At 49.0% G+C, this 71288-nt stretch overlaps 1 protein-coding gene across 1 annotated transcript; it reads right to left on the minus strand.

Moving 5' to 3' along the window:
* Nucleotides 1-8191: 8191 nt before the first annotated feature.
* TGM3 (transglutaminase 3) lies at nt 8192-43812 on the minus strand. The gene is made up of 13 exons (XM_077767052.1): nt 43763-43812; nt 32738-32911; nt 32141-32383; nt 31390-31508; nt 30032-30160; nt 27039-27216; nt 26814-26949; nt 20678-20781; nt 19325-19570; nt 15313-15621; nt 12023-12180; nt 8714-8847; nt 8192-8339 (listed from the first exon to the last, which is right to left on the minus strand). Exons 1-13 carry the CDS (start codon nt 43767-43769, stop codon nt 8192-8194), a joined length of 2085 nt encoding a protein of 694 aa, XP_077623178.1. The 5' UTR covers nt 43770-43812.
* Nucleotides 43813-71288: the final 27476 nt, after the last annotated feature.

The following is a 71288-nucleotide window of genomic DNA, read 5'->3' on the forward strand; positions in this document are numbered from 1 at the left end:
AGCTCAACATGATCAACTCAGCTCTGTGAGGCTGCACCAGTATTATGTGTGTCGTACAAATGAAGAAACTGAGGCACAGAGAATTTAAGTGATTTACCAAAGTCACACGGTCAGTTGAGAGGCAGAGCTGGGATTCCCCAGGCAGCCTGGTACAAGAAATAATATTAGTTATGAAATTAATTGACTTTAATAATTTAAATGACTTTAATTCATTTAATCATTATTCGCTTAATAATTTAAGTTAATAATTTAAATACTTGGTTTGATGATTAATTCATTATTAATTACTTCTTGATATCGTTTCTGTGCCCAGGCACTGTTAACCGCTTGATGTTCACGACCCCATGTAGATTTTGGCGGGTGAGAAGTCGGCATTTGGAGAGGAGGAGGCAGAAAATAGAGTGGACTTGGGTTTGCCCGTCCCGATGCTCCTCTGAGCTTGTGTTGGCAGAATTCATCATCGATGCTCAGTGAAGCGCCTACATCAGCTACATCTGGATGCCATTAAATGCATATGCCTCCCGATTCTGAGCCAGTGAGTTTGGATGACGGGCTGCGAGAATCTGCATTTAACAAGCGCTCCCTGTTGATCTCGATTTATATTAAAAAAAAAATGTGAGCGACCTTAGTGCCCTGCTTCCTCTACCCATCAGAGCACATCCTACCAGTCATCTTAGACGCGAGTGACTTGAGCATGTGTCGGTTTCCCTCCATCACAGTTAAGATGCTTGTGCTGTAAGGAAGAGAACCTCTGACCACGGTGGCTTAAGTTCTAAAGGCCTTTATTGTCCACTTAAAAGTGTCCAGAATTAGATAGTCTTGAGGCTGGGGTAGCACCTCTGGCAGTGCCACCAAAGACCTTCAGCTTTCCGTCACATTCTCCTTGGCTGATGGCTTTTCTTCTTCGCGTGTGGTTTCTTTTTTTAAAATGTTTATTTTTGAGAGAGACGGAGTGAGAGCATGGGAGGGGCAGAGAGAGAGGGAGACACAGAATCCAAAGCAGGCTCCAGGCCCTGGGCTGTCAGCACAGAGCCCGATGCAGGGCTCAAACCCACGAACTGTGAGATCATGACTTGTGCCAAAGTCAGATGCTTAAACAACTGAGCCACCCAGGCACCCCCACACTTATTTCCTGGGTGGCTGCTGCAGATCCTGATGTCCCTTTGAGACTTCCTCCTCTCCTGGGTCCCGCCAGATTCAGTTTCCATGGATTGCACACAGGGCTACCAAGTTTGGCTCCTTCAGGTCTGAGCTGAAAGACACTTCCTCAGAGAGTCGTTCCCTGGCCATGGAGGGAAGGTGACCTGTTCCCCAGGACGACACCCGCTGGCTTTCCTTCACCACACCGACCGCAAACGGTCCACATTTTATTTGTTCACTTGTTCTGTCTGGCTCTGCAGTAGGGTATAGACTCCATGAGGCCACAGACCATCGTGTTCTCGTGCGTGCGGTGCAGTGCCGGGCACACAGCAGGTGTTCGAGGTGGTCATGGTGGGCTGAGCAGAGGCAGACATGACTGGTGGATGGCGTGCTTGAGACGGGGCTGATGTAGGAGGCACCCGGTGGGCAAATAGGCCCTCTACCTCAGGTCTCATCTCCTCCCCCCTCCCCCGATCTCCGCCTTCAGAGGAGAAGACACGTTATGCTACAAGACAGCATCATGAAGCAAAAACCCTGCTATGCATTTTTTTAATTTTTTAAACATTTTTACTTATTATTGAGAGACAGAGAGAGACAGAGCATGAGCATGGGAAGGGCAGAGAGGTGGGGAGACAGAATCTGAAGCAGGCTCCAGGCTCTGAACTGTCAGCACAAAGCCCGACCTGGGGCTCGAACCCACAAATTGAGAGATCATGACCTGAGCCAAAGTCAGACGCTTAACCGACTGAGCCACGCAGGTGCCCCGAGAAAACACTGCTCTTAAACAGGGTTGTCCCTGCCCTGGGCGGGGAGGGTGGCTGCTTCCCCAACACACAGGAACTAGCCAAGCACGATGGGCAACAAAAGTAAAATAATATTTAGATAAAAGGCTATAATTAGCTTTAATGCCTGTGCATAACACCTGCTCAGACATTGATAACCCTGGAAATCATAGGTGACATAAGTGGCACAAGGAAATTATCCACCAGGCTGTCGTGTGTTAGAGATTATTCTAGTTACTATTGATGCATAACAAACTACTTCCAGACTTAGTGGCGTAAAACATCCATTAATAGTTCTTATGAGCATGAATTTGGTCAGGACAAGGTGGGGATGGCTTGCCTCTGCTCCATGGTCTCTGGGGCCTCAGCCTGAAGTCAAGAGTGAAGGGCTCTCTGCTGGGCTCTCGGTCGGCACCCTCCCTGAGGCCTCTGCACTCTGGGTTTCCTCGCAGCTTGGAGGCTAGGTTCCAAACGTGAGTGCCCTGAGACAGAGCCAGGCAAAAGCCATGCTGTCTTTTCTGATCTGTGGGAAGTCAAAAAGCATCTACTGCACTCTGTTTGCAAATGCACTCTTAAATGGTAGCTCTTGGAAAGGGAGGAGATTAGACTCCACCGTTTGATGGAGTCTGGAAGAGCATCTGGAATTCAAATGAGCAACTGTGGCCCTTTCGGAAAATGGAAAACGTAGTCCGCTGCAGGGCTCCCCCTCCCTGCTCTGCCCGGCCAAGTTGAAATGGCCTCTGGCCAGTGAGGGTCAGGCTTCTCCTGGTCCTCAGCCATCTGCCTCTCCAGCCTCACATTCTCACAGTAACGCGACTTCCTTCTCTTGTCTCCGCCTGCCAGGGTCCTGAGCCCCCTGTCTGAACATGAGGGAGTCCTGACATCCTTGCAGGCCGGCTCCTCTGAGAAGTCTTCCCTGACTGCCCCAGCCTCCCAGCCGGACCTCAAGCTTTCTTCCCCCCTGAACCCTGCCCCTCCTTCCAAGACTGACATTGCCTTCCCAGCACCTGGAAACTTGGCTGAAGGAGATGCTTCCTGAGCTTAGGCCAAGGTCCCGCCACATGGGCTGGGGGGCTGGACACAGAAAGGTGGCCAGTGGGGGTACAGGAGTGAGCCTGGAGGGGGGAGGTAAAGAGTCTCCCACTTCATAGTTTCCCAGGGCTCACATTGGTGGGGGAAGAGCAAAACAGCCATGCTCCTTGAGGTCTGGAATCATCGAATGGCTTGGGCTATCAGATGATGTCATTCAGGCCTCCTTTCTTCATGTCCCACATCCAATCCCTTGGGACATCTGTTGGGTCCTGCTTTCTCCACGCCTTCTCACCCCACATGGCTGCCACCCTGGTCTGAGCCACCAGCACCCATACCCTGGATGGTTATAATAGCCTCCTCACTGGATGCCCTGAAACAGCCAGAGAGTTTCTTCAAAAATGCAAGTCAGGGGGCACCTGGGTGGCTCAGTCGGTTAAGCGTCCGACTTCGACTCAGGTCATCATCTCGCGGCTCATGGGTTTGAGCCCCGAGTCAGGCTCTGGCTGACAGCTAGCTCGGGCCTAGAGCTTGTTTCAGATTCTGTATCTCTCTCTCTGCCCCTTCCCTACTCTGTTTCTCTCTGTCTCAATAATAAGTAAAAACATAAACACACACACCCCCCCTCCAAAAAAAAGCGCAAGTCAGATTCCCCGCTCCTCATCTCATTCGGAGTAGAAGCCAAAATCCTTACAGTGGCCTTACAATGGGGTCTCTACCCCTCCTGCATTGTCCTTCCCACCCTCCGCTGCCCACAGCAAGAATGGTGCTTCCTCTGTGTTCCAGGGTTACTTCCGCCTCAGGGCTTTGCCCCAATGTTCCTGGAACCCATTCCTTTAGATCTTCACACGGCTCTCCCTCATAGTCCACACTGGGTTTCTACCCAGATATCACCTGTCAGGGGGGCTCCCCAACACATACCCACAGCCCGGATTTCATTCATACATTATATTTCGTGTTCATTTGAGTACTCTTTTTATGACCTATCTCCCCACATCCACCCCTGTACCTCTGCCTCCTCACGATGACAAACTTCCAGAAAGCACAGATCATCTGCGCTGAATCCCTGGAACCCGCTCGCAGTAGGGGCTCGTGAATCATCTGTGATTCAGTGCGATGTTGGCCATGGAATTTTTAATGGCTTGGTGACCCTGGGAGGTCACAACTTCCAGGATCAGATGAGTCAGACTGCCAATGTCATACACAAAAATATCAAAATCTCTCTGTAGAGTTGGGCCCCCCGTCCCCAAGGGCATTTCAAGTTTAAATAGAAGGCTAGGTAGGCCTTCAGTCTCAAGCACTGGCCATCCGATGCTTTTATAAAAGCCTGCAATTCCCACAGGGGAACAGTAGGAGGCACCCCACTCTCATCCCTCAAAGACTCAGAAAGATCAGGAAGGACGCAAACTCCAATCTCAAAACTCTGGGTGTCCTCTGGGGAAAAAAAGTGGAAGAGAAGTGGGGAAAGGGAACCATCTACTTTTTCACTCTTGGATACTTTTGTATTTAAGCAATTTTTATATTGCGTATATATTTGCATAAAAATATTTTAATAAATGTGTCTCTGCATATTTAAAATTTTTTATTTACAAGAGAGAAAGCTAATTTACTGCACAGTAGCTATAAACTCAAAATACCTAAGTAATATTATTTTATTTTGTTCCAGCTCGAACCCCCTCAAATACACTTTCCAAGGCATGCTAAAAGCGTGGCTTTATTCGGTGGAAATCAGAGACATAGATCATCCAAGGCCGAGAGCAGGATTAATGGAATCGCTGTGTTAACACTCCAATTTTTCTCAGTTTTGCACAGCAAAACAAATTATGCTGCGCAATAATTCCAACACATTGAATTTATCATGTAATGTCACTGAAGATATCATATATTCTAATGTGATATCAATAAATCATGCTTATGCACATTGCCCATGTTTCCACTCTGTAGATCGGCAACCATCGGCAGATAAATGATCGCCATAAAATATTTGTAGGTGATCATAAAGGCATATGAAGGCTAGAATGAGAGCAAAGAATGGAGACCTTGGTTTAAGCCTCTGCTACCCCGTTGGTGCGAGGGTGGGTAAATAATGTCCGCTTTTTGAGCGTTGCCAGGGGAAACAATGTAATGAGGGAACCTCTCCTACTGGGCAGGATTCTAGGTTGAATCCAGTTGCTTGAGGCTGGCTTCTGAGGCACGTATAGATTGGGAAGAGGAGTGGCTGGCAGCTAGAAGCAGTGCAGATGAGGAGGTTGCTTCTGGGAAGAAGGACGCTAAGGTCCCCTGCAGATGGCACCCACTCCTTAGTATGGGAATGCGAGAGCCAGGAGCTAAGCAGTTGCAGGAAAGAAGGCTGGGAGGAGGCATCCACGAATGCCTCTCCGGGGCTGGGTGCCACGGCACAGACACGCTTCCTTAAGTTTCTGCATCACTTACCTCCCTGTCTCTTTGTAAACCTGTGATAACATTCACTGGATACTTTTTTAGAATTTGTGTAGATAGCAGGGCATGGCACCCAGGTTACGCACAGGAGCCAGCCTGCCTGGGTACAAGCGCTGCCTTTACTAACTCTCCCATGACCTGATTAACTGGCGAAGTCTCAGTTCTCAGATCTGTAAGATGCAGGCGATATTATTAGTCCTTTCCTCAAAGGACTATTGAAAGTAGATCAACAAATGCCTATGAAACGCTTAGAACAGGCTTCCAGCTTCCGATGTGGCACAAACGAAACTTGAAAGTCACCGACCCATAAATGAATGGGGAAAGATACACCATGCTAATGCTAGTCGAAAGAAAGTAGAAGTAGCTATATTTTCAGACAGCACAGATTTCAGAGCAAGGAGTGTTATCAGAGATAAAGAACATTCCATAATGACAAAGGGGCCAATTCTCCAAGAAGACACGACAATCCTCAATGTGTATGTGCCAAACAACAGAGCATCAGAATACACTACAATCTCCAAGTTTAGTTCTACCAGAAGTAAACACAGTGCTGTGGCCTCTGCCTGCTTTCGTTGGTTTTACTGTTAAAAAGTATGTTGGGGGGGGGGGGGGGGGGGAAGGGCTTCTATTAGATATAACTGTTCCAGTTGTGGGTTGGTTAGAAACTCCACATGGATTTTTATTAATTTGTATTAACTTTTTAAATGTTTACTTACTTTTGAGACAGAGACAGAGTGTGAGCTGGGGAGGGGCAGAGAGAGACGGAGAGAGAAAGGGAGACACAGAATCTGAAGCAGGCTCCAGGCTCTGAGCTGTCAGCACAGAGCCAGACATGGGGCTCGAACTCACGAACCGTGAGATCATGACCTGAGCCGAAGTTGGATGCTTGACTGACTGAGCCACCCTGGCGCCCCTCCGGATAGATTTTTAACGTCACGCCTTAGGAGTCTTGCTCCGGGAGAAACTTAAGGGTAGGAATCACGCTGTGGTTGAGTTTTAATCTCTCTGACCCCCTGCCCAGCAGAAAGCCTGGCACAAAGTAGGTCCTCAGGAAATACTTGCTGATAAGATGGATGTTTGAGGAAAATAAGGTCTGTGGCAGGCTCTGCAGAGATGGGGAGATGTGGATTTCCTTCTTTCTCTCAGAAACCGGAGTTGGTATCTGTTGATTTCACCCTATCCTATCTCACTGGGGACTGATGCAGGGTTTCTGAGGAGGGATGGAACACCCCATCTTCAGGCCTAGTGCAAGGGTAAGGCCCCCAGAACACTTGGAGAGAGGAGCAGAACTTGCAGGAAGAGAAACAAGCCCCTCGCCCGTGGCAGTGGGAGGCTGAGCCTGGAGCTGCTTGAGGGGCAGGATCCACCTCCCGACTGGTGGATCAAGGAGGTGTGAGCGTCCCATGGGCCAGTGGACCCCACGAAGCGGAAGCGCGCTCAAGCCCTCATGAAGGCACAGAAACTTCCAGCACAGTTAGAAGCAGTGGGGCGAATCTCTGGGGGCTGAACCCAAGGGGCATGTTGCCCCCCATCACGGAAAGCCTGCCTTTATACGCTGGCCACGCGGAGGACATCGGTGGCCATGCTGCGTCAGCACCAGTGAAACAGACCTCTGTTGTCTTTCTCCAACTCCAGTGGATCAAGTGATATGAGGGGAAGGGGGGAGGAAGACGAGGAGTAGGTTAGGCCTGAGCTGAGCCGAGGGCGGATGCTTGGAGCCAGCCGGGAGGTTGAAGTCTCTGTTTAGCCCGGACTGGTCGCCTAGATTCAGAGGGCAAGGGACGGTCGCCAAAATGGGATTCACCGGCACAAGGGACTAGAAAGCTATGGGCTCTGCTTGGGGTCATTTCAAGGGGCAGAGAGACTGAGGAACCAGCAGAGCGTGCATGAAGGCGGAGAAGGTTCTGGCTGAGTCAGCAGCGCGTGGCCTCCTGGTGAAAGGAGGAGCCGTGCGGCAGGAGGAGGGAAGAACCCAGTGTGGGCAGAGGCCGGGCCTCCCCGAGTCCTCCAGGGGAGACTCAGGAGTCCCTTCCCACTCTGTCCGGCAGCCGCACAGAGAGCACGCAAAGCCTGCCTGGGACAAGGGGCTCCCTCTCCAGGCAACCTGATCTATTTTTGAGCATCGTATTAGAAAGCGTATTCACTTGATCTGCTTTGCATCCCACGCAGCGGTGTTCCACACTACACGGAGCAAGCCCGCTCCTTTTGGACATTGGCACATGGAGAACAAGACCTCCATGGGTCACCCCTTCTCCAAAAAAACATGGCCCCGGCGCCCCCTTCTCCACCTCCTTAGGCAAAGCAGGTACAAACCCACACAGCCTGTGCTGATTGCATTTTTTTTTTGCTTTTATTTTGAGTGTGAAGATGTGAGTGCCATGACAGGTGGGGACCCTCCCTGTCCCTCCACTGTGGCCTGAGGGAGGAGTGGGAATCTCCCAACTGTATAGGCTTGGGATCAGCAAGCGGTCCAGACCGTCTCCTCCCCTACATCCATTCAGAGAGTCGCTGGGTCAGGTGCCTCTCTGTTCTGCAGCATTGATGGGCTTGAGGGCTGGAGCAGGGACACGGGGCTCATGGGAATGTGCAAAAGTGAGTAAGACTCAGGCCGGGATGGAGCCAGCCCAGCCTGGGAGTGATGGGGGGTGGAGGTGAGGGTGGGGAGGTGCATGTGCTGGAGGCCAGGGGTCCCATCCAGGCTGGCTTGGGGGACATCGTGGATTTCCCAGGCTGGACGGCATGGGCAGGGGGCTCACTCCACAGGCGAGCCCTGCCCGTGCCATGTTACCCCCTTGGGCCCTTTAATTGGCCACATCGATGGACAGCATGGCCTTGATTGCAGGGAATTTGTTGCAGGAGAAGTCGGCGAGCAGCTGCTTGGTGCCACTCCTGGTGGGCAGGATCTCAAAACGCACCCGGGACCGCTCCTTGGGGCGTAGGGTTGGCACGCTGGTGGGGAAGGGCACGGTCAGTGTCGGTGAGAAGGCTCATGGACCTCAGGCTAGATGGGCCCCCTGCAGCCTCAAGTCTTGTGCTGATGGGGCTCCCTCTGGCTCCCTCCCCGAGTCTCACCCCCCCCCCACTAGCTTGGGGCCCCTCAGCAGGGGAGGGAGGGAGTCCCATGATCTCCTACATACAGAGAGCCCTGAGGACGAGCTCCAAGCTCTGGTGATCTGGACTTCCCGGGAGTTCAAGTCTGGGAACCCCCCAAACCGGATGCAAATGTGCATTCCCACGTGCAGATTTTCCCTGGCGGCTGTGGGGAGGCCCCCCTCTGACTCCCTCCCACCACCCCACTCCAGCCCCTCAGGCCTGGGACTCACTCAATCCTGAGGCTGCCCAGCAGCAGGCCGCTGCCCTCCACCATCAGCACACAGTCTGTCACCGGCTCATCCAGCGGGTTGGAGAAGAGCATCCGCACATTCACGGGCTTCTGCACCCGGGCCTGGTCCAGCATCTGCGAGGAGAAGAGTTGACGGAGTCAGCGCATGGGCTGCTAGCCTCACCTGACACTTGGCGAGGGCCCACCAGCCTGGGTTGGCAACTCGGTGATGGGAAGACCAACATGCAGGGCCTTCCTAGGAAATCGCTGCTGTCTGCCATGTTTCTGATGGGACACCCAGGCTCAGAGGGAGAGGCGGCATGCCGTAGTAGTCGAGAGCACTGTACCTTCCCTGCCGCTCTTCCTGGTCACGCTGGGAAGGGCAGCCCCACTTCCAGGGACGGCCCCACTCCATGTGAGCTGCTCAGAGGGCTGGGGACTGTTTCATTCTGAACTTAGAAACTGTACTTTCCCGGGGCATCTAGGTGGGGCTTGAACTCATGAACCGTGAGATCATGACCTGAGCTGAACTCAAGATCAGGATGCTTAACTGACTGAGCCATCCAGACGCCCTTTGGAACAAAGTTCAGATTTCATGGTCTGATTCCACAGGATAACGTCCTCAAGGTTTGCTGCTAATGTGTGCTGGATTAGACAGTGGGATTCCACTCAAATCATTACCTTTGCATACAGATTACCCTCCTGAGTTTAAAAATCTGTGCCCTGCTCTGAGTGAGCTGTACACTGATTCCTTCAAATCAAGGTAAGAACGTGTGATGCTCTGAAAGTTGATGTCAAGGTGAGATTGTGTCTGGAGCAGATTCACACAAAGATGTCCGAAAGAAGAGAGATCAGATGCCTTCTTAAAAGACTAAGTAAGAAAGTTCTTGGTGGCACATTTCTAGCCTACTTGTATTCTGATCCTTTCTAAAGTTATTACAATCTCTTTAAAGACAAAGACCACTCGATATGGAAATCCAAAAGCAACAGTATTGCACAACAGTGTTGAATAAAAGATAAAAGATAAAGCTGGAGGGGCACCTGGGTGGCTCAGTCGGTTGAGTGTCCGACTTTGTCTCAGGTCATGACCTCATGGTTCATGAGTTCGAGCCCAGCGTCGGGATCTGTGCTGACAGCCCAGAGCCTGGAGCCTGCTTCAGATTCTGTGTGTGTGTGTCTCTCTCCCTCCCTCCCCTGCTCATACTCTGTCTCCCTCTGTCTCTCAAAAATAAATGAACATTAAAAAAAAAAACACACACACATTAAAAAATTTTTAAAAAGGTAAAGCTATAAGAATGCTTGAGGATACTGGATAAAGGAGTATAATGGGGGGTGGGGAACTACCTTCGCTTAAAAAATGATCATTTTAGCACAGAAGGTTTTCATAACTGAACCAGCTGCTCCCCAGTGGCCCCTCCCAGCCTCAGCTGTCCGTCATGTCTGCAGGGAGGACACACGGTCTTGGATATGCCTTGGGAAGCAGGAGAAGCTTTGGAACACGGGGGACAAGCACCCACTGACAATGAGGACTTGCGAGTGGGGAAAAATGCAAGCCGGGAGCCCAGTGCCCTGCTCCAGTCATGGTTATTTTACATATTCTGATTAGCTTCTAAGATCTGGTACCACGGGAGCCAGTGATGGGCCCAGAGCAGGGGCAGGGCCTCCCCAGGGGGAGTTTACAGACCGGTGGGAGAACGCAACCAACATCAAGTGCACGAATATGGGTATAACTTCAACTAGGACAGATGCCATCAAGTAGGAGCACAGAAGTCTGTCGGGTGTGTAACTGGAGACGGAGCCTAATTTGGCGGGGCGGGGAGGGGGCGCGGCAGGGAAGGCTTGTCTGGGGAAGTGACCCCTGCAATGGGAGGTATTTTATTATCACTATGACAAAGTTAGAGCAACGGAGACACAGAGATCAAGGGACTTGCTTGAGGTGGCTGCTGCTAAATGGGGGGGCCTGGATCCAAGTCAGGCCCAAGGGCCGAATGGCTGCCCCTCTCTGCTTTCCCCTAAACTGCCTGTCCAGTATGCACTGGCTGCCCTTCTGAGGTAGGGGACCACTCCCCACTCTGAAGCACAGTCTAGACCAATCAGCATAGCAAAAGAGCTCAGTCACAGCCTAGCTGCCTGGGAGCGGGTGTCCTGGGTCCCTGTCCTCTGAGGTCAGGAATCCCTGAAGCTAGGGAGCAGCTTAGGGAGGGGGTGGGACCAGGACAGCCACAATTATCTGACTCTTCTAGAAATCTGGGGCTCGGGATGCCGGTGGCATTGTTATTGGACAGAAAAGGCAAGCACTGTCTAGACGGCTGGGGCAGACAGTAGATACAGCAGATGTGGGAAGACCGGACCCAAGAGGTTCTCTGTGGGACCCCCCAGGAAGACGCTATCTCCTCTGTCCATCCACCTGTCTGTCGTTGTCTGCCAGCACCTCACCCCTCAGATCTGCGCTGTCTGGCTCTGGGGGTGGGGGCTGTACGTCCCCGGGGCTAGAGAGGAAGGGACAGGCTCCAGTGCTGAGGAAGGGACAGAGTGGCCCCAGGAGCCTCCCGTAGACCTGCAACACCCCCCACCCCCCACCACACACACACACCTGGGCTCCTGGGAAGGAGCCACAGCCAAAAGCAAGCCCTAAAACCAGAGACAGAGATATCTTCATCCTCAACCACCGTGAAGATGCTATTGCTGGCTGTGGCACTCGGATGCCTGGAAAGGGCTCTGAGCCCCGAGGTCCAGCCCAGGCTCTGGCAGTGACGGCTATTCCCTTCTCTTCTCTGGGCTTCAGTTTCCTCATGTGTGAAGTGGCAGGGAATGGGGGCATAAGAGGAGGCTTCTAGGAGCCCATGATTGCGTAACTCTGGAGTCTTGGAAGTGAAGAGACGCAAGTGAGTGGTGCCCATTTCTGGTAACGCTCTGCAAATGGGACCAGGGGCTAGGCTGTGGGCTTCCTGCAGGCAGGACCCACCCCCTGTGAGTCTCTGTGATTCTAGGGCCCAGCACAGCCCAGACCATGGCAGGTGCTCGGAGCTGAGTGGGCGATCGAGTTGAGGAACCCCTCCGGCTGTGTCTCAGAAGATGCCTGCAGCGTATCTGGAACCCGAAGCAAAGCCCACGGGCAAATGCGCTTATTTAATACCGGAAACAAGGATGCTGGTCTGAGCAGGAACTCTGGGCCATCTTCTTGGCGGAGGCTGGAGACAGGCTGGGTCTAGGTCCCTGACCCTCTCAGTGGGGGAAGAGCTGCCGTGTGGTCTGGGGGTGCTGATAGGGCTGGGCAGGCTGGGGGAGGCACCCGTTCACCCCCCTTTACCTCTAGGGTCAGGCTGGGGTTGTCCAGGATGATGTCCCTTTCGACCACCACCTCAGCCTCGTCCGTGACCTGGCACACGGCGGTGGTCCGGATCATGTTGTCTGCCTTCAGGTACTTCTCGTACTGAGCGTATGTAATCTTCATGGGATGCTGTACTTCTGGAAGGAGAAGCCAGGGAGGGCAGAGTGAGAGAGAGTGGGGCTGGACTTCTGGAACCTTCAGAGCTGATACCAAGCCAAGGCGGCGGAGCCGGCCAGGAACGTCTGCAGTCCAGGGCTTATCAGAGCCCTCCCTGCCAGGCCCTGTGGGAGACAGGCTCCTGTCCTGTGCAACCTCTAGAGCCGAGGCCGGGGAGGGACCAGGACTCCGGCTGGCTGGGCAGCCTCCCAGGAGGACGGGCTGGAGACACTTCCCATCCTGGAAAGTGTGCAAGGGCAGGGAAACATACAAATGTTAGCTGATTGCCTAACGATGACAATAGCGATGACAATACAGCATTAACTAGGAAGGGAAGCCAGGGATTGGCTGACTAAATCTAATGGCCTGGGATTATATTGTGACAGCTCCCCAAGGCACCGAGCCACTGCTGGTCTCTCCTGCCTCCGAGTCACCCCCACACACCAGGCAGACGCGGCTTCGGAAGCACTCCCCCCGCCCTCCAAAATCATGTTCCTTCTCGTCCAGGCCACTTCAAAACCTTTCCGTGGCTCCTTGCTGCCTCAGAGACGAGAGGAGGATCATAAGGGCAGGGGGGTGGGGGGAGAGAATAAGAAAAATAAGATAGAAACAAAGAGGGAGGCAAACCGTAAGGGACTCTCAAATACAGAGAACAAAGCGAGGGTTGATGGGGGTGGGGGAGATGGGGGATGGGCATTGAGGAGGGCACTTGTTGGGATGAGCCCTGGGTGTTGTGTGTAAGTGATGAATCACTGCATTCTGCTCCTGGAACCAAGATGACATTGTATGTTATAGCCAACTTGACAATAAATTGAAAAAAAAAGACGTCCTGACCCCTCATTCTGGCCCTGCATCACTGAGTCCAACTCACCTCCCCCTTGAAAGAGCCCTCAGCAGGGGCGCCTGGGTGGCTCAGTTGGTTAAGCACCCGACTTTGGCTCAGGTCATGATCTCGCGGTTCATGGGTTCGAGCCCCGCATCAGACTCTGTGCTAACAGCTCAGAGCCTGGAGCCTGCTTCAGATTCTGTGTCTCCCTCTCTCTCTGCCCCTCCCCTGCTCATGCTCTGTCTCTCTCTGTCTCTCAAAAATGAATAAGCATTAAAAAAAATTTTTTTAAGGGGCGTCTGGGTGGCTTAGTCGGTTAAGCATCCGACTTTCACTTAGGTCGCGATCTCGCGGTTCATGGGTTCAAGCCCTGCGTTGGCCTCTGTGCTGACAGCCAGCTCAGAGCCTGGAGCCTGTTTCAGTCTGTGACTCCCTCTCTCTCTGACCCTCCACTGCTCACGCTGTCTCTCTCTCTCTCCTAGAAATAAATTTAAAAAAAACACATTAAAAAAAATTATTTTTAAAGAAAAAGAAAGAAAGAGCCCTCAGTGATTCTGATTGTTCCTTTGACAACACAGACACACTGTGGTCAAGTACAAGGTTCCTTCGGGTGGAAATGCCTTCCCCAGTTTCTGTCCATTTACCTCTTCCCAAGCCTCAGGGCCCCTCTCCCTCCTCTGTGGTCCAGGCCACTCCCACCTCTCTCTCAGTAGTCGTGCTGGGTGGCCTGAGGTGCCCCGGCTCCCAGAGGGTCCTCTGTCCTTTGAGGAGGACACTTTGAGGTCCTATGCCTCTACTGTTCGCACTGGAAGAGAGAGCCCCACCTGCCTCAAATATGCAGATGAATGTGCGGAGTGGACTGTTGTTGGTTTAACCATTTCTCTCACGTGAATTATTATTATTATTTTTTAATGTTTTATTTATTTCTAGGAGAGAGAGACAGCGTGAGCAGGGGAGGGTCAGAGAGAGATGGAGTCACAGACTGAAACAGGCTCCAGGCTCCGAGCTGGCAGTCAGCACAGAGCCCAACGTGGGGCTCGAACCCACAAACCGCGAGATCATGACCTAAGCGAAAGTCGGAAAGTCGGACGCTTAACCGACTAAGCCACCCAGGCGCCCCTCACGTGAATTATTTTTGACCCACAAAAATAGCTCTTCCCTAGAGCTTTGAAGGGAGATAGCAGCCTGGCGATTGCTTCTGGAGTGGGGAAGTCCTCTACTAACGCTGGGATTCCACCTCGCCACCGCTGATCTAAAATTCTGCCGGCAGACAGGCTGCTAGGGATGCTGCCTTCTGGCAGGTGTAACACATCTCAGTTTCCCTACAGACAGTGCTCTTTCAAGATGGGCTGTGTAATTAATCCATTTTTATTATGTGAAGCAAATAGCCACCCCACCCTTGTTAATCTGCTTTGTAAGTCCCAACTTTTCATAACAGCTTGGAGGATTTTGCCAATGTGGGCACGCCTGCATTCTAATCCTCTCAGAGCGCTGGCCTTTCTCTGCTCCGCCTTGCTCCCTTCCCCTGTCTGCGCTACCCAGGGCCCAGGAGAGGAGTCTCTGTTCCTCCCCAGTTCTCTGGCCTCCAAGAACACCCATTGTGGCCGAGGGGAATCAGGAAGCTCCCCTCCTGGATGCGGTGTGGGAAGGAACGCTGGACAAGGTTTAAGACCCTGCCCTATATTGCAACCCTCCCAGGGGCAAATCTGAAAAGGGATTCATTGTGGGGTGGGAATAGGGAGCGATGGGGTGGAGGGTGCAGCGTGTGGGGGGGTGGCAGACACACAATCTAGAAAATGGGGGGTGGGCCTGGATTTAGCATCAGGACACCCAGGGCCAAGACCCCGGTACTGCCGCTTACTCATTACGAAGCTTAATCTCTTAAGCAAGGCCACAATCTCTCCAAGCCTCAGTTTCTGCCTCTGCAGAAGGGGATACTGAAATGTACCCATTTTAGAAGATCAGATGAGAGAGGATATAAGGAAGCTCTCTGCACACTGAGCAAAGTGGGGTGTACCTGTAAGGGACATTGCAGTGTGGCTCTTAACTGCCAAAGCCTCCCTCCATCCTCCCCCAAGGTGTAGACGGATTTGAGTTGGCACTGCCCTGACGTGCGCTGTTCACCGTGACAATTTTCAAAACTTCAAAACCCAAGGCTTAACCACACCGACCATGGGCTGCTCCTCTCTGAGTCAGCTGAATCCGTTCCAACAGGAACTCCCCAACTCGGAAAGAATATCAGGCACCTTGGACGCGTGGCGTCTCCGCCAACCCCAGGATGACTTACCTTCTTTGGGATCCAGGGATATGGTGACAGATTCTTTCCACACTTCGTGTACCAGCGTGCCATTGTAGACGATGGTCCAGGCTGTCATGTTCACGGTCACCGTCTTCATGTCGTTCGTCAGGTTGTTGAGTATCAGGGCCATGTTGACTTCTTTGCCCACCTCCAGGATGCCGGTGACCTTGAACTTTCCAGAGATGCTGGGCTCCCTTCCCTCTCCTTCCACGTGTCTCGCAGACGTTGCGCCAAAAGCTGCGTGAGGTTTAAGTTTCCCCAAAGCCTTTTCAAACACTTGTCTCTCCTGGCTGGAACCTGGGTGGTGGGAAAAGAGGGGCGTGTCTCAGAGAGGGGGAGGCAGCTTGGACAAAGGACGGTGCTCTACCTGGAGAGGCAGCGTGGGACTAACTGGTCTTGCTGCTGCAGCAATGACTCTGATCCAGGCAAGTGTCCACTCTCTCTGGGGCTCCATTTCATTCCCCTCAACGCGAGGCTCATGGCCCAGGCAGTCTGTGGTGCTTTCCCAGTCAGCCCCACATTTCCAAGGAGCTGAAGGGAAAAAGCGTCAGCAACACCTGCACTAAATTACCATATGGCTTGATATTTTGCTCAGGTTAATTAGGTTAGATTGCTTGCTCCTTTTCTTTGTCTTATTTATTTATGTTTGGATAAAAGGTTCCTTGTGAGAACAAACAGATACTTTCAAAATAAGTACCAGGGACGCCTGGGTGGCTCAGTTGGTCAAGCGTCAGACTCTTGATTTTGGCTCAGGTCACGATCTCATAGATCATGAATTCGAGCCCCACGTCAGGCTCTGCGCTGACAGCACGGAGCCTGCTTGGGATTCTCTCTCTCTCTCTGTCTCTTCCCCTCTCACACTTGCTCTCTTTCTCTCTCTCAAAATGAATAAATATACATTTAAAAAAGAAAAAGTAACAAAAATGGAGTTGAAAAAAGAGTGAGTTCATAAGCAAAAAGAGGGAAAAAAGTTATGATTTAGAATTGGCTTCATTAAAAAAATGTTTTTTTCCAAACCACTTCACCATGTTATTCTGCTTTGTTTCTAAAGGTATTTGGAGGTCAAAGAGTGGCACTTTTGCCCATGTCAAAAAGAATTCCCCTTGGTTGGTCTGATTCCACTCTATGACTAGTTTAAATTGTCGAGACTTCAGGCTTCAAAAACACAAAGGATGGATTTTCTGACTCTGACTCAAATTGTGAGCATTGCTAAATGTGATGGTACAAATGGCCCCCCGAGAATGGCCATGGTGACACTCAAGGTCATGGCTCTTGGGCATTAAGGTGAGTAGCCACCTCCAAGCCTCTGGGCCAGTGTTGACCACACAGTTCACATGAGACCCCCTGCCTTGACCTGAAGATAGACCCACGATCAAGGAGAAGGTGTATTGACCTTCCAGAAACCCGGGCAGACATACACAAAGAATTACCATGTTTATATCTGTAGACCATACTCATGGCCCCCATCTTCCCCGACCAGCTTGTGACATTTTTAAGACACCAGGTGACTTATTGTAAGCACTTTACAACTTAGCGAGGTTTTTCCCATAAGTTACATGTAACAACTGGCTGAGACCTCAGAGGCCAACTCATCCAAGCCCATTATACTAAAAGTAAGATCTTAAGAGAAGAAGCAACTGATCCAAGCAACTGGTCTAATTATGGGGTTAGAGGTGTGGAAGGGGGTTGTCCCCAGGTGTCTACACCTGTAGTCCAAGGTTACCCCCAAACATCCTACTGAAAAGGAGACAGGCAGCCAGATTACCCAAGCTGATAGCTCCTGGTGGGCTGGGTTCCTTCTGGTGCCTTCCCATCTTCCAGCAGGGTTGTAAGTCCACACCCAGGGCTGATGTCTGTGCCGGGAGCTGAGCCTTCTGTCCCCAAGACCTCAAAGCAGGCGTGTTTGCACAATGAGGCTCAGAGCCCAGATACCTATATAGGTCACCTGCTGAGCTTACTCAAGACAAAGCTTCCTGCTACCGTCTTCTCCCTTGCTGTTGCCATTGCACAAATGCTTAGCAACCCGTTTTATGAGCTTTTCCTCCCCGGGGCCCTCGGAGACAAGCTGGTATCATTAGGTAAGGAGAGCCGGGAACAGCAAGCAGGGTCATCGGCTCTGTTGTCACACAGAGGCTGGAGCACTGCCAAGAGTCCTGTGTGGAATCACCCCAACCGGGCCATGGCCCAGCCCTTCTCCATTGGTTCGGAGGTTTGGCTGGGACTGTCAGAGCTCCTCAGGAAGCAGAATCAAGGTGTGGCAGCAAGGTAAGGAGATCCACAGAACATATGTCCAAGTACACTTCAAAACGCACCTTGGGAGGTCACTTTTCCAGGGAAGCGACAGATCTCCAAGTTGGTAAAAATCACCACCATTTAATACATCTGCACTGTGCCAGGCACTGCACTTGGCCCTTGCTGGGCACGAGCTCATTCAAGTCCTACTGAAAACAGGCATTGCTGTGCTCATGCTACAGGTGAGGAAGCCAGGGACCAGAAGTCCTAACTCCTGCATGAGGTCTCCTGGTTATAAGCATACGGCTGGAATTGACCTGCGATCCCCTGGCCCCTACATGCGTTTCTACATCATGACAGTGTTAAAAATTCTTCTCCTACATCTCCCTTCCCCTTGGACTATGAGCTCAGGGGGGGCAGGGGCCCCACCCACTGCGTCGCTCATTGCCTCCCCAGAGCCGATCACAGAACGGGCACTTGCTGGGTCTCACTATGTGTTTATTGACTGACAGAAGGGCTGTCTGATCCCAGATGTGGGGATGACCTGCAGAGGCAGACTGGGGACCAAACTGAGGCCACCGATCTCATTACCCCAGGCCTATGCTTCCAAATATCCACAAATACTACTACCCAGAGGGGCTCCCAGACATGGGATTAGACCTCGTCTCCGGTACTCTCAGCTTTCCTCTTTCGTAAACTGCAGCCGACACCAACAGCCAGCAGTTGTCAGTTTTGGGGTTCACTTTAGGGCGTGCTCTGGGTCCCTTTAGGAGAGCACTTTTCTTGACCGTCAGCATCTGTGTTCTGTGGGGAGCAACCAAAGTGTCTATTTCCAAACACATTAGAGAGAGAGATGTGACCCCGTACGGAGTAACAGGCTTGCTAGAGCCTTTGTTCGTTCACTCTTGGCTGTTTCTACAAATGAACATCACCTTCACATGTGGAACTTTGTCGCTCTGGAGAAGCCCCAATGAGATCGGCTGCTGACTCCAAAGCAGCTTCCAAACTAGAGTAACTAATGTAATTTGCACAAGGCAGCTTTGTAGCAACGAGCCTTCCCAGTGAGTCATGGGGGATGCTTAAGGCTTCCCTGGGGGGCCTCTGATGCGTGTGGAGCATGGGGCCACATCTTTGGGGACTTTGTCCATTTCTTTCTTTTTTTTTTAATTTTTAAAAATCCTTTTTGAGATAGAGAGAGAGAGAGAGACAGTGCATGCAGCGGAGGGACAGAGAGAGAGGGAGATACAGAATCTGAAACAGGCTCCAGGCTCTGAGCTGTCAGCACAGAGGCCAACGCAGGGCTGGAACCCACAAACCTTGAGATCATGACCTGAGCTGAACTTGGACACTTAACTGACTGAACCACCCAGGCGCCCCACCATTTCTTAGTTCAGATAGTGTTTCCTGCCTGTGTTTCTTGGAGGCTAGAAATTTCTCCTCAAGCCCTGGACGGCCTCTCATGGGAGTTGCGTTTCTCCCTGCGATGTCCAATCACAGGGCTGTCATCCCAGGTGTGGGAAAGGGACTCGGCTGGAGAGGAGCCGCACTGTCAGCTGCCGTGCCCTGCGGCAAAATTCCACCCGCACCGTGTCTGCCTGTGATGGTTCCCTCCCCACTGGAAACAGTCAGAGGAGCTGGGCGTTAGGTGCCCGGGAGTCCTCCCATTCAGGCTCAGTGGGCTGAGAGCACAGGAGAAGGTGAGGAATTTTCCCCTTCTCCCCCCTCGAAGCCGTCTTCCCACTGCCAGTCCCGGCAGTGCCTTGCCTACCTTCTGGATACTTGTACTTCTCCGTGATGTCCATGCGAGAGCTGCTGCCCACCGCCTTGGTGCTGATGTACTTGCCGATGCTGTGAGTGTCCAAGGAATTCTGCTTCTGTCTGTTGCTGTGCACATCATAGATCCAGGTGATGCGGTCGGCATTCACCTCCGCGAAGACGAAGGGCATGTCGAAGTCCAGGTTCACGTCACCCTCCCGGATGGCGGAAACCGACGCGGGGCCACACTGGTACACCCCTGGTGGCCAGGTGCAGAGATCAGACGCGAGCCACAGCCAGCCCCGTGTGCCAGAGCCCGCTGCCGGGGAGGCCCCCCACGGCGACACAGCCTCACTGCCTCTACCCCCTAACGCTCCTTCAGCTCTGGCTGCCTCATTTGGCACTCGGCTCAGACCCTCCCTGGGGGTACTGTTATCTTCTGTGGTGACGCCCTGCTCAGACCACGCTTCTGCAGAAGACTGGCCTGGCCTGTATCCATGAGTGCGAGATGGCCGCTGACCCGCTCGCTGCCTCCTGAAGGAGAAAAACTCGCCATCTTGTGCTCAGGGCTGCTTCTTTTCTACCTTCCCAAGCCCTCACCCCCTATTCCTGGAAGAATGCCCTAAACTCAGCTCACAGGACACTTGCTCCTCTGACACTTGGGACAAGTAGATCAGATAGAGCAGGAGTAGATGTAGATCCATAAGATATAGTTTCACTTGATACTCAGAATGAAGATAGCAAACAAGACATGCCCCACAAGTCATAAGTGGGAAGAAGGAAGATTCCTGGAGCATCTGGAGCTCAAGGCTCAAAGGGCGAGCGAGGCCAGAAGTGGGAGCCAAAGCTCTGGGCACCAGGACAGGGACGGGGCCAGCCTGCGTGAGGAGAGCTTGGCTTGGCGGAGGGACATGCTGGAAGGGACAGAGGTGCTGGGAGCCCTGATCACCGAGGCCTCCAGCTGAGCAGGGGACTCTGGGCTAAATCCCAGGGCAACAGGGACCAGAAGGCTTCTGTGCTGAGAGGGATGGGCTCCTAGAGGCGGTGTGGGGAAATCACTGTTTGCAGAGCGTGGCGTCTTTCCCTGGCTGCCTGGCACGTGCCAGGGCCTCCACAGCAGTGACAACAGTCGCAGGGGCGCAGGGAAGCCACTCATCTAAGGAGCAGCCCGAGCCAAGTGAAATTGGGACAGGAAGCCTATTCTGAAAATATTTTTGTTTTAATTCCATCAAGCGAGCCTTCCTGAGATGGAGAGCACTCGAAGGGCTTTCCCGTGCTGCTGTCCACCAGTGCCCGGAATTGAGAGGCCAGGACATAGGCTGAAACCCAGAGAAGGGAGTGGTAAGCAAGGCCACTAGAGGGTTACCTTGGCTCTTCTCCTGGGGGGTGGCGTCCAGAACCTGCCATCCGTTGTACAAGGGGCCCAGGTCAGTCCGCACAAACCAGCCTTCATTCCAGACGTGGAAATTCCTGCAAACAGAAGCACAGATTGCAGAACCGGCCAAAGGCCACACAGCAGGAGGTGACAAATTACCGCCTGACAGTGGCAGTGCCCGTAGCTGTCGAGTGAGCTTACTCTGTGCCGGCTCCCATGCTAAACCTTGCCGAGCACTGTCTCACATAAGTCCTCGCAGCACGAGGAACCAGTGCTTTAATGCCAATCTCATAAAAGGAGAAACTGAGGCTCAGAGATGTTAAGCAGCTTCCAATGGTACGGTCAAAGTTTGGACCCAGGCATCTTGAACCCCCAAATCTGAGGCCTTGACCACGATGTTCTACTGCTTTCTGAGGAGCAGAGTGGTTGGCTCTGGGTTAGAGCAAGCACCCAAGCGAAGGAAACCCACACAGCTTCTTCTGTGGGTCCTTCTGGAATCTCACGTCGGCTGAAGATAAATGGGACTACAGCAAGAGTGACAGGTCCGGCTAAGAGCCACATGCTTCTGGACTGAGGTCTGGCTGCCAGTGCTCAGAGGTTCTCCATCAACGCCATCCCCTCGTCTCCCAATCTGTGTGTCTCAGTCGTGTGTCCAGGGGTCGCCAATTAGCCAATGGCTTAGTCACCCCTCCCCGCCCCCCCCAGTTCTGCCCTCTCCTGTCCTCTGTACGTCCACTGCAGCTATGTTAGCATTGGCTTTGGCAGCTTTGATCCGACTAGAAGAAGCTGTAAGTCTGACATGAATCCAACTTCTATTCAACTTGGAAGCATATTGTTTTATACTCGTGCAGTGGAGAGAGTCTGAGGCAGAGGGCCGACTCAGAAACCATAAAGGAAAAGATTGATAAATGTGTAGGCAAAGATGCAAGGCAAACTTGCATATACCAGCCAAACAAGCAAACTGTAGTTCTGTTTTCTGTATGGAGGAGTAACCTCCTTGTACACTGTCCCTTCTGCAGAGAACAATAAACTCTGAAAGGAAAAAACAAAAAACGAAAAAAAACAACAAAAAGAAGCAAAACAAAAATCAAAAAGACAGGACGACTACCTGGGAGTGAACAAAACCAGAGGATTTCGGGAAGAAGTTCGAACCTGGAGGAAGGAGCCAGTATGGGGCAAATTGTACTTTTGGTGACTTTGACCTAAGGTCAGACCACAGCTGGGGTGAGGTGCAGGGCAGTAAAAACTCCAACAGATAGCTCACATGTTTCTGACCCAAGGAGCCAAGAAACAGCCTGGGTCAACCAGGGCCACTAAAGAGTGGGAGAGAAGCCCTGGAAGAGAAGGAGTCAGAGAAAGAAAAGCCCAGTTTTGTATATAAATTCTGCCCAAGCCTCTGGGTGACTCTGACCCATGCATGTATATAGCAGACAGCAAGCAGTTGGCTAAAGATAAAAGAAGTGAGCTGAGATTCGAGCTATTTCCTGCCGTAGGGTGAGACGGGGCTTGCAGTTTGGACCCACCCCAGGCAGCCTGCTGAAATAAAATAACAGAATCCAGACATACCCAGTGCCCGGGATACAGTCCCAGATTACTCAACGTACGAAGAACCAGAAAAACATGACCTACTCTTCAACGGAAAAGGCAACAACAGAGAGTAACCTTAAAATAATATAGATGTTGGGATTATTAGACAAGGACTTCAAAGTAGCTATTGTAACGAGGTTCAGTGAAATATGGGGAAACAGGGCAATAGCAAGTGAAAAGAGAAGAACTTTCAGCAGAGCAAGAGAAACTATTAAAAAAAAGAAAGAAAGAAAGAACCAAATGGAAATACTCTACGGAAAAATGACAAATATCCTAAATTAAACACCTCAATGGATGGGCTTACTCGCAGAATTGAGAGGACAGAGGAAAAGCTCTGTAAACTTGAAGATAGACCAGCAGAAATTGTCCAGGCTTGGGGCGCCTGGGTGGCTCAGTCGGTTAAGTGTCCGACTTCGGCTCAGGTCATGATCTCACGGTCTGTGAGTTCGAGCCCCGTAAGTACTTATGGGGTGCCGCATGACCGTGCTAGTCCTTCAGGGAACAAAGGGTATAGTCAGCTCCAAACCAAGGCACGAGGGGAAAAGGCCATAAGAGATGAACAAACAGATAAGTAAGAATAATAATGAGCAAGAATATGAGTGGGGAAAAAGAACACTCTTTTTCCTACTGCAATGAACATAGGTCATCACAATCTTTCTGGAAGGCAACAACAATAGATGTCAGAAGCCTTTAAGATGTCCATCCCCTTTAACCCAGGGCATGCCATTTCCAGAAATCTCTCTTATGTGAACAGACGTGTTCACGATTTACATCCGAGAATGCCCATTACTGTGTTATTTATAACAGGGAAAAGAAGGGAAATCGATAGGTCACCTAGGGAATAAGGACTGGTAATAGTAACAGTAGGAAAAGAAATGATGGTCCCACCATAAGTGGAATCTGATACACTTGAAATCTTATTTTTGAAGATTATTTAAAGACGTAGGGAAAATGCCCATAATGTAATGTTTTGGCAAAAGCACAGGACTTTTACAAAATAAGAAAGAAACAGAACAGTGAGGTTGGTTTCCAGGCGTGGGGAAAAGGAGGAGGCACCTATGATATGCTTTGTCTTGTAGCTGCCTCGTAAAATGGATAATCCCAATCCCATAAACAAGAGCAACTGATGGAGGAAAGATTGGCTGGAAAACTATCAAATAGTAAAAGTGTGTGACCGATAGGATTTCAGATGACTTCAATTTCTTCGTCTATTCTGAAATTGCCTGTAACTGTGAGGAAGAAGAGTCATCGTAAAAATTATTGCTAGGAAGGTCCACAAAATGTGTTGTTGAAGGGGCCTCCGAGATCGAGGAGAGGTCACCGAGGAGAAAGCAGGGGGTGCAAGGTGATGAAGGGACAGGATGAGGATGGGAAGGTGGTCAGAACACCAAGTTTCACGTTCGTCTAGTTCCTGGCAGAGAAACTTAGGAGAAGGGTGGGACCATATGAAAAATTGGTAAGTTGCTGTATTTTAATATTTATTTGCAAGGCGGGAATTTCAGACAGAGCAGATAACAGATACATCCTGGTCCCTCCCTCATGTGGAAGCCAGAACTTTACTCACAATTACTTGGGATGCATGTGCCTTGCAAATGCCCCAGGGCACCACCATGGAGATTCTGGTTTGTTTCTGACTGTGTGCCTCGCCCTCTCCTACCTCCCAACCTTGGGCTCTGTTCCAGTCTCGAGGGGTTTCAGGAAGAGGAGGGGCTCAAGGAAAGGACACCCTGTACGTAACAGAACTACCTGAGACATTTACTAAAAGATGTGAATTCCCCTATCTCCCTCCACCTAAGTCAAGTCTAATGTAATCTTGGGAGTTTATAAACTATTGCCCTAGCGATAGCATCTGAGTTATGCTGAATTCATGGGGTCAGGAGACCCCGTCTAGAAAGGGACCCCAAAGCCCTGTCCCTTCCACTGGTAAACTCCCATTTGTCCTAAATGCAGTCCAGATATCACCTCCTCCAAAAAGTCTTTTCCTGAGACAGTGCTGGCCACACATCTGTGCTATCTCTGAATCGTGCGCATCATGTAGTTATTTGACTTTTTCTACTCTGTCATTGCCAGTCTTCTCATGCAGCTGTGAGCTCCTCCAGCACAGTTTCTGCATCTCACTCCTCTTGGTGCCTGGGGCCCTGGGCAGGGTCTGGCACAGGGTACACATTTAATCATGTTTCCTGGAGCCCAGGCCATCCTTGGAGCCTTGATCTCCCTGCTGCAGGTCTGAGCGAGGCACATTGGGGTGGCTAAGTGTTCACGGAGGCTGGTAGCCATGGGGAGATTGCATCAGGAGCTAGCAAGTCAGACTGAGGTGTGATCACCAACAGCTCTTCCCCAGAACTGGGCAGCTCCACCCCCACCCCTTGACAGGGCAGGGCACTCCCCACGTGCCTTCCATCTCAGAGCTATATGAAGTCTACAAGTAGAGTCAGGTCTGTGACTCTAGAAATTGGAGAGTCAAGTCAAGGGAATTAAGAAAACAAGCCAGAAATGTCAAGGTAAAGATAACCTTGGCCATACTCTTCCAAATCCTTTGCTTACTGCTCAGTGACAGAACAAGGTGGCCTCCTCTACAGTGGCTCAGAAAGGAACCGAATAAAAGAAGCATCCGAGACGAAGCTCCCTGCCCCCACCCCAAAGGAGCCTGATTCTCGAGAAGTGAATACTCCGGAACCTTGTCTCTCTTAAGCCAAAACACCAGCATCAGCAGAATGGCTTAGAAGAAAATGTTCCCCACTGGAGGCTGTTAATGTGATTCGAAGAAAGATCTGGAAGAAATTGCTGAGGTCTCCTGACCTAGCCCTTCGTTTTACAGATGGGAAACTGAGGCAGAAAAAAGTTAAGGAATTTTGTAAAGTCATACACTTCTGTAGAGAGCCTAAATGTCTCTCTTACTTCTCTCCGAACCTTTTTTCCCCTCATTTATGGAATCAGCAGGTCCCTCCCCAAGATCCTTCTAGTCTCCTAAGGTTCTCTGATTTGGGAGAGTCCCATTGACAGGGATTTGACACAAATTCACAGTTAGACTGTGGGCAAGTCATTTCTCCTCACTGAGCCCATGAGATAGCATTTAGTCTTTTTAAAAAAAATGTTTATTTATTTTGAGAGAGAAAGAGAGCACGCACATGTGCTAGCAGGGGAGGGACAGAGAGAGGGAGAGAGAGAATCTCAAGCCGGCCCCTGGTTATCAGTGCAGAGCCTGATCTCAAGATAGTCGATCTCACCAATCGAACCGTGAGATTGTGACCTGAACCGAAGTCAAGTCAGACACTTACCTGACTAAGCCACCCAGGTGCCCTGAGATAGCGTTCCATCTTACAGAGAAGGACCATCTGCTGCCACAGTGTGAATCAAAGAATCCAGCCCCTCTATCTGCACAGGCTGGATGGCATCCAATCTCACCACAGCCCTGCTTGGCGTCCAGCCAAACAGGAAAATCTTGAAGTCAGCAGTGTTCGATTACTCAAGGTAACCCCAGGATAATAGCAACGTTGTCTGGCATCTCTCTGGTGCCTTACAGTTTACCAAGCTGCCTGGGTTCGAAATCCCAGCTCTACCATTTGCTGGTTATGTGCCCGGGGTTTGAGTGGGGGCTGACTCTGTGTCTCAGTTTCCGTGACCATAGAATGGGGATAATGACAAAAGTGCCTACCTCATCGTTTCTGAAGAGTGAGTGTAGGCACCGAGAGAAGTGCCTGACACACAGCAATTGCTCAATAAACCATTTGTTGCTGCTGTTATCAGCAGGCACTACTGGGCAGGTCACTTCACCTGATCCCTACTTTCTGTTACTTTAGGCAAATCTGGGCAAGATTTAAAAGCTTTCAACATTTGCAACCCACAGAGATTCGAATCAAAGTTTTCCTGTCCAGGGGTGCCTGAGTGGCTCAGTTGGTCAAGCGTCCGACTTCGGCTCAGATCACGATCTCACGGTTGGTAGGTTCGAGCCCCGCGTCGGGCTCTGTGCTGCCAGCTAGCTCAGAGCCTGGAGCCTGCTTCAGATTCTGTGTCTCCCTCTCTCTCTGACCCTCCCCTATTAGCACACTCCCTCTCTCTCAAGAATAAATAAACATTAAAATATTTTTTAAAAAGTGAAAAAAAAAGTACATATGCCTAAGAGAAAATGTGTTGCTTTCCTTTCGGAAGGCCCATAAATCATACAAGTTGCCTGAAATAAGACAAATTTATATTTGTTACTGGAAAAGCAATACCTTCAACACCTATCGTTCTGAAGTACAGAGGGTCTAATGGACCCTATAAATCCAGGGCAATTGCTCAGAACCCGTGAACCATTGTCTTTCACTGGTATCAGACCCTTCATCTGAAGGCACGGGGCTGGACTGCCAGACTTTGCAGAACCCTGGGAACAGGTGTTTTGGATCTTACTAGATGTCTAATCAGCACTGCCCACATTTCCATTCTAAAGCTTGTGTTGCTGTGTTAACTTGCCTCCCAGCTCCTGTTTGGAGCTGGGTCCCAGAGGCTGTGCAGTCAGAAGCTGCCCAGGGCTGGTGCTCAGCAAGGGTCAACTACTCACCACACACTATCACTGCTCCTTTTCAAGGGTCTCCCATAGGCGTCATAGTACACGTCCACACTGAGGTTTCGGTCTGTGTCATGAGCTGAGTTGAAGTTGGTGACCACCCGGGAGGGAATCCCGAAAGACCGCAGCACTGCAAGTCAATGGGGAAGTATGAGGACCCAGGCTGTTGTGGAAATGATCCCTGGGGGCCCCCCACTGTTGCCCACTGATGCAAAGTACCTGTGTTGAGGGTCCCAGCAAAGACCCAGCACTGGCCATATCGGACTGGCTTGAAGCCAGACCTTTTCCACTCCTTGAGGATGTCCACACTGCCATTCCACTTCCGTGGGTCCTGGCCACCTGTGTAGTTTCCACTCCAATTTCCAGAAAGCACACCGTTGTCATCATTGCCATTGATCTGGGCAGGAAAAACCCCACATGAATCAGCGTAGAGTTCAGGTGACCAGGTGGGGAGATGAAGGAAACAGGGGATGTGTCAAGCGGATTCTCTGTGTCTTCCTGGCTGATTTGGGGATGATCATTGTAATAACGGTCCTCTAGGAGCATTGAGCAGTTTATCAGTTTAGAAGTGCTTTGCTTAGCGGGCCATGATCGATTGCCCATAACCTATCTATCATTCCTGTGAGCAGGCTCACGCGGCCAACGGAGGCTCCACGGCTTGTCAGTATCAAGGGAGGGTCAGGACACCAGCCTGCAGGTGATTTCCTGCCAGAACTCAGGGGCTGTCGTTGATGCCTGACTTGGGAGTCTATGTTTTGAAACTCAATGTTGGTGTGCTGGACTTCTGAAAAGGTCCCTTTAGAGCTTCAGCAGCTAACTTCTCGGAATGCATAAAGATGGAATATTGCCTTTCATTCATTCCCTCACTCACTTCATTCATTCCACTTAAGACGTGATTCTTGTAGAAGTAACAAGCAGGATGCAGTGTGAATAGGGCACCCTATTAGGAATCAAGAGACCTGAGTTCCACTGTCTTTTAGAGACACAACTGAAGTCTTTATGAATGAAATGATGTCACACCTGGGGTTTATCAAACGATCTGTAAAGGAGGGGGTCAGAGAGGAAACAAGACTGGCCTTGGGTAGTCCAGTCTTGGGATGGGTCCATGGGAGTTCATTTTACTTCTTCCTCTACTTTTTCCAAGGTCTGAGCTTTTCCGTGATAGAAAAGTTAGAAGAGAAAGAAAGGAGAAAGCAAGTTATAAGGCCAACTTTGCCCCTGTCGGCTCGGTGACTGTGCGTGGGTCAATTCAACCTCTCTGGGCCTTAGTTCTTCACCTTCCTTCCCATACAGGGAAATGGGAAATGACTTCTAGAGGCCAAGTGTTCAAAGTTTAGGAAACTTTGACAGGCGTTTATCGCAACCATCCAGTAAGAGGCTGCGAGCCCTGCTCCCTCTTTGTGGGGCTCCATGAGGGGCAAGGCCAGTGAGAACAGATAGTCTGGACACAGAAGGATCCTTACCTAGCCTCCCCCAGCCCCTCCGTATGTGGGGTGTGCTCCTCCGCCCACCTTCCAGGAAGGCTTGGGCTATCATCGCAGAACCAGGCAAGACGGGCCTCTTTCAAGATGGAAGATTGTGTAGCCCAGCCCATCTCCTGAGTCACAGGTACCCCAGCCACCGGAGTGGTAATCAGCAGGGTCATCTCCGGCTGAAAGCTGAGCATTTCAAAGCCCTGCACAGGCCATAATTAGCTCCAAGCCCAGCCCGACCAGGAGGTCTGGAGAGAGCGGCAGGGAGGTGCAGCTGAGGCACTTGGCACTGAGATACAGTGCTTTGTCCCCAGGGTCAGAGTGAGTCAGCAAGCTGCCAGAGCTGGCTGGCTTCACCCACCCTCTCCTGGGCCTGTGAGGCTCAGTCTCCCTTAACCTCGGCCTTGGCTCCATCCCATGCCTCTCACGCCACTAGAAGCCCAGGCCCTCCTTCCCTGGTCCTAGCCCATCACCTCTGTGGCTCCACACCCTCTGGGCCTCCCTCTCCTTTCCTGCAAGGCTCCGTTTTAGACTCCGTACTCTCGCAGGAAACCCTCTGGTTAGGAAGCAGTCAGAAGAGTGTTCCCATTTCTAACAATGTCACTAGCTTATTAACTCAGATATGCTCCAACTCAAAAGTAGAGACTCATCCATGAACAACAACCAAAACGTGAGACACTTCAGGGCAGCTCGTTTTAGAGGATTAAAGTTCAAGAATTCTTTAACTTTCAGATTAAAAAAAATTTTTTTTTAATATTCATTTATTTTTGAGAGAGAGAGAATGCAAGTGGGGAAAGGGCAGAGAGAGAGAGAGACACACAGAATCCAAAGCAGGCTCCACGCTCTGAGTGGTCAGCACAGAGCCTGACGTGGGGCTCAAACTCACAAACCGTGAGATCGTGACCTGAGCCGAAGTCAGATGCTTAACAGACTAAGCCACCCAGGCGTCCCGACAACTTTCAGCTTTTTAATTTGTAACTGTTGAGCAGGTTGATACTATGTTTGGAACACTTTCTAATGGAGGCCTTCTCTACATACTCAGTACCTGAGAGATTCTGTGTGTGTGTGTGTGTGTGTGTGTGTGTGTGTGTGTGTGTGTGTGTGTGGTTGTGTGTTTGGGGAGGTGGCACAGGTCTTTCATGTGGAAGAACTGAGTGCATGCAAGAGGCCCTGGCCAGGCAGCTCGCAGACTTGTTCTGGTTTGACTTGGGCTGTGCTATGAGCAAGCCACCTGGGTTCCTTGAGTTTCCCCATCTAGATAAAGAGTGGGTGGGCCCACTGCCTTTCCAGTCTGACATTTGAGCACTCCACTGTGCAGGGCTTGGATCAAAGCCAAGGCAGGCTGATCGCCCCGACTCACTTGGGAACCCACCTTTCTCCCTAGGAGGCCCAGCGATGGAGCAAACTTCCAGCTGTGCACCCTGCTAGCCTGGGGGACGTTGCAAGGGCAAGCGCCCTTACCATCTGAGAAAGGCCTCAGGATATATTGGAAAGGGCCTTGGGGCCAGGCAGACTCGGGTCCAGTTCCGCCTCTGCTCTTCACTCACCATGTGTCTCAGGCAAGTCCTTGAATTTAGAGGAGTCTCATACTCCATGGGAGCAAAATGGGATGGCAACAGCCACCAGCTCTGTTTTGTGAGTCTTCAATGAGACGACAGATGGAAAGGGCACAGATTCCTACCCCATAGTTGAGTTTGATCTACGGGAGCAACAAGTGACTATGATTTTCCTGCCACTCACCATTGCACTCAGCACTCGGCTAACATATTTGGGGTCGCTTCTGCGGGCCACATCGGTAGCAGGGTCACGACGGAAATTCAGGCTGTGATCCAGGATCGAGAGGCAAATGTCCAGGATGCCTTCTTCAAACTGTTCCAAATGGGACCATCCGTTATGATGAGAGAAATGACAAGGAGCGTTAGCTATTTAAGGGTACAGGATCTGCACACCGATGGGCATCACAGGAATGACTCAGGCCCTTTCACTCTGTGGCCTCCGGGACAGAGACTAGCCACCTCGCCCAGCCTCTAACCTGCGAACTCATCCGGACTCCTCGCCTTACATGAGGGCCCGTGCCAAGGTCCTGAAAGTGGCTAAGACTCCTGCACTGTCATGGCCTTGGGAGCAAATCACTTAGCCTGCCTGGGCCTCGATTTCCCCATCTGTATTACAGGGGATCAGGCCAAGCTCATCTCAAAGTTTCCATCTGGCTCTGACTATGATCTTGAACATAGTCTTCAGACTCCTGGGAGCTAGTTATAAAGATAAAATGTCTCACTAAAAGAAGATTTTGAAGCCATGCTCCCAAAATAAGACTCATTTTTTGCCACTGCGTCTCAGAGAAGGCTGCACTTTCTCCTGCCTTAGGGTCTTTGCATGTGCTGTTCCTTCCGTTTCCAATGCATTTCCCCAAAATATCTATCTGGCTCCCTTCCCTTTTTCAGGTTTCTGATTCAAGGTTACTTCCTCAGAGAGGCTTTTTCAGACCATTCCATCAAAATTAGCCTGCCTTCCATCCCTGGGTACACTATATGTCCTTATGTACTTTTTCCCCTTTTTTCTTCCTTCCAATAAAATTTGACCCAAACGCCAAAGTATAAAACATAGAGCTGACTTGCTCTGGCTGCTACAGATTGGGATCTGGAGGTACATGCTCTGCTCACTCCCTCCTGGAGAGCCAAGGCACCCCACCCATTCTGGTGTCTTCACCAGACACAGTGGAGGGAACCCTTGAATATTTTCTAGGCTGAGCAAACCTGAGAACTCTGTGGACTCAGCTGAGGGGATAATGAAGGACCAAGAGGCTCCGGCTTTGAGAGGCCAACCTCTCACCCAGGGGAAGTTTTGTCATATTCTTACACAGAATGATTAACAGAAAGTACATTATTATCCCAAGTGCCTCTACTAGGTCTTGTCCTCATTTGTCTATCTTGGCACCAGTAACACCTCAATGAAGAGATTTAGCTATATATTTGTTTGGCCCACTAGACTGTGTCCTGTCTTCTGAATGAGTAAATGAATGAACAGAAGGGCAGGCAAGTAGACAGATCTGGGAACTTCCACTGGGACTGCCACAGAGCTCCTTATGACCCCTTTACCTGTCCGAAGTTCCAGCCAACCATGCCAATTCGTTTGGTGTTCCCCACATAGATGATGCCAGCATCTTCCAGAACGTACTCCTCTCTCTCAGCTTGTTTACTCATAAAGACACCATCCTCTGTTTGATACAAAAATCAAATATCAGGAACTAGAATCTTACAGAGGACTATAGAGACCAGTTCTCCCATTCCTGAGTCCTGGCCTGGTGTCTGGAGCAAACCACACCTGTAGCCCTTCTACCAACCTCCACTAAGGAGCAAAGTCTGTGAGCTCTAATGCTTCCAACTCACATTGTGGGAACTATAAACTTGTAAGAGAAGCTGAGATGAACTGAAGGTCAGAAAATGAGACCCTAGGAGTGAGATACTTGCTCCTCTGGGCAAGAAGCTGTCTCCATGTTGTAGAATTATACTGCGGTCATTGTAATGTTCCTTATAATTACACCACATGATGCACTTTGTAGAAACTCATGAGATTCCCATGATAGCCCCAGAGGAAAGACAGGATTCCCATTTAATGGTAAGAAATTTGAAGCTCAGAAGGATAGAGCACCTGCCCAGACTTACAGAGCTGATTAGGTGGCAGAACTGGGATGTAAATCCATGACTTCTGACTTCTGATTTCTACGCTATTTCCATATCCCACAAACTCCCGCTACTCAAACTTGAGCCTATAAAAATCATTCCCCCATATCCTTTCCATCAGTATTGCTTGGCTGATGGCCAGGAGTATGGCTGGCTAGGTGCCTACCTTGCAACCAAGGGTTAAAGAGCAGGATGAACGTCCCAAGTTTCCGAATAAGTTCATTGCCCTGGGAGGAGATCTGGGCGCCCAGCGTGTACTGTCCGATGGGCGCGTTGGCAGGACTGGAGATGGAAATGGTCAGCACATTGTCCGTGTTGGACACGAGCTGTGCACTCCAGCCATTGCGACTCCTCCCATTGGAGTGTGAAAACACAGCCTTTGTCTTGGCTGACTCTGAGGGGTTAGGCCCTGTGGAAGAAGACAGAGGATGATAAAAACCAAGGCGTGCTGGCCAGACAGTGGGGAGCCATCAGATCCCACCATAACCACAGGGGCACTTTGGAGGGGGATGTCATCCCCTGAAGCACCATGTAAGGGGACTGGAAACAGCTAGAGAGAGCAGGCAGACCAAATCTCTCTTGATTTGAAGAGTAGGACTCTTGGGCTCAAAGACAGGCAGAAACTTGCCCAAGGTCACACCAAGTCAATGGCAGAGCTGGGTTAGGACCCAGAGCCTAGTGGCCCAGTGTCACACCACCACCCCTTGGAGGGACAGCCCCAGGGGCTGTTCAGGTGTGTTGGGGGGGAGTGGGGAGCAGGTACCTGTGGAAGCTATGAAAACCAGATTGTCTCCACTGCCAAGACTTCGGTTCAAGACCATTGAGAAACTGAAGGGTTGGCCTCTGCGCAAGGTGAGCTGCTGGCCCGAGAACCTGTCTGTGTGATGTGCCTGCTTATTGGAGGTCACCTGCCAGTTGATACTCTGGAGGTCTAAAGCTGTAAGACAGAAGAGGGGACCTCAGGTCCTGGAAGGCAAGGAAGGTGGCGTGGGGAAAGGCGGACGTTCCCCAAAGGACGGCTTTTGGGCGGGGCTGGTTGGGGAAGAGCCGAACTTCTAGGAGGAATCACATTAAAATTCAAAGACCCTGGCGGAATGTAGTGAGCACTTCACCACCTGTTCCCTGTTCCACCCCTCAGCAGCTGAGCCTCTCACGTGGCCGAGAATATCTTCTTTGCCACTAGACCGACTGTCACTTGAGCCTTAAGGAACAAGCCCTGCACTCAGCATGGCTTTACCCAACCAGCCAGGAGGACCAGGGAACCAGTCCTGGGTGATAATCACATTCTGTCGTTTTAACATCATTACTTTGGGGGGATGGGGCACACAGAGAACTGGGAGGAGGCGATGTCTCTCAAATCTGCCACCCTGGTTTAGCTCGCTTGCTTTTTCCCCTTCACACCTTCCCAGACACCAAGTGCCTTTTTGCACGCCAACATCCGGCCAACGCTGACCTGTGTATTTCTTGCTTGCCCCAGATGTGCAGCACCTGGGTGTCGGCCTGGGCCTCTGCTGCTGGTTGAGGAGGAGAGCAAGACTCCGTAGTGCTCTAAGGGGCACTCCTAGGCCTGGAGATGGAGTCATCACTGGCCTGGAGGGGACTTTCAAATGCTCACTGGCAAGAGTGGTATTTAGCAACAAGTCAAAGCCCCAGGAGATCTCTGGATAAGACCCTGAGGACAAACACCTCGAACCCCTTCTTCTATGATGGTGGAACTAAACTGAGAAGGGTTTATGACACATGCCATGATGTACAAGTAGTGTTGCCTGGATAAACCTTCTGACGTTTTATCATCCATTCCTCTGCAAACCAAACTGTCTTCTGGCTTTATGATGGGAATGTGCTGACGTATCCCCATAGTTGTGCCGGGCACAACTTTTATTTTATATGTCTGTCTCTCTCCACCAGAATGTGCCTTCTTTTATTTTTTAATGTTTATTTATTTTTGAGAGAGAGAGAGAGAGAGAGAGCATGTGAGCAGGGGAGGGGCAGAGAGAGAGAGCGCCACAGAATCTTAAACAGGCTCCAGGCTTTGAACTGTTGGCACAGAGCCTGATGCGGGTCTCGAACCCATGAACCATGATATCATGACCTGAGCTAAAGTCAGATGCTTAATCGACTGAGCCACCTCAGAATGTGCCTTCTTGATCTTCACATTCTGATGCCTAGCGCCTTGCTTGATGGTGTTAGGACAAGTAGATAAGCCAATGGATGGAGGAATAACTGAACAAATAAAAAAAACTAGTCATGCAATGGCCATCGTGACTACAGCTCAAAATTTAGTCCATAAGGAAAGGTGTGTAGGGTGTGTCCGTTCACTAAACACATATAGAGTACCTAGTATTTGTAGGACACTACATTAAGCGCAATGTCGGGGATGTAAACACATGTGAAAAGTGGTTTTAGTCCTCCAAGAGCTTCAGCCATGGGTAAGACAAGCCCATACGGGACTAAACGATAGAATGGGGTGAGTCCAGTCTCCCTCAATACAAGGGGTCTAGGAGATGCAGGCAGAAAGGAATCACTTTCAGGTGCAGAGATCAGGAAAAGCTTCATCGAAAATGCCAGGTCTTGGAGAGACTTGTGTTAAATGCAAAGGGAGCAGCCTGCATCCCAGAAAATGGGGAGAGAATCTGAAGGCGGGGCCAGCAGGTGTGTTGTTTGGCCCGCACAGAGGCTCTGCACACAAGAGAAAGGTGAGGCGGGAGAGAGCGGGGCTCCAAGGCAGGCCCGGGGCCAGGGGCTCCCGCCCAAGCAGCTGGGGAGATGGGCACATGCTCATCAAAGATACTCTAGTGAAATGCAGGCTGTTTGGGGTGGTGAGCCAAAGACGGCTACTGGAGAGCGGGTCCAGGAAGTGGTCTTGCCCCCAGCTCAAGGTACGAAAGATCCATTCGTTCACATCTGCCCATTCACTCATTGATTCATTCAACTGATAGGTATTGAAAGAATGGTGATAAGCTTTTGCAGAAACTCAGGGAAATAAAAAAAACCCACGTAGTCAACAAGGATCTGTTGAAGAAAGAGAAGAGCAAAGGGAGGTAAGGAGGGCCAGACGGAGAGCAGAAAGAAGATGAATGTTCCCTGTACAAAAGTACTGAACGGCGACAGCCCAGATCTTAGACACTCCGGCAAACACTGGGCTCTGTATGGCTTGTACAGAGCTCGCTTGGTAGTTGTGTGGTCTTTCTAGGGCAGAGGTCTCACCTTTTTAAGCCCCTGTCTTCTCCCAGTCCTGCCAGTTGAGATTTGGTAGACTTTTACTCTCTGTCTTATTTTAGAAAAAAGAAGAGCTCCAAGGAACATGTGGTCTCAGATCACAGAAGTCTCCGGAGATTCCTCATCCCCCACCCAAACCCAAAAGGACGCATGCCCTTCTCCCCCAGGTGAAGCTCGCTACTTTAGACCATGAACTTTTTGAGAGCGGAAGGTAATAGCGCTCCACCAAGCACGGGGTATGGAAAGCTATAGCTAGTTTCTGCCTCTCCTCCAAGGGGCCCACATCCTTCTTTGCTCCGCCAAGGGTTATGCACTGTTTGCCAGGTCCCTAGTGGGGGCTTCTCCCTTTCATCTCAGAGACCAATGGCTTGCTCTTAGGGAAAATGACAAAGAAAAGGCTGAGCTCCAGGGAGCCCTGGGTGCCCATAGACACTGGTAGGAGAGGAGGGGCACTGTGCATGCCCCAGGAGGTGAGGCCTTGGCGTGACTATGATGATCTCCTCTGCATTTCCCGAAACCAATCATCAGCCCTGGCATGAAGGAACCAAACTCCCCAGGAGGGTGTTTGTGGGATACACAGGGCTTCTCTGAGCTGGGAGGTAAGGAGATGTGAGGCTCGCATGTGGCATCGGTCTACTGCATACCAACTGCTGTTAACAATAGACAGAGCATGTGGTATACATCGTGGGTGGAATCCTTATTCAAATTGGAAACTGACGCTCAGGGGGATAAATGTCTGATTGGAGGTCATATGCCTGGTAACTGGCAGAACCAGGTCCCAAACTCAGGTCTTATTGGCACTGTCTTGTGGCTGTGGCCCCTGGTTTCCTTCCTAGAAGGGGGATCCACGCAAGACCTTCAGTCCAGAAGTTACCCAGGTGGTGGGTGGACCTCACCATGCATTTTCCTCCCCGTTGGCATTTTCATTCTGACAAAGAGGAGACAGTGAGCACCTGGAAGGGAAATGTATTCCAAAACAGCCTCCACTGTATGTGGGGGGTGTGTGTGTGAATAAAACGGGAGCAGCCTGCCCCTGCACCCCCGAGTGGACCGGGCAGCTTGAGTGCCAGCTCATAAAGCCTCTGGTATGGTTTATGGGACCTTTCTCCTTCCACTGGCTGCCACCGTCAGTCATTGTCCTGTCTCTGAACCCTAGGATTGGTTCTGCCGGCCCCCAAATTGAGGATCTGGTCATCTTCTCTGTGGATTTCCTAGTTTCCTTAGGATGTTCCCCCCCTCCACCCCTTGAGGTACCCGTAATCACAGCTGTCTCTGCCAGAGTAGAAGGGAAGGGCAGGGAAGGGCAGGGAGAGGGGGAGGGACACAACCACACAAGGTTCTTCTCAAGTTTACAACCGCACAGACATTTATGAGCCTCAGGGCAGTTTTCTGCACCAGTCTGGACCCGGAAGAAGGGAGGAAGGGAGAGTTGCATGACTCCTTCAATTGACTCATTAACATACACTCTTAAAAAACATCAGAGGCCAGATCATGTGCTCACATCCTTATTCTGGATGTGAGCGCGGGGAGGCCTGGAAGGTGGCTTGCCCACAGTGGGGCACCTCTGGATTGTCCTCCCAACCCCATGCCACCTCCTTGAGTTACTGCTTGACTCTTGTGTCACGCCCGGGGCAGTGCAGCTGCCTCACCCACCCAGAACTGCCTACATCTAGATCTATTGTTTAAGGAAGAAGCAAACTTCTGTCTTGTTTCTCGAAGCCATTGCTGCTTGGGAACTCACTGTCATTCACAACCAAACCTAATCACATATACCTGAAATGTAACTCCCACCCACTTGCTCTGTGGTCTACCTTTGGCAGGGATGACAGGAGAAGCACAGAACAGATTCCAGACTGTGCTACTCGTCACCTGTCTCCATCTTTATCAGCCTGGCTCTGTGATTGAATCACCCACCGCAGACAGGACAGCCACAGACGGAGGTTGCCAGGTGTGTGACTGGGGTTTTCACTTCCTTTTCCTGGAGGGACCCACACCATACAGTTGCTGGTAGGTAGTCCAACATGACATAACTGATACTCAGGTGGCTAGGTCTTCCCCACCTGCCCAGACCCTATTCTCCATGTCCCGTCTCTAGACACAGACAGATTTCTAGAGCTAATTAGGGTTGATAGATATACCAAAAATTGTCAAGCTGAGTGTCTTCAACCATTTTGTTAGAGACTACATTAAGAAATACATTTTACAGAGTATGGGGTGCCTGGGTGGCTCAATTAATTTAGTGTTTGACTCTTGACTTTGGCTCAGGTCATGATCTCACAGTTCATGAGTTTGAGCCCTGAGTTGGGCTCTGAGTTGAGTGAAGCCTGGTTGGGATTCTCTCTCTTTCTCTCTCTCTCTGTCCCTACCCCACTCACACTTGCTCGCTCTCTCTCAAAGGAAGGAAGAAAGGAAGGAAGGAAGGAAGAAAGGAAGGAAGGAAGGAAGGAAGGAAGGAGAAGAAAGAAAGAAAGAAAGAAAGAAAGAAAGAAAGAAAGAAAGAAAGAAAGAAAGAAAGAAAAAGAAAGGAAAGAAAGGAAGGAAGGAAGGAAGAAGGAAAAAGAAAGAAAGAAAGAAAGAAAGAAAGAAAGAAAAAGAAAGGAAAGAAAGGAAGGAAGGAAGGAAGAAGGAAGGAAGGAAGGAAAGAAAGAAAGAAAGAAAGAAAGAAAGAAAGAAAGAAAGAAAGAAAGAAAGAAAGAAAAGAAGAAAGGAAGGAAGGAAGATAGGAAGGAAGAAATTTACAGAAACATACATGGGTCTATAACAAAGTTTCACAAAACAATACTAACCTTTACTATATACAGTGTACTGATATTTTCTCTTCTACTTCTTTTTCTTTCTTTCTTTTTTTTTTTTTTTTTTGCTTGCCAGTCACAATCCACTAAACTGATTTTACAATCTTCTAATGAGTGACAACTGGCAGCTTGAAAAACAGTGATGTAATCCCATATTCCCATATTATAGGAAGAACACTGAGGCCCCAAAAGGGTTATAGGGTAATTGAGAAGCAGAGCTTGGCTCAGAAGCCAGGTCTGAAATCCTGGTCACTGCAGGGCTATGAACTACTCCCGATTCTCCCTCTTTTCCCTGTCACTCCCCTCTGGGCACCTGGAACATCCCCTAGCTCCTGGCCAGTGTCCCACTGGCCCCGGGCACACAGGGCTTTCCTCTCTGATCTCAGCTCTCTTGAGCCTGGCCCATTTCCCTCTGTCCTCCCCCCACGTTCAGACAAGTTCAATCCCCGTGCAGCGCAGGGGGTACAGTCCCTTGGCACCCAGCTGCTGGGAAGATGGGGTTCTGCTGTCAGCTGAGCAAGGGGCTGGCGAGGCCCCCTGGGTTGCTGGGCCATGAGCCCTGCCCTGGTGGTCTGGAGGGCCTTGGGCAAGCTTTTCACGTCCCTGACTTGTGCCTCCTCTGTCTGCAGAAGGGACACCGAGACCTGAACATTCCCTCTTGTAGGGTTATTATCGGGATCCAACACATTCCCATCACCAAAACCTGGGCCCCCAGCGGTGCGGGCAAGGAGACAAATACCTTGGGATCCTTCCCACACACAATGGCAATAGCAACACAGGACAGAAGAGGGCTAGAGCATTTTTTATGGGCTGCCTTTGAGGGCCTCAGATGTGCCAGGCACTGTGCATTTTTACCTGCCTTGGGTCCTTCAAGAGTTACGAAGCCCCCATGCGATGTCGTTATTCCCATGTCACATGTGAGAGATTTGAAAGTCTCAGTCAGGTGCCCTCATTTGCCACATAGCATGTGCTCAGGCAGAGCCTGGACCCGAACTCAGACTGGAAGCCATTTCTGCCTCACCACACATGTGTGGCTCCTGACATGCCACCCTCAAGCCAACCAAGGTGACTGTGGTGGCGATGACTTCGGCATGGCTCCAGGAAGCTGCCAAAGCAAAGGGGCCACGGGCGGCCTACTCCCTGCCTTGATATTACATGGTCAGGAGCAGGGGAAGGAAGAAGGACTCTTTGGCCCCTTCACTTCCCAAGCCAGGTGAGAAGCTCCTGCACCAGTGGTTCCCCAGCCTGGCCGCACCTAAGAATGGCCTGGAAAGTGTCTTATTGGCTTGAGCCCCTTCCTAGACTAACCAAATTCAGTTCTCAGGGTTAGGGTCAGCATTGGCGGGTTTTTTTGGTTGGGGTTTTTTTTGTTGTTGTTTTAAACTCTGCTGGTGATTCTTGGGGCGCCTGGGTAGCTCAGTCGGGGAAGCATCCGACTTTGGCTCAGGTCATGATCTCGCAGTTCATGAGTATGAGCCCCGTGCTGGGCTCTGTGCTGACAGCTCAGAGCCTGGAGCCTGCTTCAGATTCTGTCTCCCTCTCTCTCTGCCCCTCCCCCTGCTCACACCATGTCTCTCTCTCTCTCTCAAAAATAAATAAAACATTAAAAAAAATTTAAACTCTGCTGCTGTTTCTAAAATGCAAGTGGGATTGAGAATCACTCTCTTAGGAATCAAGAGCAAATGAACTATTGGGACTTCATCAAGATTAAAATTTTCCACTCGGCAAAGGAAACAATCCATAAAACTAATAGGCAATCAATGGAATGGGAAAAGNCTCGGCAGAGCACTCTCATGCCAGTTGTTCCCCTGAAGTCACACAGCAGCTCTGGGAAGCAGGAGGAGATCATTGCCTCCTTTTTATAGAGGACACTAAGGCAGAGCAGGGAAGGCTGGAGACCTTCTGAACCCATCCCTCAGCGCCTATCAACAACCCTGGGGCTTGCCTCCCTCTGCTCCAAGGCCATAGGGAAAAGAATTTCCTGCCTTCAGCTCACACCCTAGGCCGGCATGTGGGCCCCGGGGAGAATGATTGCCCCATCCGTGGTGCACAGCCCAGCAGGGTGGAGACAGACTGAGAAGTCATATGAGGTGAACAGAAACAGCACAGACAAGAATTGGGGACTTGAGAAGGGGCTGAGGAGGGGGTCTGAGATGGGGGTCTTGGTGGGAAAGGCTCCTTGGAATAGCTCCTCGATTAAAAAAGGGACTTCATGTCATAGAGTTTTTCTTCAGACCCCAAGGCAAGGAGAAAACAGGCTCAGGAAAGAAGTTTCCAAATAATAATAAGCCATGTGGCCTGAGTATAGAGGAAGGGGATAAGGAAAGAGCCCCATTAAAAAATTGAAAGAGCCCCATTAAAAAAATTTTTTTTAACGTTTATTTTTGGGAGAGACAGAGACAGAGCATAAGTTGGGTAGGGGCAGAGAGTGAGGGAGACACAGAGTCTGAAGCAGGCTCTGAGCTGGCAGCACAGAGCCCAACACAGAGCTCGAACCCATGAACCGCGAGATCATGACCCGAGCCGAAGTTGGACATTTCATCAACTGAGCCACCCCGGCGCCCCTAAAAGAGCCCCATTTTAGGGAGGAGAAAGCTGAGATGCATGGTTAAGTAAGCTGCCCAAGGTCACTAAGTTAGCAGGGACAGAGCAGAGATTCAACCCAGGGCCCCTCTCTGGATGTGAGCCTGTCACCCTTCGGCTATTCTACCTCCGCATAGGATCTTGGGTAGCAAAAGTGGAAACACGGCCAGCCTGTATTGTAGGAGGAGGCAGCTGCTGGCTGGTCTGGGTCCGACGGCAGTGGGGGGGAGGCTGGGGTAGGGCAGCGGCTGCCCCAGGTGAGAGGGAGCTGCCGGGCCTGAGGCAGACAAGGGACCATTGTCCTCCACACGCTGAGCCTGAGGGCTTCAGCCCTGCACCCCTGAGCCTCACAGGGCTGCTCGGCCTGCAGGGAGGGGGCTGAAACACAAAGCGGGTGCCCCTGCTAGGAGAGCCCTGGATGCTCCCGGGTTTTCAGATGGAGGCAGGACCTCAGGAGGAATTCCTGACCCGTTTCACAGCAGGAAGAGCCACCCGTGTCCCAGCTCCAGGGAAAACTGTTTTGTGGCAGTCCCCCAGCCCAGAGTGGCAGGGGTCCTTCACGTATTAAAAATGAGGCCCAGGGGCGCCTGGGTGGCTCAGTCGGTTGAGCGTCTGACTTCGGCTCAGGTCATGATCTCACGGTTTGTGGGTTCGAGCCCTGCGTTGGGCTCTGTGCTGACAGCTCAGAGCCTGGAGCCTGTTTCCGATTCTGTGTCTCCCTCTTTCTTTGACCCTCCCCTGCTCACACACACACACACACTCTCTCTCTCTCTCAGCAATGAATAAAAAACATTTAAAAAAAAAAAAAAAAAGAGGCCCAGAAGGCAGCGCTCTGCCCAGTAAAGCAGTTGTCAGGAAAGCTCACCAGGTTAGTTCCCAGAAGGCTGGTCCAGGCCTCGCACAGGTGTGTACCCTGAGGACACTGCCTCTGGAACAGGGCTTTGCCTCTGACCCCAGGCCCCCCAAGTGGCTTTGGGGGAGGCAGAACAAGGCTTCCCCTCCACGGTGGGCCCCATGTCCCCAGCGGGCAGCAGGCCCGAGACACCACCCTACTGTGTGTGCAGCACTGCCAGTCACGCCTTCCTCTGCCACCGTGGTCCCCACCACAGCCCAGGCTGCTCTCTGAGGCCCTGCACATCCCAACTAGAACCTTAAGTTAGGAATGGGACACAAAGGCGTCTCAAAGCAGCACCCGTGGGACCCTGCTGGTCCCGTGGGTCACGCCTGCCCGCCCACCCACATTTATTTTCCTGTTCCCTGTGCCCAGAGCACTCCTCACCCCAGGAAACTCCACACCGGGCCCGACTCACTGTCTGTGCCTCGCTTCCCCCAGCACCGCCCCTGGCTGAGTTAACCTCCTCCTCCTTTGGGCCCCCACAGCACGGGGTTTGGGTTTCCAATGCAGCCTGATGACAGTCCACCTTGCGGGTCCCTTGCCTACCAACTGGTGTTTCCCAGCGCTGTCAGGCTGTGAGCTCACGGAGGGCAGAGACCACAGTTCATTTATGTGTCCCCACAGCACCCCACTGCCATGGCTCCTTTCCTGAGGCGCCCAGCAAGTAAATTCATTCATTCAGAAAACATTTTCTGAGCACCGCCTGGCTGAGTGACTAGATGCCGAGCTAGCCTGTGTGACAATGTGACACATCGAAGGGAATGGAGGTATCCGCTTGTCTCTCCCCTGCCTTTTTAAAAAATGGATTTTCCCCCGTCCCAACTGGCTGTTGTCCACATTCTGTTGTGACCCTAGGACATCTCTGGTTGATTTAGATGTTGAGCTCTTTGAGCTCAGCGGCTCCACGGGTCACAGGCACTGACATGTGGAGTAGCCGCACAGTGCAGCAGGCTTTCAGGAGGGGGTGGGGCGGGGAGGGCGGGGCTTGCAGGGTCCCTGGGGCGAGCATGCACCCTGCCCAGGCTCCCTGTCTCTGGTTTCCTCTCATGAAACCGCGTTTAGTACCAGAAGGAGCCTGGAGTCTATCTACTCCAGGCCTTTCGTCTTGCAAAGGAGAACCTGAGGCTTGGTAATGTCAAGGACCACAAAAACAGTTGGGAAGGAGAGTTCAAGTTCAGTACCGCATTTCTGCGTCACACGCGCTCAGCTCTGGTAACAGGAGAGTGGGAAGGGTAGTCTGGGCTCTGCGACCAACTTTCTGTGCGGCTCCCCAGGCTGTCTGCCCCGTCCTGGGTCACTGCCTTCTCTGCCCCGAGGGAGGGAGACGGCCTAGGGGACCCTGACATCCCCTCGTGCTAAAGTCTACGGGATCCAGAGCTCTTCTCAGCAACCCAGCGATGCCGCAGGTGCACAGAGGGAAACGGGGAGCCGTGGAGGGGTCCCTGTCTGCAGCCACCCTGCCCTGCTCTTTGGGATGCCCAAGCAACCAGCCGTCGCCTTTGGCACCATGCTGAGCGACTTCTTTGGCAAACCTTCCCGAGGCCCCAACCACCACTCACAATATTTTACAGGTTTGACTCACGCCTTGTTTGGGTTTGGCGTCGCTGTCGACCCACCAGGCTGAGCACCCATGACAGGCAATAATTAGCACCCGCCTCGCAGGGGCGCCGACAAGAGCCCAGCTCCTCCGCGGCGACCGCGGAGCTAAAAAACCTGTACTTCTCGTAGCTCTTTTTCACCTCCTTCCCCGGGAGCTGCTTGCAGGGATGGGCTGCGGGCGCACCTGCTCCTTCCGCCACTGGAAGTTTCAGCTCAGCAGGTCCCTTTCAAAGAGCCCGCGGTGCTTCCGGATGTGTGGTTTCTAGGAGCATTCCTGTGGCGCTAATGATTTTTTTTTTAAATCAACTTACACGCCATCACTCTCCCTCTCCCTGGTGGCTCTGAGATGCGCTTCTCTTTGCCTACATGACTGACGGCTGGCAAAAGTGCATTGAGAAATGGGGGTAGCAGGTCTCGGCCTGCTTGAAAGGGGAGAGCCTCGCCTCCTGTCCCAGGGATGTGAGGTCCCGCTGGGTTGAATACCCTGGCCATGACATTCCAAGCATGTTCTAGCCCCAGAACCACCCTGGAGGGGCGCGGCAGACGCCGAGAAAGGGGAGCCTTTGAATGCCATCCTTAAATACTAAGGTCTAGCTTCCAGAGGCTCCCAGGCCGGTGTCTCCGGCTGAACACTGACCTCTCAGGCTGGTCCAGGAGAAGCCTCCAGCAAGGACCCATAGAGTAGATGCCACGCACTCACCTGTCATGTTTCGCCTTCCTCTGCCTCTTCTCTGGGAATGGCACGGGTAGACGGACAGAAGGTGTGATGAGGCAAGCTGGGGATCTCCTTACCATTTATAGCAGCCTCTCCTACACACCCAATTAGAATTCTAATGAGGTGGGCGAGGCACCAGGTCATTCCTGTAGTGCGTGTAAACGTTTCACTTACGACATACTTGTCACCCAATGGAAGGTCACCCTGCTTGTGCAAGACCAGCTTAGGGAGAAGAAGGGAGATAAGAAATGCCAGGCATTCACTTTTATGAATTTTCCCCCCTAAGACAAACTTCCATGATTGTAGAGTTTAGGAAATGATGTCATGCTTTTCTCCAACTACTTTGTCCAGAGCTGGTGCTAAGAAGTCCTCTGGGAGGTCCAAGAAATGTTTCTGTAGAACCCGGAAGCGGAAAACGGCTTGGTCCTTTTCAGCGTCGCAGTGCTGGTGTTTTTCCCTTGTACAAGAGGCAGGAGGCGCTCGTCTCAGCCTGCTCGTTCAGAGCTGCAGCAGAAAGAGCATTTGATTTGGAGCTCGAGGCGCTAGGTTCTGATGCCGGCAGGGCCCTGGGCCACCACGGAACCTCAAAACCCTGGAGGTCCCGTCTGTGGCCAAGGGTGATCGTGTCCACCTTTCTCCGCTCCCTAAGTGGCAGAAACAATCACATGAGGGGGTGCAAGTGTGACGTGTATGGATGTGGACCCTAATGGATTCAATCCGATTGAAGGGGGGACTACTCTTTCTAAAGAGGCATCAGGGACAGCCGCAGACCGTGTAGTCGTGACCCGGTTTCATGCCACTTCTGCCGCATGCTGTCTGTAAGAGGGAGGGTCGGTCCTGTGCGGTCTGTTTCTGGGAGCAGGCTCTACAAAGACTTGAAAAAAGTGGATGGGGGGGCGCGGCGGGGGGGACTCAGACAGTTTACATTTTGTGTTTGCTTGTTTGTTGTTGACATATTTTTCAAACAACCCTCTTGTGGGTATTTACAAGTATCAAGATTTCCTGTGATCGACACAGTTTAAAAACATCATAATGCTGGGACACCTTGGTGGTGGCTCAGTGTGTTAAGCATCCGACTCGAGATTTTTTTTTGGCTCAGGTCATGATCGCACAGTTCATGGATTTGAGCTCCGTGTCAGGCTCTGCGCTAAGAGCACAGAGCCTGCTTGGGATTCTCTCTCTCCCTCTCTCTGTCTGCCCTTCTCTGGTTTGCTCTCTCTCAAAAACAAATAAGTAGATAAACAAATAAACACTAAAAAAATAGATCATGACGCTTCAAGGATTCATGATGGAGATTACTTGAGATTACTCAAGGCTTACCCCAGAGCTGGAGTGGGGATGAAGACCCAGCACCACAAAGACAAGATTCGATCTCTAAGGAGAAGGTGGGCAGGCTGGGCCTTGGGAAGGCTGAGGCTGAATAGACAGGTGGGTTGGAAAAGAGAAATCAGTGTCCTCTGTCCACCCTCTCAGCTCCCACGGCATTTTGCGCCATGCACATTTTGGGACCTTGTTTACCATATGTATCTCATTGCACTGGATCACCTGTTTACATCAGCCCCCATCCCCATAGTGGGCTCTGGGAAACACAGGCTGCGTGTTACTCACATCTTCTCAGAGCCTAGCGTTGGGCTTGGCACACAGCAAGAGCACACATATTTTTTGAATAAGTGAATGAATTACTGGAAACATGGACATATTTAAAGTTTATTTATTTATTTTGAAGGGAGGGAGGGACAGAGAGAGAGGGAGACAGGATCCCAAGCAGGATCCATGCAGTCAGCACAGAGAGCGACTCAGGGCTCGAACTCACAGACTTCAAGATCACAACCTGAGCCGAAATCAAGAGTCAGATGCTTAACCGACGGAGCCACCCAGGGGTCCCAAACATGGAAATATTAACCACCGTCAAATGAGTGGGCAGGTCAAACGTTTCACATCTGTTACCTTTTCTCATCTTTATAGCAATCCTATGACACAGGTACTTTCGTTGCTGTCTCACAGAAGGAATTAACTGAAATCTCTGCAACCCGGAGATTCACACCCATGTGTGAACAACTCCAGAGCCTGTTTGAAGTCCGCTGGCCAAGTGAGGTGGCATTTCACCCGTGCCAGGCAGAATGCGACCCCTTCTTGGCTCTGGCAGATGACCAAGAAGAGAGCAGAGGGCAGAGGGGTGGAAGGCAAAGAGTGCTGGACCCCAATGAGGAGGTCTGAGTGGGGGTCTTGGCCCCCTCCCATGGCACTGGCTGTGATTCAAGACTCTAAGAACTTGGTGCATCATTTGGGCTGAATGGGTGTGAAAGTGCTTTGCACACTCTTGAGCGTGGCATCAAGAAGGTTTATTTGTTGTTATTACTGCCGTCGTTGTCGGCTGAGAGCCGAGAAGACTTGGGCCCCGGCCGTTCCTTTTCTACGGGTTCAGAACGAGTTGCCTTAGAATGTGCTACTTTGGCATGTGGATTATTTCAAGCCGAAAGAAATCAAGGCCCACAAGACTCAAAATGAAACTTTGACCTCCTCCCTCCCCAGTTGCCTATAATGGTTTTTTACAGAGGACCTTTTCCAGGAAGGGCTCCGTCACCATAGATAATGGCAGTGTGACATGAACTTGGCTTGCTGGATGGGGAGGGGCCCAGCAAGGCCTGTCTGATCCAAGTCCTCCCTTTGTCCCGTTGTTCCTGGGTGGGGAGGAAAGACCTGATGACCAAACCTTGACCCTTCCCATTCTTCCAATGGTGCACTGCCTTCCTTCTGGAGCCCCAGACCCCTACCCTGTGCCCCTTAGTCCAGAATGACACAGAGACCTCATTTTGCATGACTGTCTTTGGAATTTCTCCTGTTTATGTGGATTCCCCGCATGTATGTAATTTAAATTTGATCTTCTCTTGTTAATCTGTCTCGTATCAAGTGAATTCTTAGGCCAGCCAGAAGAACCTTGAGGAGCGGAGGGAGATTTTTCCGCTTCCATAGTTGGCATGGCTTCAGGGTAGCCTTTCCTGGCTGGAGACGCCATGGAGGAGAGAACCTAGGACAAACAGGCAGCAGAGGTAAGAATTCTTACCATGTCAGCAGCCTGAAATCTCTGTGTACAGTGTCCGGTGGAGCAAAAGTGGGAAGTCCCTTTTCTCTCTCTCTAAATTGAGATGAACAGGAAAAAATATTTGTGGAAGTCATTCCTTGGGTTTAGTGACTGGTAAATTTGGTAGAGTGCTCTTGAGTTTTACTGATCCATTTCTTCTCAGAGATAGTCACCGTTTTTCTCTGTCTTCTGTGTCATTCGTCATAAGAAGGAAAACTCATAGGATATGAACACAGGCATAGGTCCTGGAAGCCTGCTGTTGGGGCTGGCCTCACAGACACATGAGTTCTCCCAGACCAGGGTCTGTTTAGACAAGTTTGCTGTGGATCACTGTGCACATGAGGTAAAGGCTGTTGCTGAGGGGCGCCTGTGTGGCTCAGTCAGTTAAGCATCCGACTTTGGCTCAGGTCATGATCTCACAGTTTGTGGGTTCAAGCCCCGTGTCCGGCTCTGTGCTGACAGCTTGGAGCCTAGAGTCTCCTTCGGATTCTGTCTCTCTCTCTCTTTCTCTCTGCCTTTCTCCGCTCATAGTCTGTCTCTCTCTCAAAAAATTTTTTAATTAAAAAAATTAACACTTAAAAAAAAGCTATTACTAAGGGACATCTTGGAAGCCAACGTCACAATATTGGTGGGCTTGGGTGGGGCACTTGAGCACTGGCCCCTAACCCAGAGACTCCCGGGTTAGAATAAATTGACCACAGAATAGGTTAGGTGAACTCTAGAGTCCCTGCCAACCTCAAGGAAGCTTCTGTGCAGCCAGGTTCTCCGTAAGACAACACACCAGCCCCACCCCACAGCACACGCCTCCATGGGATCAGGAAGTATCATTGTGGCTCAAGGCTTAGCTAAAGCTGTTAATGTGCATATAAAAAAAAAGCAACAACCTGGGTGAAGTGTGTCTTTCATCTTGTTCTGTGTTCTCAGAGCTTGACTTTACGACCAGTACCCAGTGAAGGTACTCTCCCTGTCTTCTGGGGGTGTGCCTACCAGAAGTGGAAGAGACTGGGACGCCATGACCTCTTCTTTGCCCGACTGAGCCGGCTCCCAGGGGGCTGGGGGGGGGGGGGAAGGTTTAAAGCAACAGTTCTTGCTCTTGTAAAACTCTTTCGGATTTGAATCTTTGGAAAGGCAAGAACGTGACTCTGAGAGAATGCAAAGCCTATTTGCCTCCAGAAGATTGAAAATGGTGTAAGAATCTAGAACATTAAAGGAAACCCTGAGAGGCAGTTAAGAAAAAGGAAAGCTTGGGGCCCCTGGGTGGCTCAGTCGGTGAAGCACCCGACTCTTCATTTCGGCTCAGGTCATAATCTCACAGGTTCGTGAGATGGAGCCCCCCTGTCAGGCTCTGTGCTGACAGCACGGAGCCTACTTGGGATTTGCTCTCTCCCTCTCTCTCTGTCCCTCCCCTCACACCCGCTTTCAAAGTAAATAAATAGACATTAAAAAAAAAAAAAAAAAGGAAAGGACATTTAAGAAACAATTTTCCTAAACCCCAACAGAAGGTTCATTTATCTCCTCCTAAGGGACAATTCTCCCTCAAATGACAAGTCAGCTGAACCTAGCTGCACCCGAGAGGCCACCATTAAACTTAAAATAGAGGATGGAGAACTGGATTTCTTAAATGATGCTGTGTTCGTTCTTTTCTTTCTTCCTTCCTTCCTTCCTTCCTTCCTTCCTTCCTTCTAGAGAGGGCACAAATGAGCAAGGGACAGAGAGAGAGAGGAAGAGAATCCCACAGCAGGTGGGAGGTGGCAGGGAGAAAGAAAGAGAAGAGGGGTTCATCTGATGCAGGGCTTGAACTCATGAACCGTGAGACCATGACCTGAGCCAAAGTCAGATGCTTAACTAACTGAGCCACCCAGGTGCCCAACACCATTTGCGTTTCAGACTACTCCCCAGCAAGTCTTTTTGGTAGAAATGTGTTATGTAGGTTTAATACCACTATAAAATGCAATGAAAAGGGGGTTTTTATCTCCCTTCCCTCAGGCCTAACCCCAAATCTCTTACTTCCCTTGCTAGAAACTCATTCTGGTTTTAATTCCTCTGAAGAGAGTGTCTTTACTTATTTAGTTGTGTTTTGTTTGTTTGTTTTTTGTTTTAAAGTAGGCTCCACGTCCGTCATGGAGCCCCATGCAGGGCTTGAACTCACCATCCTGAGATCAAGAGTCAGACACTTAGCCGACTGAGCCACCCAGGGCACCCTTGTAGAAGATATCTTTAAAAAATGTTCCAATTAGCTCCGTGCACAAGGAGTTGGATTGGGTGCTGAGCCTGTGTGGATTGCATTAATCTGAAGAAGGAATAAACTGGTTCTATCAGTAGCTCAGTACGGGTTTCCCTGCCTCTAGTAAGTAGAGCATCCTTATGAAATCTTGCATAAGACAAGATTCAAAATTAACCTCTCTCGGGCTCTGCTGATACCTTGAAACACATCTTGCTAACAGATGCACAAAATAAATCGAGACAAAGCACAGATGCTCACAGACACTTCGAAGCTCTGGTGTTTTGATGCTGAGATGCTGAGTGTAGGTCCCAGGGAAGGAGGTTGGGGCGGGGTGAGGGGGCACTCTCCGTGCTCGGGGTGCGTGCAGCCTCTCTCTATAAGGGCTCACTACGAAACAAACACTGAACGCTATTTTTGCTTTCTGTCTTTTTCCATAAAACCAAAAATCCTCTTGGGATGTCTTTCAGTTAGCAAACATAGGTATCAGTGTAGGTCTTTCACAAAAGCCAAGTAGTGTGATGTGAACTTTTGAAAAGCAGGGGACACCTGAATCCTCTCTCCGGCCACACAGAGTGAGAAGTTGAATCTATACTAGACTTTCTCTTGCAGGAGGGTGTGCTTTTCTTTACTCTTTCACCCTGTGACATTCCAGTCCTGCCAGTGAAGAAAGAAGGTAAATTTAATGCAGACTGGAATCAGATCTATTTGTGCAAGATCTGAGGGCCACAAACCTTTACTCCCTCTGCATTCTGTAGTCCCAAATCCGACTTCTAATCTTACCTCGATTCCTGCTGATGCTGATGCCTCCTGGTTTATAGTAAGTGATCACTGCTCAGCCTTCTTTTCGATCTCATGGCCCCCTGACTCATAATTTCTTTTCACATTCACAATCAGAGGGAGGCAATTAATACTGACTCGCATACTTTGGGAATACTGTGAGTCTCCCTGAATGTTTTCTGAGTACTTAAAGCAGACTTAGATTCTATGACCTTTACCCAAGTCTCCACAGCTCGTCGAATATGTTGATGATCTTTTGCTCTGTAATCAAACTAAGCTCTTACAGACCCTCATTCTCCTAAAGGCATTACGCGAATGAGGCCAGAGAGGGGATCCAGATCCGATGTCAATGGATGCAAACCACTATTATGTACTTAGGACACGAGATACATAAGGGCATTTAAAAGCTCACCCTAAAATGCCTTGAGTCAGTTGTGTCCAAAATTCTTCCCCAAACGACAAAGCAGCTACATATTTTTTTAGAGGCAGCTGGCTAATGCTATCCATGCATCCCTAATTTTGCAACCCTTGCTAAACTTCTGTATCCCCTCTTCCCAGATACCACCTCCGAACATATTCCCTGGCCCTCAGAGACATTAACCTGCTTTGAAGCCTTGAAATTAACATTGTCAACACCCCAGCTCTTGGCTTACTGAATTTAACAAACCTCTTTATCTGTACTGCCATAAAAATGATGGGATTTTGCTGCAGGCATTTAAGGACAATCTTCTGACTCTTGGATATATTTCATGGTATGTTGCTCACGCCAGTTAGGCCTTGTGGCATCAGGTGTGGCCCCATGCCTACATGCAGCGGCCGCGTCTGCCAGCTTGATTGACAAAGCCAATGCTCCTACGTTAGGCTCCTATATTCCCCTCTGTGGTGTCTGCTCTCTTCCAAGTTCATAAAACCCAGCACCCCCTGCACAGCGACAGACCACTTGTGAGCAAGCTCTTGACTGGCCCTTCTGTCATCTTACATGGTTGTAACACTTGAAATCCAGCTACCTTACTCTCCCCCGATCTGGGAGAGCCCACTCTATTCCCCCTGATTGCCTTACAAGTATCAAAATGGTCTAAAAGCCACAAAAGGATGTCTCAGACATCCCTTTAAACACCCAGACTGACTTCTATTTCGTAATGGCTCCTATAAATGATATTTCTGGGGAAACATAATAACTGGGGATGCCAGAGTCTCCCCACATGAACACTGGAGGCATATTTTTTGCCCATGAAAATCAGCCCAAGCTGCTGAGCTCCTAGGTCTTTCTATGGTTTGCGCATTGACAGAAGGGAAAATTGCCAGTATTTATAGAGACTGCAAATATGTTTTTGGAGACTGCCAGGCTGTTGGCACACTTTGGAAAGCCTGTGAATGCTTAACCTCTGCTGGTACTCCTATTGCCAATGGGCATATAATTGCTGGCCTATTGCAAGCTGTTTAACTCGCAACCAACGTTACCATTGTTCATTGTTCCCATATTAAGGAAACTGATGTTGTATTTTTAGGAAATGATAGGACAAACAGAGCTGGTAAACACACAGCCTAAAATGAACCCTCTTATCCTCTCTCCACCCACTTTTCAAGCCTGCCTTTGCCCTTGACCGAAATTTTTAATTCTCAGGCAGATGCCCGACCATCTGAAACAGACAGTCGCATACAAAAGGATGCCAAAGAATTATCAGATGAATTATATACTTATCAGGCCAAACGGACCTCCTATAGCTCCCTCCTTTTTTTTTTTTTTTTCAGTCCTTTGGCTTGCACTTATCTTGCACCAAATGGGACATATATGCAGACTGGGATAGTTAAGGAACTTAGGGCCGATTGGTTTTGCCCTGGTAGCCACAAAATTACTGACCAAATGATTTACCTGGGTACTACTTGTGAATCTCACCAAATTTCTGGAAGAAAGTGATACTAGGCCCACACTGCCCTTTCCTGGACTTCAGATGGATTTTGTACATTTGCCCTTGACCTTGGGCTGTTCTCACTGTTTGGTTATTGTCTGCACGTTCAGTGGATGGATTGATGCTATCCAGCTAGATAAGCTCGTGTCACAACAGTGATAAAGAAATTAATAACAGAGATTGTTTCTCATTCTGGCACCCCTTTATGGATTGAATCATACCAGGAAACTCTTTTTACAGCAGAGATAAACCACTGGCTTGCAAAAACTCTGGGGTACTCATTAATATTTCATACCCTGTATCGCCTTCGATCATCAGGGCAAGTGAACCTAATAATCTAGATGGAAAAAGGACTTTAGGAAAAATCTGTCAAGAAACTGGTCCAGAAGCAGTGCCTTTCCCTCTTATAAAGATTCAGACTACTCCAAATAGGGGACATGGATCGAATTCTTTGGAAATGGTTTGGTAGCCCAATGCCTACAGGCATCTCTCAAACTTTGATCTGTGGGTGAAGCGAATATTACGGGAACTGAAAAGAACAATCTGAGACTGTGGCTAGCTATCTACGAGAACTAACTGGTCTACTTGTAGCCTACCACATACCACCGACAGGTAAAAGAGGCATGGCGCCCACTGACAAGCCTTGCCATCGTGTTTGACCAAGAGAGCAGGTGTACATCAAGGTCTTTAGAAAAAAACATGTGCTGTCACCTCGCTGGAAAAGACCTTATGAGGTACTGCTAACCACCTCCATTGCTATCAAAATAAAAGAAAAAAGTCCTCCCGGATTCATGCAAACCACTTCAAAGTGGACCCAGATCATCGCTTTCAAGACCACTGGTGACAAGCCCTACAGTTGACCTTAAAGTGAGGATTTCCAGGGCCAATTCCCAGGCGCCGGAAGCCACCTGCATCATAAAGTAGACAGCTTATCCCTGCTTTAAAATAAACAAGCAAGCAAACAAAAACACGCTACATTTGCACCTCGACCCAACAGCCAAGGCAAAACCAAACTCTTCTTTTTCTATTCATACTTTTCCACATTCATGAATCAGAAAGCTGGCTGGAGAGCCCGTATCTCTACCAGTTCTACATCTTGTCTCCAAGTTTCCTCTATGGGTGCCTTTTCAATCTGTGCCTTGCCCTTCTTAGCCCTCTTTTTCAACAGATTGAGCATAAACCGCCCATCCCCTGTCCCAGGTCACCACACCTGGCCCCATGTTGGACGGCCCCACTCCCTGGGACTTGGAACTGCTTTAAGGGGCTGAAGGCACATGTGTTTCCCCTTGTTCTCCAGGGCTCATCTTTTAATATGTGAAACTCCCAGGGAAGTTTTAGAGGAGGGAACCGTAGGTGTTCAGAATGAGTTGCCCTATGATGGGCTACTTTGGCATGTGGATTATTTCAAGCGGAAGGAAATCAAGGCCCACAAGACTCAAAATGAAACTTTGACCTCCTCCCTCCCCAGTTGCCTATAATGGTTTTTTACAGAGGACCTTTTCCAGGAAGGGCTCCGTCACCGTAGATAATGGCAGTGTGACATGAACTTGGCTTGCTGGATGGGGAGGGGCCCAGCAAGGCCTGTCTGATCCAAGTCCTCCCTTTGTCCCGTTGTTCCTGGGTGGGGAGGAAAGACCTGATGACCAAACCTTGACCCTTCCCATTCTTCTAATGGTGCACTGCCTTCCTTCCCTCTGGAGCCCCAGACCTCTACCCCATGCCCCTTAGTCCAGAATGACGCAGAGACCTCATTTTGCCTGACTGTCTTTGGAACCTCTCATGTTTATGTAGATTCCCCACATGCATATAGCTAAAGTTGATCTTCTATTAATCTGTCTTGTATCAATTTAGTTCATAAACCAGCGAGAAGAACATTGAGGGGTAGAGGAAATTTTTCTCCCCCAACACTTTCAGTGACCTTGCAAGGACACCTGCAGAGGTGGCAGAGAGGCAGTACTGCCCTTGGAGAGGAACCTAGAGGTAACGGAGACAGGGGTCCAAATTCTGTTTCTGCCAAGTCACCTCACCTCTAAGAGCCTTGGTTTCCTCATTTGTGAAGTTGAAAGGTTGAAGTACAGCAAGAGTCAAAACAAACAGAATGTAAAGGGTTACACACTGTCTGTCTGGCATAGCCCAATGCAATCTGTTAGTACAGACATTATTAGTATCCTTATTAACCTTACAGCACCCCCCAGTCCTGAGTGGTGTAGCTTTTGCACTGGGACCCACAAGTATGGACAGTGGTGCCTAACTACTTGGTCTTCCCTTGCAAGTGTCTGTGGCTGAGCAGTCTTAACCCGGGTGTGGTAGAAGGATGCCCAGGTCAGACTCAGAAGACCCTGATGGAAAGCCTGGCTCTGTGGCTTGCCCACCGTATGACCTTGATAGGATCCTTTTACTTCTCTGAGCCTCAAGACGGGCCCTACCCACACGCTTCCCACGGTTGTAGCAGGGCTCAATGCCATGCAATCGTGGATACGACATTGCTCTGTAGACAGGGTGGGGTTGTGCAGACATCAGGCTGGCTTCCTTCCTCCCCTCCCTGCTGCCCCAGCTCACTCCCCTGTAGCCTGCTAACCAGCGGCAGGGCCCTGTCGGTGCCACCGCACACCCTGCTCTGAGTTGGCGTGATGGTAGCTGCTGGAAGATTGCACCATAGCTGTAACCACAGCCTGACCTGCAGGCAGGCCATAATTTACATGTTTATGTCACAATTTTAGCTAAATGACTTTCAGCTCATAGGTGGAGTCACCCAGCTACATGCAGGATGAAATTCCTGCTCAGCCACACTCTGCACCGTGGCCTCAGTGAACACAGAACGTGCAAGTGTGGGCTTCGTAAAAAAGGCAACAGTAATTCATCATTTGCCTTTTTTTCTTCCTCCAATTATGGGATGTAGGGTTGCTGGAGATTTTGCAATGTGTGGAGAGGCACAGAGTCTTATGAGAAGTCATCCACCCAGCCCCTTTCTCTGAGCGTAAGAATCCCCTTTTCCTGACCAATTTCTCTGGAAAACATCAGTAATAGGGAGCTTGCGCCTCTCAAAGTAGCCTATACTTGCGCTGGACAGCTCTGGCTGTAACATTCATTTCTGGGGTGCTTCTGTTAAGTTATATCTTCCCCATTTCACAGGAGCGCTGTGAGGGCAGGGCAGGAACTGTCTGTACCCATCACTGCTCCATCCCCAGTGTGCCCAGCATGCCATGAACTCTCAGTAACTGGGGTTAAAGTGCACTGAAAGGACCAGAAACTTCTTCCTCATTTGAGCTGAGGATTTGTCTCCCTAGAGCATCTACCTGTTGACTCTCTTCACTTCCCCTCCAATCCCTCATTGAGCCCACGTGAAATGTCTTTTCTTCCTTCACCCAGTAATGACCGTGTTCTCCTCCAAATCTGGTAAACACCTCTCCTTCACCCCCAGCCATATAACGAGTTTTCTCTTTTCCAGATTAGACTTCAATTTCTTCAACCATTCCTGATGAGTCATGATTTAGAGACCCCTCCCCATCTTGGTGAGATTCGGTTACGCCTCTCTTCTGAAAGCTTCAATGGCTTTCCATGGCCCACTGTAGCCCAGTTTCCTTAGTCTGGCATTCAAGGCCCTCCTGTGTATGTTCAACCTTAATTCCATTGTTTCCTCTATTCAGGAAAACACATCTAATCACATTTCCTAGAGCCCAACCCAATTGTCTCTGCCTCTATACTAAAGCGCCCTTGCTTGGAACACACCTTCTGTCTCCAGGTCTCATCATTACCAAGGCCCAGAGCAAGCCCCTCCCCTTCTCCTGACCCCACCAGCGTGTTGTGGAAAGAGGGTTTGCGATGAAACAAGCAAGTCTATGTTTAAGTCTGAGACAGACTTTCACTCATCACGAGCACTTATTTTTATAATCACACAGACCTTGGGTGAATCCCTTAAATTCTCTGAGCCTAAGGTTTCTCCTTAGAAACATGTAATGAGCCTGCACCACTCACCCTTTAGAGGAGTCTGAGGAATCGTGACAGGATGTACCAAAAGCTCTTGGTAAATGACAAGAAGCATTGACTTCCCCACCTCTGAGCCTCTCGAACCTGGCCTGTGCCATTCAGCAGGCACTAACAAAATGCAACCTAGATGTGTCAGCGATGCCTCTTCAGGAGGAGAGTACCAGTCCCCATGGCCGGCCGCCATTTTCCAATGCCAGGCTCCCAGCTAAGGGTTTCACAGCAGTTGATGTTCAAGCCTCATGACAAGCCTGTGAGGGGGATAGTCCTATTTCACTTCATAGATAAGAAATGAGAGGCTGCGAAAAGCTATGTAACGTATCACGGTTATACAGCTCATGGGCGGGAGCACCGGGATCTGAATTCAGGCCTTTCTGACAGTGAAGCCTTGGTCTTTCATTCAGAAGACTGTTCCTAGTACTGGTGATGATGGTCTTAGTAACTCAGGCTCAACAGGAGGCCAAGGCCATTTCCAAGATAAATACCCAAGCCTTAACCTTACTAAGTTTCTACCCAAGTTGTTCACCTCCTGACCAAACCAACTAAAGTCGGGTTGAGTAATCTTGAAGGAAGAGTAGTTGTGTAAATGTCCTTATAACTCATGATGTGCTCTCTCATCCAATGCCTGCTTGTGTGATGTGGGGAGTCAGTGCTAAGAGACACCAGCCCTCCAGAAGATAGGCTGAGGGCAACAGCACTTTTTTTCTTTTTTAAAGACAGAAACCAATAAGAGCTAAAAAGATGCCTAGCACTCAAGGAAAGAGTTCAGAAGCAACGATTTATACCATGGTGGAGATAAGGGTTATTTACTGAGGAGGACGCCTTTCAGGCATACCCTAAAGGAGATCATAGGGAGACATTCCAGGCAGGAGAAAATTCAGAGGACAGCATGGGACTCCCCCCAGGGAAGTCTGGGAAGGAGTGGATCTGGAGCACTCAGCGCCCAAGGACAGCGGGAATGGGCCCGAGAGACCAGAGCTCCACCCTGGAACAGAATGAAGGTACTTAATCCCAAGGCATGGGAAAGGTAGAGTGGAGGGCAGCCCCAGCTTGCCCTGTGCCTGATGCCTCCTGATGGAAGGGCTGGCTTACCCTGCCAAGCTGTTACTTGGCTGTTTGTGAGTGAGCAGTGAGAAAGCCAAAGAGCGAGGAGAGAAGAAACCACAGCCCATCACCTGAGGGCCACCACCCGGAAGGCCCAGTGGTAGTTTGCTTAAGAGCCCGGGCACCAAGGGCGTACCCGAGGAGAGGGTGCCAGAGGGCAGGTCACCAGAAATCTATGTAAAATCCCAGAAAGGGAGTGATCAGAGAGGTCACCCAGCCTGAGCCCGCCATTTTAGAGAAGAAATGGAGGCCTTCTGAAAAAAGACCTGCCTGAGATCACAGAATAACTGACAGACCTTCACCTCAGAGTTAGAAGGATGTTTAGGGGTCATGTTGTCCACCTCCATCTCTTGCTGAACACCAAAGTTCGAATCACCCGGAACTAGAATGTGGCCTTTCTAGCCCCCTGCAATGCTGTTCTCTGCACCGTTTTTATGCGTTCCTTTCTTTCAGCTGAGAACCCATCTTAGAAAGGCCAAGAGGAGGGAAATTTAGCAAATGTAGCAGCAAACGTTATTAACATCATTAAACACTTGTACACCTGTCACAAAATTTGCTCTTGTATTCACTGCCTCATCTGATCCTAACCTGGCTCCTAGGAAACCGATGTCAGTACAGTCGCCATGTTGTAGGGGAGCGAGTGAATGCCCAGAAGGAGCACTGTGTATTAGGAAAAGCCAGACACAAATCTGAGACTCCAGAATCCAAATTCAGTACTCCTTCCCCACCTCACGCTAGATGCTAATAATAAATGAGTTTCAGAGGCGCATGGGTGGCTCAATCAGTTAAGCGCCCTACTTTTGATTTTGGCTCAGGTCAAGATTTTGTGGTCTGTGAGTTCGAGCCCTGCATTGGGCTCCATGCTGACAGTGTGGATTCTCTCTCTCGCTCTCTGACTCTCCCGCACTTGCATTCTCTGTCTCTCTCCCCCTCTCTCAAAGTAAAGAAATAGACTTTATTTTTTTAAAAAATCATGTTCGGCTCAGGTCATGAGCTTGTGATTTGTGAATTTGAGCCCCGCATAGGGCTCTGTGCTGATGGTGGAGAGCCTGCCTGGGACTCTCTCTCTGCCCCTCCCTTGTCTCAAAAGAAAAGAAAAAAGATTTGAGGGAGGGGCAATCAATTGCTTTCAGAATTCATTCATTTATCCACCCTTTATTGTGTCCATTGTGCATGGGGCTCTGTTTTGACACTTTGGGAAATTAAAAAAGAAACATGTTTTATGGGAGGGTGATGCATACCAAAACCTGTACAAGGGTACATTTACAAATGCATATAAAACAATCATTGAGGGGCACCTGGATGGCTCAGTTGGTTAAGTGTACAACTTCGGTTCAGGTCATGATCTCGCGGTTTGTGAGTTCGAACTCCACGTGGAGGTCTGGGCTGACATCTCAGAGTCTGGAGCCTGCTTTGGATTCTGTGTCTCCCTCTCTCTCCACCCCTCCTGTGCTTGCACTCTGTCTTTGTCTCTCTCAAAAATAAATAATAAAACATTTTTTAATTAAAAAAATCATTGATAACATCTGTTAATAAAAGGAAATATTTTGAAAAAAAACGTGCTTGATAATAAGAAGCTTATTAAATTGCAGCAGATCCACACATGCAGATATTAGAAAGACAGATATTTATGTATTTGACATTGGAAGATGTCCATGATATGTTCAGTAAAAACAAAATTGTGTGTATGAATGAACATATTTAAATAAACGTTTATGGGGGTGCTTGGGTGGCTCAATCAGTTAAGCGTCTGACTCTTGATCTCAGTTCAGGTCTTCATCTCAGGGTCATGAGTTCAAGCCTCATGTTGGGCTCCATGTTGGGTGTGAAACCTAATAAATATTATTATTTATTAGATATTAATATCAACATAATGCCAATTAATGTAATATTAATTAGTATAATATTAACATTAAATAACATTATTATTAGAAGCCTAATAAATAAAAAATAAGAAATAAATAAATAAATAAGAAAGAATGTGATACATATACATATACTTGCTGTCACGGGAAAAAAATCTAGTACATTTAGTATACTGAAGACTATATTATAATGTAAACAGTGGTCTCTGGTGTGACTGAAAGAAAATCTTGACACTTGATGCAATTCCATACTTTCTCAATTTTTAGAAATCATATTATAAACCATATCACACATCTTTATAATCCAGAAAATAAATTTCGAACTTTCATTTACAAAAAAATGATCAGATAATCACAGATGTTAATGATTTCTTGAAATATAAAAGCAGACGGGGTGCCTGGGAGGCTCAGTCAGTTGAACTTCCAACTCTTGATTTCAGCTCAGGTCATGATCCCAGGGTTGTGGGGTTGAGACCTGCGTTGGGCTCTGTGCTAGGCACGGAGCCTGCTTGAAATTCTGTCTCTCTCTTCCTCTGCTCCTCTTCCCCACTCGCGCTCTCTCTGTCTAAAATAAAAAATAAAAATAAAAATACATTTAAAAAAGAAATATATGGGGCGCCTGGGTGGCTTAGTCGGTTAAGCGTCCGACTTTCGCTTAGGTCATGATCTCACGGTTCGTGGGTTCGAGCCCCGCGTCGGGCTCTGTGCTGACTGCCAGCTCAGAGCCTGGAGCCTATTTCAGATTCTGTGTCTCCCTCTCTCTCTGACCCTCCCCTGCCCACGCTGTCTCTCTCTCTCTCCTAGAAATAAATAAAAATATTAAAAAATAAAAAAATAAAAAGAAATAAAAAAGTAATATAGAAGCAGATTCAAAACTATGTATAGGATGATTCAATTTTGACACATCTTTATAATGAATGTAGAGATTTTACTTTATTACTTTTTTAATGTTTATTTATTTTGGAGTGTGGGGGAGAAACACAAGCAGAGGAGGGGCAGAGAGAGAGGAGACACAGAATCCGGAGTAGGTTCCAGGCTCTGAGCTGTCAGCACAGAGCCCGATGCGGGGTTCGAAGCCACAAACCACAAGATCATGAGCTGAGCCGAGGTCGGACACTTAACCGACTGAGTCACTCACGCACCCCTGAATGACAGAATTTTAAAACCCTAGAATGCTGTACAATAAAGTGTAAATGGTTTGTTTGTATTCTTGATTTTGTTTTGCTGTTGTCTAGTTTCTATAATGAATATATATACGTTACACATATATATAATACATTTCTTTTTTTCTAAGAAAATATTAATAAAATACTGGGCATCTGAGTTGCTCAGCCAGTTAAGAGTCCAGCTGTGGCTCAGGTCATTATCTTGCAGTTCATGAGTTTAAGCCCCAGTTGGGCTCTGTGCTGATAGCTCAGAGCCTGGCACCTGCTTCAGATTCTGTGTCTCCCTCTTGCTCTCTGCCCCTCCTCCACTTGCTCTCTCTCTCTCTCNGATAAATAAAACATTAAAACAATTAAAAGAAAATTTTAAGTAGAGTCCCTGCCTTTAAAGAACTGACAATTCAACAGAGGAGGTGAGAGCAGGATATATTTGGCTGAAGTAGGCACCAGGGCTCTATACATTCACCTGTAAGAGGTGAGTACTCAGAATGGGATAAGTGCTCAAGAAAGGATGGGCCCTGGCTTCCAAGGCAGATATGAACAAACACAAATTGAAGGAAAGGCATTCTCAGCTGAGAAAACACTGGATCAGCTCTTCCTTATAAGCTGCCCGCCAAGCCCCGCTGAACATCACACTTCATCATCAAGCGAGCGTGCGTCTTTTCAAACAAGGCAGCCACGAATGAGTGCGAAGCGTCCACTTTCCATTCTGATTTGATCTTGGTACATATCCAATAGCTAAGTAAAAATGGATTCAGTGCTAGATGGCTTATGAGTGAATTATTTCAGTTTGAGTATTGGCTCTTGGTTGCATTTGATTGGCAGCTGGGGTCTTTATGAAACTTATCCATCCCTGGAACTTCTTTAATTCTCAAAGATGAGTAGGGATAGCCCGTGCAGCAGATTTAGACCTTAGTTTCATGCACCCATAAAAAAAACAAAACTGTTAAGACATGTCCTGGCATAACAAGGGCCTTCATAGCAAGGAAGTTAATAATTTTGCACTGGCAGAGTGGCTTGCAAATGATGCTAGAACTCTCTCTGTCCCGGAAGAGTCGGGCGGGATAACCGGAAGGGTGTGAGGGGTGGGGAGGGGAGTTCTGAGAATGGTTTTGTTCACCTCTCTGGAACGTCAAGGTCCAGAAAGTCCAAATAGGTCTTGCTCTTAGAGATGTAGCAATATTCATGCAACCGATGCGGAGGGAACATGACAGGAAATGGAATTATTCAGTCCAGGCAGTTCATCAGTTGATGAACACAGGAGCAAAGAATTTTTCAGTCACCGTCTGCTCCCAACAGGCCCGAATACTTGGCCCCTCTTCGCCTTCTGCCCTGCAGCAAAGTAGCTAGGAGGGCTTTCTCAGGCTCAGAGTCTCTGTCCTCAGTGATAGCGTTTGGTGAAAAAGAAGCACGGAATTAGGTTCTAGTCCTGGCTCTGTCACTAACCCACTTGGAGACCATGGAAAATGAGGAGTTCGGTCGAAGTCAGAAGCGCTCAACCTTTTCTTCAAACCCACACCGTCACCTGTTCTCCACACACTCATCAAAAATGCCTCTTATTAGACACCGTGATAGTCAACTAGTGTGGCCACCTCCACTCATTCTCTGACCCCCCTGAGAATCTCTGAACAAAATCATCTTCGTACGTTTCACACACCCCATACCCTTAGGTTTTAGGAATCTAGACTTAAATTATCATCAAAAGAGCCCTGAAAAAAAAAAAAGTACATACACAATCATGTTTGCATTTACTTGTATGTCCTTAGTATCTGGAAGGATTTAAAAGAAGATGCTAACAGTGGTTTTTCTTTGGGGAAAGGACCTAAAAACCTGGTAGTTAAGGAAATGAAGAGGCTGACTTTTTACTGTATACTCATTGCTTGTTTCTTTTTTTTTCCCTGAATACGTACTCAGTTAGGAATATGTACATTCATATTCAATGACTATGTATTCAATGAATACATATTCAATTGACTGTGGGTAAAGGAGGGATGGTGACTTAAGCAAACAAGTGGTTTTATTTTTCCTACTAAATGAAAGGTCTGGGGCAAGCTGTCTAGAGCTGGTATAATGTAGTTAAAGATTCAGACTCAGCAATCTGTCCCACCCTCTTGAGATTGTGGCCAACATCTGGCCCCAGGCTCACAAATTGCTTCTATACCTCCAGGCAAGACCCCTGTGTTTTAGGCCAGAAGGCGGAAGGGCAAAGAGCATTGCCTGCTGATTATGGCCCCTTTATTTACTGTTTTTTTTTTTTTTTAATGTTTTATTTATTTCTGAGAGAGAGAGAGACAGCGTGAGCAGGGGAGGGTCAGAGAGAGAGGGAGACACAGACTCTGAAATAGGCTCCAGGCTCTGAGCTGGCAGTCAGCACAGAGCCCGACGCGGGGCTCGAACCCACGAACCGCGAGATCATGACCTAAGCGAAAGTCGGACGCTTAACCGACTATGCCACCCAGGCGCCCCTGATTATGGCCCCTTTAGAGAGCTTTTCTAGAAGTTTATCTCAGCAACTTCTGCTTACATCTCATTGTTCTCTACTGTGGCGTTGCTACCACTGGCTGCAAGAGGGGCTGGGAAGTGGTTTTCTTACTGGATCTATTGCTCTCCCATGTAACCCTGGGACTCTGTTAGTAAAAATGGAGAGAATGGGTAGGTGCTTGGTAATTGGTAGTGTCTGTCATACATGTGTGTTCTGTTCTTAAATTAAGGCTTTATCTAATTTAGAGCAGTTGCAGGTTGACATCAAAACTGAGGGCAAGAGATTTCCCATATGCCTCCTTCCTACACACACACACACACACACACAGCCTCTCCCATGATCAACATCCCTCACCAAAGGGGACATTTGTTGCAATGGATGCACTTATCCTAACATATCTCGATATCTCAATTACCCAAAGTCCATAGGGCTCACTTTTGGTGTTGTACACTCTATGCATTTGGACAAATGTAGAATAACACGTATTGACCATTATTGCATCATACTGTCTTTCCACATCCCTGGAAGTCCCCTGTGCTCCATCTATTCATCCTCCTCTTCCCAAACGCTGGCAACCACTGATCTTCTTTCTGTCTCCATTGGTTTGTCTCTTCCAGAATGTCATGTAGTTGGAATCATACAGTACGCAGACTTTTCAGACTGACTTCTTTCACTTGCTAATACGCATTTAAAATTCTTCCATATCTTTTCATGGCTTGACGGCTCATTTCTTTTTAGCATTGAATACTCTTCCCTTGTCTGGAGGTACCGTCATTTATTTATCCATTCACTTACTGAAGGATGTCTTGGTTGTTCCAGGTTTTGGTCATTATGAATGAAGTTGCTATAAACATCCATGTGCAGGTTTTCGTGGACTTAAGTTTTCAGTTACAACCTTCCCGTCCTAAGTTGTTCTTCTCTCCTCCATAAATAACTCTTCTCTCTTTCTGTCTCTGTCTCTCTCTCTGTTTCTCTCATGTCTATTAACAATGTTTATCTCCTGAAAAGCTCTGGGAGACATTTTGGAGTGTGTTAGAGATGAGTACTAAGTATAGGTGGTTAGAGCTTCTGATACCAGAAGATATCTGACGGCTTAAGGCAGAAAAAAAAAGTACAGATGGGAGAGCTAAGAGCAGGGTCTGGGTGGAAACACAGGTAAGGGAAGCAATTGTGCATAAAGGGAAACTTGGAACCAGGAGAATAGGGCTGAAGTAGACTTGTAAGTTAAATCGGTAGATAAGTAAGGGTTTGCTTCTCCCCTCATTCCTCCCTTCCTTTCCTAGTCTCTTTCCTTTCCAGTCCCCGAAAAAGAAAGGAGGAAATGACCCTCAGTGCTTGCCATGTGCCAGCTGCCATATTTGGCTCTGTATTAGCTCCTCAGAGTTTCCCATACTTCAGCCACTCATATGGCATGTTCATGGATTTTGCCATATCCACATACCAACTCTACCATTATTTACTTAATATTTTTCTTCAGGTCAACTCCCTTTTCTTTATTCCTGTGACTTACATACCTACTTTAGCCTTGTACCTATCAATACCATCTATAAAAGGGGTTGGCATGTTAGTTACTTTTCTAATGTATATTTAAATCAACATTTACCTATTGGGGTTGGAAAATGTTGTCCCCATGTCAGGGTTACATGTGCCACACTTCCGGATGTGTCTTGATTAGCTCATTTGGTCTTTCCAACTACCCTAGGAAGTAGGGGTGATTGCTTATCCTACACATGAGGAAACTCATGTCCAGAAGGGTCAAGCAATATGCCCAATGTCATGAAACTAGCAAAGACAAAATTAAGACTTGAAGCCACTTATGTCTCGAAGGCCTGGGTCCCTTCTTGGAACACTGCCCGACAGTGGGAAAGGAGGAAGAAAGAGCTGTACAAAAACAAGATCCATCCAAAGAGATTCCAATGCATTTGATACAACCAGCTTAATCAGTCTCCACGGAGCCAAGCCCCATCGCCCATTCTTGCCTCGCTGGCAGACTCCTGGCTTCCTCCTCCACACTCAGGCTCTGTGTCTGGTACAAATCTGGTGCTTGACTTGTGTCTGTCAAGAGGTGGCTTTGTTCCAAGGGCATGTCCTGCAACAGTTGTCCTGGGGCCAAGTCTCCTAGAAGCCATTCCAAACCCTGCCCTTTGTGCTTGCCATTACTCAGATCACTACTCTTGTTTCAGTTTCTTGCCCAGGCAAACAAGCCAAGGCTCTGCCCTCAAGTTGGGGCTTGAGTAGGGCTTGCTATTTTCGGTAGTACATTTATGACAGTGGGTGTTCCTTCTGGAACAGTTTGAAAGCCTTCTTTCATTTTTTCTTTTTCTTTGTAAATTTTTTTTTAATGTTATATTTACTTCTGAGAGAGAGAGAGAGAGAGAGACAGCGTGAGCAGAGGAGGATCAGAGAGACAGGGAGACACAGCATTTGAGGCAGGCTCCAGGCTCTGAGCTAGCTGTCAGCACAGAGCCCGACGTGGGGCTCGAACCCACAAACTGTGAGATCATGACCTGAGCCGAAGTCGGACGCTTAACCTACTGAACCACCCAGGCGCCCCTCATTTTTTCTTTTTACCGACAGCATCTAGTTGCCTAGCCCAGATACTTGGTTTTGCAAAGAAGGGCAAGATTCTCTGCCACCTGCCCCTTGGCCCCTTTGTCTTGGTCCTGCTGGGGTGTGGTACTTCCATGAAACCGAGAGGATACAATCAGGGTCATGTGAGAAAGACCTGGACTCGCCGTGCCCACCTGCTACAATCTCTGCCCCCCCAGTGGCTGGCTCTGGGTTTGGGGGCCATGGGGTAAGAAGGTGAAAGAAGTGTCAAGAGTATTGGGGCAAAGGGACTAGTATTTCTTATAGGCCTATCATTTGTCAAACACTGTACTAGATACTTGATATCTGTTATCTCATTTGATACTTTCAACAGCCTACAAGCTGTTATCATGCTCATTTTACAGATGAGGAAATCTATGTCTAGAAAATAAAGTCACTTGTTGAAGGCCACAGGGCTACTGAAAGGCAGGCCCAATATTCGAACCCAGGTCTCTCTGCCTCTAAAGCCCACAGTCTTCTCACTATACCAGGCTGCATCTTCTCTGGATGAGATATAGTTTACACGGGATGGGAAACCATTTAGTTTATGATTTCGTAGGCTGTTGGCTTCTCAATTCCAGTTCCTCAGATAGAAGGAGGAGGCCAGAGTACTGTGGATAAAGCTGATTTAAATAAAATTAAAGAAACATCTTTACCGTAGGACTTTTGGAGTCTTCAGTATTCTGAGTACACAAATCTCCAACAGGTAGCTCTAGTATGCCACAAATTACCCAAGGATACTGTTCATTTTCCTAAAAAATACCCAAGAAACCAGTATGTTACAGAACCGTGTGGAAATGAGTTATCAAATCAGACTCCTTTAAGTATAAAAAAAGGAGGCAGGAGACTTGGCCAAGTAATATGACACGCAGAAGCAGGCACCCCACAACCCCACTCCTGTCCTGCCTTCTCGTCCCTGTAGAGAGATGCTCTGCCTATTTCACAGTCACTAGGAATGAGGTAAATATGCATCACATGTCAGGCACCGGGGTAAACAAGACAGTGGAGAGGCAGCCACACAGCAGTGTGGAGATGTTGCTGTGGATGGCACTGCCCTTGAACTAGGCTTGGGGGTCTGGGAGATTTCCTTGGAGACTTAGCAGGTCCAAGGACTCTGCTCCTGTTGGTAACCAGCACACGACACGAGAACCTGGGGCATCTGCCCCTGACCACCGATTCCCCGCCCCCGCCCCCGGCTCCCACAGCCACACACACCCACATCATGGATAGAAGGGCCCTTTTAAGACTTCACCTCGTGTCACATCCTCAAAGCTCTTCCTTCTCTGTTGACTTCAAAAGAAAGAATTGGCCAAAAAGGAAAAAAAAGCAATCGGCAGGGATATAGATTCCGTATTCATTCTGCTAACTCTGCAATGGAAATTAAACAAGTCCCTGGGGTGCCTGGCCTTGGAACCACCCCAGAAAATCAGAGCTGGAAGAGATCGTGGTGTCAGATTAATCCCCACCACCCTACAAATGTGTGAAGTGAAGCCTCACAGCCATTGAGATCCATCACAGCGCCCCACTCTCTTTGTCAACCCATGCTTCATGTGCAGGGTGAGGTGGGAACTCAGAACGTAGCGTTGGTGAGCCTGAGTCCCATCTGTGCAAAATGGGTGAAGGAAGGTGAGCATGCACATCAAGGGCCCTCTCGCAAGGGAGCCTTCATGGAAGATCCCAGAAAAAAATAAGACTGGCCACTCCACCTTCTAGGAGGTAGGTCCTGGGTCCTTCTCAGCCTCTGAGAAGGCTGCTTCCTCTGTTTCCACATAAATGTGTGCCCTTGGGTGGGTGTCACTTCCCTTCTCCGGACCTGCTTCCTCATCTACAAGAAGGAGGAAGTTGGGTTCATGATGTTTCTTTAACTCTAGTTCTGTGGTTGTTCCATGGGAGAGAGCTTCATATCAAAGGCCAAAGTATGGCTGACACCACACTGTCTCTCAATGCTCCTGCTCTATGGTCTCATCCTCTTTTTATAAGCTTATTTATTTATTTATTTGTTTATTTATTTTGAGAGAGAGAGAGAGAGAGTGCACTTGAGCAGGGGGAGAGGCAGAGAGAGGGAGAGAGAGAATCCCAAGCAGGCTCTACATTGTCAGTGCAGAGCCCAATGCAGGGCTCATTCTCACGAACCGTGAGATCATGACCTGAGCCAAAAATCAAGAGTCGGACGCTTACCCAGCTGAGCCACCCAGGCACCCCAGGTCTCACCCTTTTAGTTTCTGTACATGTACTGAGCACAGTTTCTCTCTTGAGGTTATAGAGCCTGTATCTGAGAGACTTCAGGCCAGAGATGGTCAGGTTGTGCTCCTGGGAGAGTATAAATGACAAGCAACTTGTTGTGACAAGAGCGGCCTGATAAGGCTGCCGCGTGAGCTGCAGGGAGGGAGGGTCCGCCTGCCCCTGAGGGATCCTCTGGAGAATGTGGTCCCACCCCTCTGCAGGGCCCACAGCCACGGGCAGGCTTGAGCCAAGGCCAACTATTGACATGGTGTTGCCTGTTGCCTTGATAACCCAGCATGGTCCTGGGCTGCAGACCCCACTAGTTCTAAAGCTTCAAGCCGTGAGATCAGAGACCATCCTTCCATCCTACACAGTCTCCCTGCTTAGTGGGCCTTTTCCTGAGGTCACAGGTAGATATCAAGTGTCTTCTTAAAGGAAGTGTCCTCTGTAGTTCAGGCTACCTCTGGTATCTAGCTCTCAATGCTGAAATTTGACCCGGACAATGGCCATGACGATGGGTCTGGAAGCCCAATTCTTCTTGGACTGTTTTAAGGGACTACCCTCTAAATGCAGGTATTTAGCTCAGAGATGTTTAGTTGCACGAGGTAGAAGCATCAAGATTATGGTCTTCAGAATAGTCAGACTGTCACGTTAAAGAGATATTAGCTTTGTCTGGAATGGGCTCCAACGTAGAAGTACCTGGTTGGCAGATTGGGGCTCAACATAGGGACAACGCTTTCCAGAACTCAGATAAAGAGAAAGAGAACATCAAGGGATGGTGGGTTTGTCCACCACTGAAAGGCAAATGGAGGCTTGATGATAGTGATAGGAAGGTTTTGGAGACAGTTGACAGACCAACCAGTGTCAAGGTCATTATGCTAGATGGTCAACTGAAGGTTCCTTTCAATTTGGAGGTGTGGTTTCTGGAAAACTCCTGATAAGAAGATACTTGCCCTTCTGGGCAGAGGTTGCCCAGTAGTGTCTGAATTCTTTCTGAAAGAAAACTATGTATATACTTCTCAAAATACCTCTGGATTTACAGAAACTGACTCTTTTCCCTGACCAATAACGCGGTCATTCCTTCTTTGGGACTTAGTAATAAATGCCTGGAGTTCTAAACTTCTAAGATTTCTTCTTGATCTTGAAGTTCTTGGAGAATAAATAAGCACTATCTTCTCTGTTGAGACATCTGTCTCATAAACTGGGGTTTCAGCACCTGGTGCTGTTTGGGGTTGTGTGTGTGTGTGTGTATGTATTTTTCCACTTTCTTTGCCAACCTGCCATTATTTTACACTTGTGATTGATGGCTCATAAATTAACCCTTCTGCTTTGGTTTCTTGATGAGATGATTAGAAATTTGGCTAGAGTTCACTGTCATCTTCACTCTGCCTTGGGCTGTTTGGGAGGTGGAATGTTAATTTGGTCTTTTTACTGCTGTTCCAGAGAGAGTGAATGATGATTTAATTTATATACATGGAAGTGATGGGGAATGATTGGAGAGACCTGAGGTACTCCCAAATCCTTATTTCAGGAAACGTATGACTATTTTCCCTAGTGATATTCCATGATGCATGTTCAGAAACCAGATCTCAAAGGTGAATTCATATAAGAACATGATCAGACTGAACTCAGAAGATATGGATTTTAGGGGTGCCTGGGTGGCTCAGTCCATTAAGCACCTGACCCTTGATTTCGGCTCAGGGCATGATCCCCCAATTCGTGAGATGGAGCCATGGGTCAGGCTCTGTGCTAACAGCGCGGAGCCTGCTTGGGGTTCTCTTTCTCCCTCTCTCTCTGATTCTCTCACTCTCTGAGAATAAATAAATAAAATTTAAAAACAACAACAAAAAAGATTTTAAGAGAATATGGGTTTTAGTCATGATTCCATTACCAATCAATCTCACTGGATCTCAGTTTTCTCATCTGTAAAATGGGTGTTCATTCATTCATTCATTCATTCACTCACTCACCCACTCAACAAAGCACTGTATGCAAGAGATAATAACTGTTCTCCACTTGTGGAATTGCTACACGTATGAATTGATGGAGATATGTCCGGAGAAGTTTCACAAATTATTAAGTGCATTGAGAAGAGAATGCGTTGTATCTTATATATAAGATGGGATCTCAAATATGTTTTCCCTTCTAAAAAAAGCCCATGGTGTTCAGTTCTAGGAAAGTGTTTCTTAGGAGTGATCTTATTTCTTTTGTGGCCCACACCCTTGGAAATACAGTGGATGAGAACACCTGTTTTCCTTTCTTCTCATCCTGTCTAAAGTGAAAAGTCTTATTAAGCACTTATGAAAGAATGCATTTCTATGCTCGAGTTCTCTTCAGTTAGCTGAAAGTTTACTTAACTGCTAGGACCTCTTTAGACACACACTTTTTTAAGAAGCACTGTGCATGCCCTAAGGTGCATAAGACACCAGGGCCACTTTTCAGTTCTGGGGAAGCTTGGGAAGGCGGTAAGATGTAGTGATGAGAAACAAAAATAAAACAAAAAACTCACCACTCTCACAGACGTCTTCGCCATGCACTATAAGACTCCATAAAATAAGGGTCTGTAACAATATATCTGTGAAATAAGGATCATAACACACAGCAGAGCTGTCGTCATTCTCCAATGGGACACAGTCCCATTTCACAGCACTCTGTGAAAGTACTTTGCAAACTTAAAAGGCCATGTCCCAACGTCAGGGATGATTTTCCGGTGCTTACCACCTGAAGGTGCATTAGCAATGGCAGTGTGGGCTGCAACCACAAGTGATGGTGTCTGATTTTATGATCATTATCTATTTAATAAGCTGCCAACACTTCTATTTTCCAAGAGTCATTCTCTCTCTTTCTAAATGCCTGTATAGAATCATTCTCCCAACACAGAAGTTGAAAACTGACTTCACCCGACAGCCCAGCCCGATGGCTAACGCCAACCTGTTTGCAGGAAGTGTCACTCCATTTCCTTTTTCTACTAGAGCTGCTGTCACTCCTAAGTCATGGCCACCTACGAGTTCATGAATGTGATTTCATTTCTAAGCCTTCCAGACAGTTCCAGCACACTCCTTGCAACACCTCCTACCTTCCCACAGTTAAATCTACTGATAGACAGGAGTGATTACTTGGCATTTATAAGGCACTTGGTGTCACAGAGGAATTTATGATTTGTTTTATTACTTCTCCCTTAGATACTCCCTACAAGGATGCTCAATAAGACACCGGTGAAGATATTGGGGTCAGCATGACAATCTGTTTCCATAGATAAGACTTGTGTGATTAATTCTTCCAGTTAAATCCTACAGGGTTGATCAAGCTGTGACATTAATAATAAAGGGACTGGAAGAGTTCCAACAACACTATCAATGAAAGCAATTGGTTCTGATGGCCTTTCAAAAGTCTACCAGTAAGCTAATAGGATGCATATTCCCCCCAGCTGGCACAGACATTTCTCTCTTTCCTACATGGGTATCTTAATTTTCTCAGAGGTGCAGGGGGGAGCCCGAGGCCCTGAGAAGTGGCTTGCCCGGAGTCATTGAGTAGGTTGGCTATGGAGCCAAGACCACAGCGCGTGGCACAAAGTAGGTGCTCAATAAACACTTGATGAATGAGTGGCTGAATGAACCCAAAGCTGCTACTTGTTCTTCTCTCTTCCCTATACTCCACAAGGAGCTGTTTAGAGTCCTGTCACATTTTCTGCTTTTCAGAAATGGAGTTCGTTTCCTCAAGTCTAAGCAAGTTGTAGTTCTAGTACGGCGCCATCCAATGAGGCAGCCACAGGGCCACACGTGACTACGGAGCCTCTGAAATGTGGTGGGTCCACATTGAGATGGGCTATAAATAAATCTCAAATGCCGAAGTTTTTGTGTAAAAAAATATTGTCAAACATCTCACGGGTTATTTGTCATATTGACTACACGTTGAAATGATAACAGTTGGGATGTGCTGCGTCAAAGAAAATGTTAACATTACTCACACTTGTTTCTTTTTACTTTCTTAAGGTGGCTACTAAAATTGTTTTGGCATTTTTTTAAATTAAAGTTTTAATTAATGTACAGTGCAATGTTGGCTTCAGGAGTAGAATCCAGTAATTCTACTTACATACAACACCCAGTGC

Source organism: Crocuta crocuta, unplaced genomic scaffold, assembly GCF_008692635.1.
Source record: "Crocuta crocuta isolate KB4526 unplaced genomic scaffold, BGI_CrCroc_1.0 scaffold15, whole genome shotgun sequence".
NCBI lineage: Eukaryota > Metazoa > Chordata > Mammalia > Carnivora > Hyaenidae > Crocuta > Crocuta crocuta.

Excerpts from the sequence above, each read along its gene's own strand:
- TGM3 (XM_077767052.1), bottom strand. Across the intron at positions 19,571-20,677 it reads CCCCCAGGAGAAGAGCCAAG|GGGTGTACCAGTGTGGCCCC; the intron begins GTAACCCTCTAG and ends CCTGGCCACCAG. Across the intron at positions 8,848-12,022 it reads ACCCCAGCCTGACCCTAGAG|ATGCTGGACCAGGCCCGGGT; the intron begins GTAAAGGGGGGT and ends TTCTCCTCGCAG.